Source organism: Myotis myotis, unplaced genomic scaffold, assembly GCF_014108235.1.
Source record: "Myotis myotis isolate mMyoMyo1 unplaced genomic scaffold, mMyoMyo1.p scaffold_m19_p_4, whole genome shotgun sequence".
Lineage (NCBI taxonomy): Eukaryota > Metazoa > Chordata > Mammalia > Chiroptera > Vespertilionidae > Myotis > Myotis myotis.
In genome coordinates, this window is record NW_023416346.1 from 104,052,463 (window position 1) to 104,124,551 (window position 72,089).

Consider the following 72,089-nt stretch of genomic DNA (forward strand, 5'->3'; position numbering starts at 1 on the left):
CCAAATAATTTTAGGTAGTGTTGGGAGCACAGGTCCTTCTCTGCCAGGAACTGGACCTTCATGGACACTGGGTATTGGACGTAGAAGATAATATGAGCAGTCATGGGCATATAAGAGAGTCTTTATTATAGACTAAGTAGCCATTGCTAACAAGTAGCCATTAGAGAAAACAGTTTTTCAATGTAGCCCTACAAAGTAGCCACACAAAGCAGCCCTTGCTAATACAGTAGCAAACACAGGAACCATATCAAGCAGCTGTGCACCAGCTGGTCAACAATACATCTTTATTCCAACTTAGATAAAAGAGGCTTCTTACCAAATAGTGTCATCAATATTTGGGTTATAGAAAGGTACACCTGTGCAGTGCATACAGTACAATTGCTGTGTCCTTGCTCAGATTGGCCTTGAATATCTGGCATACTCTGGACAGGGCCTCCACACTCCTATTGGCCTTGAACATCCAGCGTACTTTGATTAGTTTTCCCACAGCAGTTTATTAGTTCAAACACATGGAAGACACAATTATAAACTGGTAAAATACTTACTCTGATGCCCTGATTCACACTCTAAACCTTCCTCACTAGCTGGTCATCCCCACTGACTTGCCTGATAATATCTATATCCATGCCCAGACTCACATAAACAAACATATAAGATATGGATACTGCCATATATCTTTGTCCTAAAATGGGAGATTATTACTCCATTTCAGCCCCTTTATCTCTGAAAAACACATAATTAAGTGGAGTTATTTTTAATTGTTTGTTTTGATGAGAAGTATCATTCAGTTCAAGGCAATCTTCCAGAGTTGTGATTTGAAGTTTGAAATTAATTCATACTCTTTTGACACAAAAAATAAGAATCAAATGCTTTAAAAATAGTTTTGTCCCCAATTACCACATGTTTTCATTATAACTTGAGACTATATCTAACTTCAATGGGAAAACATCAAGTTTATTTGCTATCAACAAGCTTTTTTAACATCTTATTTGCTTTTATTCCTCTTGAGGGCAAAGTGCCTATTTTGTACACTAACCTTTCAAAGCTCCTGCAAGGGAGGAAAATTTCATGGTATAATAATTGAAAAATTATGCAAAATATTTAAACATATCAGATGTTCCACTTTGATATTTGGATTTCTCTCTTAGAACACTAGCAATGCCATTACAATAATTCTTCAGATAAATGTGACCTTTTGCACCATTTTTCAAATTTGCCTATTTATGTGCCCTTTTATTATCTTCCAGTTTCCAAAATAAAATATTAGTTACAAAATGTAAATGCTCCCAATTGGCCCCCCAACCCTGATTGGGGGCAGGGCCGGCCAGACCCCACCCGTGCACGAATTTATGCACCGGGCCTCTAGCATGCATATATATATATATATATATATATATATATATATATATATATATACATGCATTACCTTTCCCTAATTATCAGCAGCAAATTGATAGTCTTGTTGCAATTAATCACAATAAATTTTGTATTTTACTTGATTTTGTCATATGTGCGGGTAGAATGCCGACAGGAAGTATAGCAAAAGAGCAGATCCTATTTTGTAAGATATATTTAAATATTTTCATTTTGGAGAACAGAATGCCAAGGAAAGAGAAGAAAACCACAAGGGATAATGGGGCCCCAACCACACACTTATGCATGCCTGACTTCATGGTGGAAAAATCCTGGGAGATATCTTCCTCTTTTGATCTCCCTTGGTTAAATAGTTTGAATTGACAATTTTATACAGAATGTATAAATGTATGCCTCAAACATAGCTACACACATTGGTATTACTTAGGATTGGATCAGGGTAACTGTTCCCAAATCATTTTCCCTGTCACAGAGATATGGGTTAAGCTCAAAACCCATGTGGTAAAAGCCCCATTTTATGATACATTCAAAGCAGGTAATTGATCTAGTCATCTAAAAAGTTACTAAAAACAAAGAATTTCGCCGAAACTGGTTTGGCTCAGTGGATAGAGCATCGGCCTGCGGACTGAAATGTCCCAGGTTCGATTCCGGTCAAGGGCATGTACCTTGGTTGCAGGCATATCCCCGGTAAGAGATGTGCAAGAGGCAGCTGATCGATGTTTCTCTCTCATCGATGTTTTTAACTCTCTATCTCTCTCCCTTCCTCTCTGTAAAAAATCAATAAAATATATTTTAAAAAAAAAACAACAACAAGAATTTCTGGATATTTATAATATACTCCTTTCACTTTGCTATTTTCTTTGCTAAAATGCCTAAGAGCAATTCACTCATCAGTCTTTGATACACAGAAGATAGTTTTTGAATATGAGTCAGCTCAAAGACAAAAATGTTTATCATATACCACAACCATAACCTTTTATACTAAAACTAGAGGCTCAGTGCACAAAATCCATGCAATCGGTGGTAGGGGGGGGGGGGGGCGTTCTTCAGCCAGGCCTGTGCCGTCTTGCAGACTGGGAGCCCTCAAGGAATGTCTGACTATCCACGCGGAATAGGACTAAGCCATCAGTCAGACATCCTTAGTGCTGCCACAGAGGTGAGAGAGGCTCCCACCACCGCTGCTGCACTCACCAGCAGTGAGCCTGGCTTCTGGCTGAGAGGTGCTCCCTCTGTGGTAGTTCACTGACCACCAGGGGGCAGCTCCTGCATTGAGTGTCTGCTCCCTGGTGGTCAGTGAGCATCATAGTGATCAGTCGTTCCACCATTGGGCTGAAACTGGCTCTCTGACATCCTCCCACAGGTCCTGGATTGCGAGAGAGTGCAGGCCAGGCCAAGGGACACCACTGGTGCACGATCAGGGCCAGGGAGGGACACATCCTGGGAGGGACTGCAGCAGAGCTCCAGGGCATGTTTGGCCCATCTCACTCAGTCCTGATCAGCCGGACCCCAGCAGCAAGCTAACCTACAGTCAAAGTGTCTTCCCCCTGGTGGTCAGTGCATGTCATAGTGAGTGGTTGAGTGGTCTTAGCATATAATTAGCATATTATGCTTTGATTGGTTGAATGGCCAACCAGACATTTGGCATATTAAGCTTTTATTATATAGGATTTTCAATGTATTGAAAGAGAAGTAAGAAATTAAAGGAAATTTTCAATTCAATCAATACTAATAAAAGGGTAATATGTTAATCAGACCAGGAGACCTTCCAAGAGACCTTCCAGACATCCTTCCAGACAAAGCCACCATGGTGGGGCCGAGGCAGAGGGGGTTAGGGGTTATCAGGCCAGGAGGGGAGGGCAGTTGGGGGTGATCAAGCTGGTGGGGGGGGTCAGTTGGGGGCAAGCAGGCTGGCAGTAGGGGGCAGTTGGGGGCAAGCAGGCTGGCGGGGGGGAGGAAGTTGGGGGCTAGCAGGCAGGTAAAGAGGGCAGTTGGGAGCAGGCAGGCTGGCAGTGGGGGGAAGTTGGGGGTGATCAGACTGGCAATGAGGGGCAGTTGGGGGCAAAAAGGCTGGTGGGGGGGCAGTTGGGGGCAAGCAGGCTGGCAGGCAGAATGGTTAGAAGTGATCAGGCAGGCAAGCAGGTGAGCAGTTAAGAGCCAGCGGTTCCAGATTGCGAGAGGGATTGCCAGCAGTTGGACATCCCCAGAGGGGTTCCAGATTGGAGAGGGTGCAGGCTGGGCTGAGGGACACTCCCCTGCCCTGCCGTGTACAAATTTCGTGCACTGGGCCACTAGTCTAATTATAAAATGCCTTCAGAATTTTGTAGATTTTCATGTTTTCTCTTTATTGCTTTACAACAATTTTATGGGCCCAGCACGCTTCCGCTGCACCACTCTGCTCTCTAACAACAATTTTAAATGACACACATTTATCGAACCTTTCCAAAGCATTTAAATAAGTTTTTATAAAAATAATGCATTCATTTTCATGCCCATATGTTATCATTTTGCATAAAAGACAAATATGTTATTACAATAAGAAGTATAATTTCTATAACAGGGTTTGAGAAAAAATGGAATAGATTCTTGTTAAGCATATAACCCATCTGATGAAAAAATAAATGAGGAAGCATACTATATAGAGTAGTCTATTTGCTGCACAAATCAGTGTGCAATAATTATTGCTAGACTTTAAACAGGGAAAGGAACAAGCTATTAAATACAGTCAGTTAAGTTGATACAGATAAAAGTACAGAATACATATATATTTCTGTATGTCGCCAATCAAGACAAGAGAGGTGGTTTTTACACTTTTTTTTTAAATTTGGCATTTTTTAAAATTACCAGAAAAACAATATAAAGATGCATAAATTTAAAGACAAGTGTCCACCCATTCACCAATTTCATTCTTTTCAGTTTAACAACTCAGTATACATCATTCTATGTGTTTATCCTTATTCATACAAACATGTATGTACTTAAATATTTTGTTTATGCTGAAATAGAAACCAACTCATGAACAGAAGTACTCTGAAAACTTTTTAACTTCACTTATCATTCTTCAATTTTCAGGTGTGTAGATGAACTAGGAGCAGGAACCATTTTTTAAAAAAATTTCCATAGACATTGCTTATATAATTTCCTATAAGAGATGGTTGTAGTATTAAAATCAGCAGGACCGCCGAAACCGGTTTGGCTCAGTGGATAGAGCATCAGCCTGAGGACGGAAGGGTCCCAGGTTCGATTCCGGTCAAGGGCATGTACCTGGGTTGCGGGCACATCCCCAGTAGGAGATGTGCAGGAGGCAGCTGATCGATGTTTCTCTCTCATCGATGTTTCTAACTCTCTATCTCTCTCCCTTCCTCTCTGTAAAAAATCAATAAAATATATTTAAAAACAAAAATCAGCAGGACCAGAAATGTTGACTGTAGATCATGTAATAAGAGAATAAGTATTATTTATTGAGCTCTGATTATGTGGCATAATCAGTGCTAAGTACTTTGTGTAAATTATTACTTTATTACTTAAAACAACCTTGTAAAAAAGGAATTATTATCCCATTTACAAATGAGAAATTTTTGGTTAAAAGAAGATAAAAAATTTAATTAAGATAGCATATCTACTAAATATCAGTCATGGCTGTAACCCAGAGAGAAATGTCTGACTACAGAGCCAAAGTGATTAAACACTAAATATATATATATTTTACATTTAGGTATATAGTCTAAGAGAGAAAGTATTAATCTACACTGGATTAGTAAATGCAAGGCCAGGTTTTACTGGGCCCAAGCCATGTAAATGCTTTTGATAAATCTTTGAATCATGTTTAATTTGTCCCAGGTCAAGCACATGGCTCTTACAGTATATGAAAAGAATAATTTTCCATGTTCATTTTGAAATTTGATGACATACTACCTATGCTCCTCCTTTCAAATTGTGATACAAAAAAATGAGATTTCTATTATTCTTTTGGAAAGCCCCTCAAAAAATAATATTCACTACAAGTGGAACTTTTTCTTTAAATTGTAGCAAGTATACATATTATTAAAGAAAAAGGTGACACTAACTGTAAGATTTTCTTACATTGTTGAATCAGTACCTCAATAATTTGCTAACACTTTAGTTAAAATTAGTTATCTTATGTTTTAATCAGAAATGCTGCACAATTTATTATGCATGAATGTTATTAAATGAATTTCCCCATGTTTTTCAAATGTATGAGTGTGAAATGCACCTGGAAAGCTGCCATTTTGAATTGTGAGAAGAACACTTTTTTAACAAATATCTAAAAGACAAGTATAAAAAAGGTGATGCAAAGAAAGGAAAATCATATATCTAGCTAAAAACAACAGCTTAGATTACTCTAACTAGAAATCACAGGTTGCAAATGCAAATGACTAAAAGCCAGGCTGGAAAACTAAATAAGTGAAAAGACTGTAAGATTGGAAATGCTATAGGAAGCTGTGTGCTCTTAGGGAACCTGGTGGTCACGGGCCTTTTCTAATGGGGACTCAGGTTTCTCACTTCCCCTTTATTATTGACATAAAGTAATGTAGCCAAAGTTGCCTACTTTTTGAATTTTTATTATCAGGAAAAGCCAGAAATCTAGATTTGTATGTGAAATTTCTTGATTTTAAATACTTGTCACAATTAAAATTAAAAAAATACACTGGATGGGCTAGAAATAAATACAACTATGTGATTGATTTGTACCACTAGCCACAAATTTCTGACTTCTGGATTAGGAACATGAAATTCTATGATTCCTTGATGAAATAAAGCAATGTATCCTTTTGCTTACCTCTTAGAAAGAGTATGCTTAACACCTGCCTCCCACACAGAGATACACATACCTCAGAGAAAACTGTTCTCATAATTATGAATCACCTACCCCAAATCCGTATGCTGCCATTTTCCTGTCCTCTAGAAGACAATGTCTATTCCCTCACATTTGGGAAACAAGAAGGCAACTTGATAACATATGTAGAGTTATTAGTATAGTATCTGCCTTGCTGTGGTTTTTCTATAAACGTTAGTTTTTTTATTTCCATTATACATGGTGTTAAAGAGCACAGCTACACTCTATATAAGAGTGCTTATTACACAATGAAGCCCATGTTAATTTATTTCTTCAGCTAAATGATTCAGACTTTTTTTTCATTAAGATCACATAGTCAATGATTAAAATACATGCTTATTGAGCTTATAGATTTAAATGTGTGCACAGTCATTCTTATGACTTTGGGAGATAGGATATAAATTTGCTGATTACTTTCTCCCATCCAAACTCTTTTAATATTTAAGTCCCAGATATCTATAGGAGTTAGAGGAAAAAGAACAAAATGGAAGGATAAGAGGTCATTGTTCCTAATATTGCCCTCTGATCTGCCACATCTTTCACAGAAAGTGAAAGTGATAGTAGTGGAAAGGTTTTGGTACCATTATCTAATGAAAAAATAGGTCCAAATATTAGGAGATCCAGTTTGTACTTAAACTATGGTTCCTTAAATCACTTGACTTTTATTTGAATTTCAGTTTCTTCATATGTCAAAACTGTGGGCTGTGTCATGGAAATGTTGATAGTAAAAAAAAAAAAAGTGGTTTAACAAATAGTAAACCCCTTCAGAAGTTTGATATGTAATAATACAAAAACAGGGAGGATTTTTATAATCTTTCGAGTATTTATCCCTTCCAAAGCCTCATCAAGCTGTCCCTTGGGACAGTGTTATAGGCATGTATATAAAAGCATGGTGGTATGCTCAATTAAAGCAATCTTTTCCTGGGGTATGGTTGCCTAACACAGTAGATTTAAATCCGGTGTGATTTATTCTTCTCTCCTTACCCAGGGGACTTCTGGAAATATCTAGAGACATTTTTGGTTTTTACAACTGGGTTGGGATGTGTAACTGACATATAATGGATAGAGGCCAAAGATGTTGCGAAACATTCTGCAGTGAACAAGAGAATTCTTTACAACACAAAAGTATGTGATTCAAAGGAATGAGGGTAAGAAATTCCGTTCTAAACTCTGAAAGAAGCACAATTTTATTTTCTAATCCCTGTAAGTCAATGCCTTTTCAGACATTTTCCAATCCAAACTTCATCAATATCAATTTAAGCATTGCAAACCACCTAGGAAATCACCTAGATTCTTAAATCTTACCCCTTAGAGAAGTAGTTTTGCTGCTTTTGGAAATTTTGGATAGTGTTTGATACCTTTGATGAAGTCCACATTCATTTATTTACTTATTTATATATTCACTAAGTAACCAAAATTTAATTATACACTTTGTGTATAGCTATTTACCTATTGTTAAAAGTTATAAATATTAGTCTAACATATTCATTTATCTTCTAATTAATTACTCTTTAAGGAATGCACAAATCTTGTCTGCAGACCTGGTTTGTTTATCCAGCACAGTTTTTTTGTTTGTTTTACTTTAAAAAATTAATTTTAGGCAGGTGCATGTTTTTTCTAGTTTGGCCACAGTAGCCACTTACATTACCTGCCATGTTCTTAACGATTTTTTAGTTTGAAATACCAGGGTTTTAAATCTGGTTGGAGAAGCAAGGTAGATATAAAAAATGTTGGGGGGGATAATAAAAGAGAAAAAATATAAATAAGTACCAATTTCTATGCCTCAATTTTTCTATCTGTACAATGAGGCTGTTGACTTAAATGAACTTTAAACCCTAATATTTTATAATATTATAATAATGTCAATAAGATGTACTTTAGGTGGAAAAATTATTATGGCTCCAAGTTTTCAGAGAAAATTTAAAGGAAGAGTCATGACTTGAGCTTAACCTTGAAGAATGGGTAGGATTTGGAAATGAAACATTTTGAAGGTAGAGGTAAAAAGACAGCTTGGAGGAATGATGTGTGCAAAGTTAAATGTACAAGGAATATTTAAATGATAGTTATTATACTAATGTAGTTTTCTCAGATGTTTTCTATAGCAAGTTAAGAAGTTATCAGACCCTAAATGTAGGATAGTATTAAATCCTCCCTAAGTTGTATTTCTTCCACGCTTATGTACAACCCTTCTAGGTTTGTGCAGAGTAAATTGACATAATGCTCTATAGGGCAGAGATTCTTACCTACCTTCTTTCCTGCTGTATTCTCAACAGGTATAGAAGTACCAGGCATGTAATAGACTCTTAAAATATTTGTTAAATAAACAATGGAAGCATTTGATATGTAGCATTGGCCAAAATGAGACAAAATGAAATCAAGACCAATTAGAAGGTTATTTCAACCTCTATATACAAGATGCTGATCTTGTTGAATTTGAGTGGTAAAACTTAACATACTGTCTTGACACAAATTATTGATTTGAGAAATGAAGACTTGGTGGCTTATGAAATTTAAAACAAATAAATTATAGAATTACATCAGAGATATAGTGGCATGAGAGGTCCCCTTGGTCTTTTCCCATGAAGTTCCAACAATTTAAATAGCTATAATGCAAACAAAAGATTCCCTTCTCAATATACAAACACATCTGATAGATCTGCATGTTGAAATATCTGAAAGTAGACAAATGGTAGGAAACCAAAGAGGCGAGAAAGGAGAAGAGGTGATATGGGCTACAGGCACAGCCCTGCAGCCCAGTGCTCCCAGCCTGGATTTCATTGTGGGGCTTAGGTTGGAGAAAGGAGGAATCTGGTTGCCACTGGCACTCTCTTCAGCCAGAGGAACAGAGATATTCAGAGAGCATTCTTGCAGGGGTTGGCAGTATGAGCTGCAGTTAAGCAGAGAAGGGATGCCATGGTTGTCAGGAAATCAGCATTCCTGACAGAGTAACAAAGCCACAGAGCCTGACTTCCTCCCCTCATCCTCCCAGAGCTCTTAGCAGGCCACAGAAGAAGCTGTAGCAGTGTCAGTGTGAAGAGCCCATTATCTGCAAATCCAAGAATTGGTACTACAGAAATACTTTTCCCATGTGCAACAGGTGCACTTCGAAACTAATCTTAGAGTATGATGGATACAAAAGGGAGGCTGCAGAGGTCTTCCAATCAACATTACTGGAGAGCAAAACAACAAAGAAAGAGCCCAAATTCCCCAATCTAATCCCAACACCACACATCACAGATGCACAACACTGAGATTTCATGAATTTGGAACCCATTAGCACCACATTACCCCATAATATTGGTCTCTTGAGACTGAAGTGACTGAAACACAGAGAAGACACCCACTTTCCCTGGGAACAAAGTCCATTTTCCACCATTTCAAAGAATCTGAAAAGGCAGGCCAGTGTAAGAGAGCTAATAACCTTGTGATTCAACACTACCTACTGGAAAACAATAGAAGGACTTATCCATCTACTAGAGAATTGTTACTCATTTATAGATGCCTAAACAGAAAGAATTAAGGTATCCATCAAATACCTTAAATAAACAAGGTAATGAACAGCTCAAAAAGAAAACTAAATATTTTCAGAAAATAACTTATAGACATGGAAACATATTATTTAAATGACAGAATTCAAGATTGCAGTTCTGAAAAAAACTCAATGAGATGCAAGAAAACCCAGGCAGGCAGTTTAATGAACTCAGAAACAAAATCAACAAACAAAATGAGTACTTTACCAAACAGATAAAAATTTTTGAAAAGAACCAAATAGAAATTCTGGAGATAAAAAACTAAGTAAAATAGATAAAGAATAAACTAGTAAGCATAGGAAATAGAGCTCACTAGGTGGAGGAAAGAATCTGTGATATTGAAGCTAGAAATCTAGAAATGATGCAGAGGGAAGAAGAGATAAACTTGAGCCCTGCTGGCATGGCTAATGGTTGAGCATCAACATATGAACCAGGAAGTATGATTCCTGGTCAGGACACATGCCTGGTTTGCAGGCTCGATCTCCAGGATGGGACGTGCAGGAAGTGGATGACCAATGAGTCTCTCTCATCATTATGTTTCTATATATCTCTCTCCCTCTCTCTTTCTCTCTGAAATCAATAAAAAATATATTTAAAATACTCCAAAAAATAAAAATAAAATTGACAGACTCCTGGTTAGACTCACTAAGGAGAAAAGAGAAAAGACCCATATAAAAAATCAGACATGAAAGAAAAGTTACCAGAGACATCACAGAAATACAAAGGATCATACTACAATACTATGAAAGACTATATGCCATGAAATTCAATAACCTAGAGAAATGGATAAGTTTGTAGAAATATATTACACAAGGATAACAAAGAAAACTACAGAACAATATATCTCATGATGTAGGTGCAAAAATCCTAAACAAAATATTAGCAAATGATATATTAAAAAAATAACATATCATAATTACATGGGGTTCACTCCAGGGGCACAAGAATGGTTCAACATACTCAAATTGAACAATGTATTACAACACATAAACAAAGCAAATGGCAGAAATCATATGATCTTATCAAGAGATGGAGAAAAAGAATCATCTGAAAAGATACAACATGCATTTATGATTAAAATACAAAATAAAAATAGGTATCGAAAGAAAGTACCTCAACATCATATAATATCATATTCAATGGTGAAAAATTGAAAGCTTTTTCTCTAAGATCAGGAAAAAGACAAGGATGCCCACTCTCATCACTCTTATTCAACATAGTACTGGAAGTCATAGTCAGAGCAATCATTTAAGACAAAGGAATAAAAAGAGTTTGAATTGGGAATGAAGAAATAAAAGTGTCACTTTCTGTAGAAGATATGATTCTTTATAGCGAAAACCCTAAATACTCCATCAAAAATCTTGTAGCAACACAATAAGCACATACAGTAAAATTGCAAGAAAAAAAATCAATGCTTTTCTATATATAAGCAATGAAACTTTGTAAAAAGAAATGGAAAAAAAAATCCTTTTGCAATTGCAACAAATCAATAAAATACCTTGGAATAAATTTAACAAAGGATGTGAATAACCTATAAACTGGAAACTACAATGCATTATTAAAAGAGATTGAAAAATACACTAAGAAATGGAAAAATACTTTGTGTTCATGGATTTGAAGAATCAACCTAGTGAAAATGCCCATACAATCCAAAGCAATATATACTGAGTGGTCAGATTATTATGACCACCTGACGTTTGTAGGCAAATTAGCTATAATTTCGCGCTGAAGTTGCTAGAGGGTCAGACCATTATAAATAGGGAAGCAGTAGAAGTGATTTTTTTCTGAAGATATAGGTAAACAACGTGATTTAACAGCCTTTGAACTTGGGATGATTGTTGGCGCTCGAAGCCATGGAGCGGGTATCAGCAAAACAGCCAAAGGCCTGTTCGAACACCTTTGCTGTCTGCAGTTACCAAGATAAAACGTCTCCAATTCACACAGGAACACAAGGATTGGACAATTGGGCATTGGAAAAAAGTCATGTGGTCTGATGAATCACGTTTCCAGTTGCATCATGCAGATGGCAGAGTGAGAATTTGGCGGAAACAGCATGAAAGCATGCACCCCACATGCATGAATACAACCCTTCAAGCTGGTGGGGGCAGTGTTATGGTTTGGGGCATGTTTTCCTGGCATGATTTGGGCCCTTTAATTCGTGTGGAACAACGTCTGAATAGCACAACATACCTAAGTATCGTTGCTGATCAAGTTCATCCTATCATGTAGATGGTGTATCCCAATGGAGATGGCTTCTTCCAACAAGACAATGCGCCATGCCACAGTGCTCCTATTGTGCAGGAGTGGTTTCAAGAACATGAGGGAGACTTTACCTTGCTTAGGTGGCCCCCACAATCACCAGATCTCAATCCAATTGAACATTTGTGGGATGAAATTAAAAGAGCCATTAGGCCCCTGGTTCTATAACCATCAAATCTCACAGAACTGGACAGTGCTATTCATCAGGCATGGTGTCAGATTCCTCTCATCACCTTTCAGCATCTCGTGGAGTCAATGCCAAGAAGAATCGCAGCAGTATTGAAGGCAAAAAGTGGCCCAACGAAGTACTGTTGGGGTGGTCATAATAATCTGGCTGATAATAATAATCTGGCCACTCAGTATACATATGTAATGCAATCACCATCAAAATTCCAATTACATTTTTAAAGAAATAGAACAAAAAATCATAATATTTATATGGAACCACAGAAAACCCTGAATAGCCAATGCAATACTGAGAAAAAAGAATGAAACAGGAAGTACCACATTTCCTGACTTCAAATTATACTGCAAAGCTACTATAATAAAAAAAAAAAGTGTGGTATTGGCAGAAAAACAGACACACCAACAATGGAACAAGATTGAGAACCTAGAAAGAAAACCAAGGTATATGGGCAAATAATTTTTGACAAAGGAGCAAAACACATACAATGGAGAAAAGAAAGCCTCTTCAGTAAATGGTACTGGGAAAATTGGAAAGCCACATGCAGAAGAATAAAACTAGACTGCTGTTTGTCCCCATAATAAAAATTAAGATTTCATGAATATGAACCCAAGGTAAGGGAAGTAAAGGCAAAAATAAATAAATTGGACTATACCAAACTAAAAGCTTCTGCAAAGCAAAAGAAATCTCCACTAAACCAAAGGGCAACCAACCAAATGGTTGCAAACACCATCTCCAACAGGAGGTTAATATCTACAATATATAAAGAACTCGTGCAACTTTACACCAAACAATCAACTAACCCATGGACAGAGACAATAATGTGGTGAAAGCCAGGGAAGGATGGGAGCTGGGTTGAGGGTGGAAAGGAAGGAAATTGGAGACACTTGTTATAGTGTCAACAATAAAAAAAAATTAGCTGAATACCTGAACCAACACAAGACATACAAATGGCCAACTGATGTATGCAAAGTTGCTCAACTTCACTAGCTATTAGGGAAATGCAAATCAAAACTACAATGAGGTACCACCTCATACCTTTTAGAGTGTCTATTAACAACAAGGAAAGTAATAACAAGCATTAGAGAGGTTGTGAAGAAAACAGAACCCTTATTCACTGCTGGTGTGTATATAAACTGGAACTGTCACTATGGAAAACAGTGTGAGGTTTCTCAAAAAAAATTAAGAGTAGACTTACCATATGACCCAGAAACTCCTTTTCTGTCTCTCTACATCCCAAAAAATAAAAATATGTATTTGCAAAGATATATGCACTACTATGTCCATAGCAGCATTATTAATAGTGGACAAGACATGGAAAAAAAAAAACACAAATGTCCTTCAAAAGAGGATTGGATAAAGAAGATGTGGTACATACATACAATGGAATGATATTCAGTCATAAGAAAAGATTAAATATTGCCTTTTGCAACAACATGGATGAACCTTGAGAATATCATGCTAAGTGTAATATCTGACAGAAAAAAAATAGGACACACATGATTTCACTCATAATGGTTATATGATAATATGGGGGATATAAAACTGAAAACAACAAATGAACAAACAAGAAAAGCAAACAAATAAAAACTCTTAGACACAGACACAGAGAAGGAGGTGAAGAGGTAGTAAAGGGTAAAGGAGGTCAAATACATGGTGACAGATTATTTTACTTTGGCTGGTGGGCACACAATGCAATATGTAAATCATGTATCACAGAAATGTACACTTGAAATTGATGTATCCTTATTAACCAACTAGAGGCCCGGTGCACAAAATTCATGCATGGGAGGGGGTACCTCAGCCCAGCCTGCACCCTCTCCAATTCGGGACCCCTCGGGGGCTGTCCAACTGCTGGTTTAGGATCGAAGCTGTGGGACATCCCTCTTGCAATCCGGGACTGCTAGCTTCTAAATGCTCACCTGCCTGCCTGCCTGCCTGCGTGATCATCCCCAAGGCCTCTGCCTGACGACCTGATGACCCTAACTGCTCCCCTGCCTGCCTGATCATGCCTAACTGCCTTTGCCTGCCTGCCTGATCACCCCTAACTGCTCCCCTGCTGGACTGATTGCCCCTAACTTCTCTCCCCTGCTGGCCTGAACACACCCAACTGCTCTCCCCTGCCAGCCTTATCACCCTTAACTGCTCTCCCCTGCCTGCCTGATGCCCCTAACTGCTCACCTGCTGGCTTGATTGCCCCTAACTGCTCTCCCCTGCCAAACTGATTGCCCCTAAGCACCTCTGCCTGCCTGCCTGATGCCCCTAACTTCTCCCCTGTTGGCTTGATTGCCCCTAACTGCTCTCCCCTGCAGGCCTGATCACCCCTAGCTGCTCTCCCCTGCCAGTCTGATTGTCCCCAACTGCTCTCCCCTGCTGGCCTGATTGCCCCTAACCACCTCTGCCTGCCTGCGTGATGTGCCTAACTGCTGGCCTGCTGGCTTGATCACCACTAACTATTCTCCCCTGCCAGCCTGATTGCCCCTAACTGCTCTCCCCTGCCAGCCTGAACACACCCAACTGCTCTCCCCTGCCAGCCTGATCACCCTTAACTGCTCTCCCCTGCCAGCCTGATCACCCCTAACTGCTCTGCCTGCCTGTCTGATCACCCCTAACTGCTCTCCCCTGCCAACCTGATTGCCCCTAAACACCTCTGCCTGCCTGCCTGATGCCCCTAACTGCTCCCCTGCTGGCTTGATCACCCCTAACTGCTCTCCCCTGCCAACCTGATTGCCCCTAAACACCTCTGCCTGCCTGCCTGGTGCCCCTAACTGCTCCCCTGCTGGCCTGATCACCCCTAATTGCTCTCCCCTGTCATTCTGATAGCTCCCAACTGCTCTCCCCTGAAGGTCTGATTGCCCAACTGGTCTCCCCTGCCAACCTGTTTGCCCCCAACTGCTTTCCCCTTCTGGCCTGATCACCCCTAACTGCTCTGCCTTGGTCCCCACCACTGTGTCTTTGTCCAGAAGGACATTTGGAATGATGTCTGGAAGGTCATTCAGCTGTCCGTTCTTATTAGCATATTATGCTTTTATTAGTAGGGATGTCAACCACAATAAATGTAATAAAAATTAAAACATTTAAAAATACATATGAGAAAATATTTTCTCTCCTTTCTTGATAAAGCTGTGGTTCTAATTAGCCAAATATTTGAAAAAAGAAAAATTGTAATGCTAGAAGGATTTGATGATTGAGTGAACTTTTCTGTGCTTGTGTTTCCTGGTTAAGCCAATTGCTTTGCATAGACAAAGAAGACATGTCAGCACAGCTATCTCTACTGAACTTATGGCCCCTTTATTTCCACCTGAAATGAATCCAAATATTCAGATATGCTATAAATGTTTCAATTAAATTAAGAATTTTGTCTAGAAAGAAATATCAGGAAAAGTGAAGTTCATGGCCATGTATATATAAGCAATGATATATAACAAGGTCTAAATCAATAAACATCTTATAAGATAAAAAAAAAATTCTAAAAACCACAAAATTTAACCTCTAGTACTCCCACCCATTACCTGGGTTAAAAAGAGGCATGTATTTGCAACAAACTCTTTTTGTTAACTTACCTATGTGGAACCCAGTGAACTCCAATAACCTAATGTGCTCCAAATTTTTCTTAGCTGTGAGTAAACTGAAGAAAGCCCAGTTTTAATTAGTCAAGACTCTTAAAAAGTTGTGATTTATACTTAGAAATTGATGGACTAGAATTAAAGTTTATAATAAATTGTTGTTTTGTTTACTGTACTTTAATTAACTCTAAAATAGTATCAACATTTTTATGTAAAAGAATAAACTTATCTAATTTGACCCTCACCATTGGCTTATCAATAACCATAAGTGTAGCTCAGAAGTGTGGCTGAGTTAAACAGAATTGATCACTACTTTAAAGTAATTATCAAGAGCCCCCTAAAACATATATTTTAAAAAAATAACTTTAGTTGATTTCCTTGTATCTCCAGGATTCTGTGCTGATAATTTATATACATAATGATGTTTCTAAATTTCATAAGGTTTGAGGGATCCAAGATTGTGGCCGACAGGACAGCAGTGAAGGAGAGAGTGTAAGTGAGGGAGGGAGCTAAAGGAGAGTACATGGACGTGTGGGGCATGTGTGTATGTGTGAGTGAGGGACACTTATATTCTGAAGGACTGTTGGGGACTGGTGGACAAGGCTCCCCTAACCAGGCAGCCTCTCCTACTGCTGCAATCTCTTCCAGGGCAGCCAACTCTGCTATAGAGACTGCACCATCTTGAAGGGGAGGGAAGCTGTGACTTTGGAAGCCCAGCCTCACCTCCACCCGGGGAGCCCTCAGACACCACCTGGGACCCTACAGCCACACCAGCCAGGGACCTGCTGCTTTGGCTGTGAACCCAAGAACTCTGAGACTCTATCCTCCCCAGGCAAGGGCTCATAAAATGTTTGTCCAGGGGGAGACAAAATGGTGGCCAAATAGGCAGACAGGTTGGGCACCTTCTCACAGAGCAGATTGAAGAAACACTGAATTGAATAACATCCACCTGGAATTGGCGAATTAAACACAGCTGGTGAGGCAATCCATGGCTGGAAAGATCAGAGGTTGCCTGGAGAACGGTAGGATGGGGACCTGGGCTGGAGAGACATGCACAGCTGGGACTAGAAGGACAGAAGGAAAATGCTCTGCACCAAGTCTGCGTCCCTTGGGGACACACTTAACACTCGACTGTGGAAGGGGGTCCACAGGGCTGTTGGCAGTGGAGGACTATATATCTAAGCCCACAGTCATGGGAGGCTGTGCCCAGAAAGGAAGCCTGAAGTTCTTCACTGGCTGCGCAGTTCTGGGAGGAGAGAGAAGCACAGCAGCAGTTGCTCTGTCTTTATATTTTCCTTTCTTTTACTCGATAAATCCAGTGCACAGGATCTTTCAATTACAAACACTCACTAAGGCTGCAATGCAGGGAGAGGTGATTTTTTGGAGGCTGCAGAGCAAAGCAGGGGGAGGAGACCTGGAATCCAGCTCTGGGACAGTCCCTTCCCTCCAACCCTGAACAAACAGACATTTTTCTCCTGAAGACCAGGCTCCTCCTCCCAGGTGTAGCCACAGTCAGCCTTGAGCTAGACAGGGAAACAAAGATTCTGAATATCCCCAGGGAGCCTTCAGGGACTGGACTGAGGGGCCATAATACAGCAATACTGCCGCCGAGAGACCCTGTCAGAAATAGACACTTGTGTAAATATGACTGAAAGCAGGCAGAACAACAAAGCTGGCACATTGATCTGGCCTGCCTGAAACCAAGGCTGTGGCATCTGACACAGGGTAGCAGTGGATCGTTGGGAACTTCAACACAGTGCTGACTACCTGACAGGAAACTGAGACATGCCAGGCAGAACAGTAGAGAGGGACATTAAAACTGAGCTGAATCAAATGAACTTCACTACTTCAATTTTTTATTTTTTATCTTTTACTTAAGAAACTAAATTTTTCTTTATTTTGTTATTTATTATTATTTTTATTTCTTCTTATTGTTATTATTTTAATCTTTAATTTTTTGTATTAGTGTTCTACATTCTATTTTTATTTCTATTTCTTAATCTTTATTTTACGTTCTCATTTTTTCCTTTTCTTCCTCACTTCTCCCTTTTAAGCCCTGCTTCTCATCTCCTATTCCTACTTTAGTTTTTCTCTATCCTTTCTTTTTATCCCCAGTTAAAATTGATCTTCTTTATGTACTTTATTGATGTATTTCTATTACAGCAGTCTCTGTTGGCTTACTAATATATCTAATTTCCTCTCCCCTGCTCCAAGTCCATGCAACCTTCTCTTTTCTCTTTCTCTGCTAGTCATTTTTTTCTTCTTGTTGTTGTTTGTTTGATTGTTTGTTTTTGTTTTTATTTTATGCTTTTGCTTTTCCTCCCCTCTCTTGCTCTCTTCTTCTAATAGCTTAATTAGTTTCAATCATCAAAATAAGGCTAATCTGCTCTCTATTCTCCTTTCCAAAAATAGAAGAATATATAGATAGATTAAAGAAAGGGGAAATTTTTTAAATTTTATATATATCCTAGAGGCCCAGTGCACAAAACTCATGTATGGTTGTGGTCCCTAGGCCTGGCTAGTGATCAAAGCATGAGCATCTGTCATGGAAGGGCAGATCCTAGCTGATCTCTGGGCTCTGGGCAGCATCTGGGCCCCTGGGACTCCATGTGCCCCCCTCTGCCTGAGTCACAATGCCTGAGTCCCCACACGGAGATGCAGTGAGCACAGCCAGACTCCATGGGCTGGGGTCCAGTGTGGGCCTCTGGGCCGCCCAGCAGCACTGCACAGAAACCGGGTAGATAGTATGCTCTCTCCCGGCCAGCCTTGCAGACCAGCTCCTGCACAAACCCACAGGAAGCCCGACTGGCCATTATGGTCCTGGTGGCTCTGGCCTGGTTCATCTGGAAGAATCTGTGTGGGTGCAGGATGGGCTCCTCATGGGCGCCCGGCACCTGAGCATGGTGGCTTCCCTGGCATGAGCCCTGGCGTCCCGGGGGGAGGGTAGAAGGGGGAGTGAAGTGAGGTTGGCAGACACCTCACATTCTCACCGCACCTCTGTCTCCATCACCCCCACCCCCAGTTAGCCAGTGAGAGGTCTCAGCCCCCTGCCTGGGTGCCAAGGAAGGTTGGTAACCCCCAATTCACTGTCCCAGGTTGGGGCCAGGCCTGATTGGGAGATCAGGGCCTGCCAGCCACTGGTAACTGTCTGTGGGGCTATTGGTAGGGGCCAGGCCACTAGCCTGGCTCCCTCAGCACATGGGAGCCAGGCAGCAGCCTTGCCCCCTACTGCTGCCACTGGTCACCATCTGCAAGGTAAGCAGTGGGGTGATCAAGCCACCACTCACACCCACCTTAGCATGGCACTACCCGCTCACCTGCTCCACCATCCCACTGTGGCCCTGCTCTCATTGGGGCCCATTGGGGCTGGCACTGCCTCCACTGCCACCCATTGCCAGCACCATGGATGCCTGCCATGTTCTGCGCCACCCCTGGTGCTCAGCACATGTCATAAGGAGTGGTTGAACTCCTGGTTGAACAATTTGCATATTAAGCTTTTCTTATATAGGAGATATATATATATATACATATATATATATATAATGTTATTTTTTAATTATTACTATTTTTTATTTTGTTTTTTACTTTTCTTCTTATACACTCATTCTCTTTCTACCTCCTTTATACTGAACTGTGGCCATTCCCCCTTCATTCAATTTCTTTATCTTACCTTCTGGCAATAAGCTCTACCTTTTCATATTCAGCTCTCTGCACCCTTTATTCCTGGGTGTTTACTGTTTGCATTTTTTGGTTTAGGTGTTGTTTTTCTGGAGTTTTCTCCCCATATACATATATTTTTCCCCTTCTTTTTTCTTCTTTTTCTGTTCTCCCTTACCATTTTTCATTTTCTCAATATCATTTTTGTGCTCTTATCTCTCCCTTAATTCTCTTTTCTCTTGTGGTCACCTTTATTTGGGGTTATAGGTGTCATGAACATATTCGTGTTTTGTTCCCTCTGTGTTGTATCTTGTCGAGTTCTATTTTGTGCCTTTTGGTCAACATGGTAGAGAGTGAGCCACATAACCAGACATCCTGAGAGGAGCAAAAATGAGGAGACAAAGAAACAGTCCCCATACGAAAGAAAAGAAGGAATCAACAGAAAAGGAAGTAAAAAAAAATGTAGGCAAGCAATTTGTCAGAGAAAGAATTCAGAACAATGGTCCTAAGGAAGCTGAAAAATGGAAGACAAATTCAACAACATGTGTAAAAATCAAGAGAAAATGAAGAACTAAGAAGAAATAATGACAAAGCTGCAATAAAGAACACAATAGAAAGCATCAACAGTAGACTAGAAGAAGCTGAGGACTGTATCAGAAAACTAAAAGACAAGGTAGGAAAAAACACCCAAGCAGGGCAGCAACTGGAAAAAAAATTAAAAAGGAGGAGGAGAGCCTAAGGGAGCTTTGGGACAACACAAAATTAAACAACATCTGCATAATAGGGGTGGTAGAAGGAGAGGAAACTGAGCAAGGAATAGACAACCTGTTTGAAGATATAATGACAGAAAACTTCAATGATATTTGGGGGAAAAAAAACTCACATAAGTCCAAGAAGCTCACAGAGTTTCAAACAAGATTAGCCAAAAAGTCCAACACCAAGACACATCATAATTAAACTGGCAAACACCAATGACAAAGTAAGAATCTTAAAGGCTGCCAGAGAGAGACAGAAAGTTACCTATAAGGGATCTCTCATTAGACTATCAACTGATTTCTCAACAGGAACACATCAGGCCAGAAGGGAATGAAATATACAAAGTGATGCAAAGCAAGGGACTGAATCCAAGAATATTATACCCAGCAAAGCTATCATTCAAAATTGAAGGAGAACTCAGGAGCTTCATAGCTAAAAGAGTGCTAAGAGAGGTTATTACCACCAAGCTAGCAATGCAAGAAATGCTAAAGAGACTGCTGTAAAAAGAAGAAATAGGAAAGGAAGAAAGAACACTGGTGATAAACAAATATATATATATATATATATATATATATATATATATATATATATTAGCCTAAGTGACCATTCGACCATTTGACCAGTTGATATCACACGCACTGACCACCAGGGAGCAGATGCTCCATGCACAGGCATGGAAAAATGAAGCAAACTGATGAATCTCAGAGGGAAAGTGGGAGGGGGAAAGGCGGGAAGAGATTAACCAAAGATTTTATATGCTTACTAGCGGTCTGGTGCATGGATTCATGCACCAGTGGGGTCCCTCAGTCTGGACATTGGGGATTGGGCCAACACTGGCAGTCCAACATCCCCTGGTGGGTCCCAGATTGCAAGAAGGCATAGGCCAGGCTGAGGGACCCCACTGGTGCATGAATCTGTGCACTGGGCCTCTGGTCAATAATAATCTTAAATGTAAGTGGACTAAATGCTAAAATCAAAAGACATAAGGTAGCTGAATGGATAAGAAAACACGACCCATGTATCTGCTGTCTACAAGAGACCCACCTCAGAACAAAGGACTCACACAGACTGATAGTGAAGGGATGGGAAAAATTTTTCAAGTGAATGGAAATTAAAAAAAAAAAAGGTTGGGGTAGCAATACTTATATCTGACAAATTAAACCTCAAAGTGAAGGCCATAATAAGAGATAAGGAAGGCCACTTCATAATACTAAAGGGAGCAATTCAACAAGAGGCTATAACTGGTAAACATATATGCTCCCAATACAGGAGCACCCAAATACATAAAACAACTTCTGGAAGATATCAAGGGAGAGATCCACAATAATACAGTCATAGTAGGTGACTTTAATACCCCACTAACACCACTGGATAAATCCTCTAAACAAAAAATCAACAAACACCAATCCTAAATGACTCAGATCACATGGAATTGACACTTTAGAACATTTCACCCAAAGCTTCAAAACATACATTCTTCTCAAGTGCACATATTGGGACACAAAAAAAGTCTCTCCAAATTCAAGAAGATACAAATCATATCAAGCATCTTCTCAAATCACAATAGCATAAAATTAGAAATCAACTACAATATAAACAATGAAAAAAAAGTCAAACACTTCGAGGTTAAATAGCATGCTATTGAACAATGATTTGGTTACCAAAGAGATCAAAGAAGAAATAAAAAAGCATCCTGGTAACAAACTACAATGAAAACACAACAACTCAAAATCTATGGGACATAGTGAAAGCAGTCCTGAGAGGAAAGTTCATAGCTCTATAGACCTACCTCAAAAAAACAAGAAAAAATGGCAATAAATTATCTAACCCTACAACTCAAAGAATGATAAAGAGAGCAACAAGAAAAGCCCAGAGTAAGCACAAAAAAGGAAATAATAAAGATAAGAGTGAAAATAAACGACATAAAGACCAAACAACAGCAACAACAACAACAAAAAACAATGCAAAAGTTCAATAAAACCTAGAGCTGTTTTTTTTGAAAGGATAAACAAGATTGATGAACCTCTAGCCAGGCTCACCAAGAAGCAAAGAGAGAGGACCCATATAAACAAAATTAGAAGTGAAAGAGGTGAAGTAACAACACATCCACAGAAATACAAATGATTATGAAATATACTATGAACAACTTTATTCCAACAAACTGGGCAACCTAGACAAAATGGACATCCTATATACTAAAAGCCCAGCGATGGCAAGAGACCCAGAATGACAAGAGACCAGAACCACCAAGGCCCCTTGCAAGTGGTTAGGGGCCATCAGGCAGGCAGGCAGGAAGAGTGGTTAGGGGCAATCAGGCAGGCAGGCAGAGCCCCACACGATTGAACGCCTCAAAGAGGGAGACCCAGGCCACCCACCACTGCCTGCTGGAGGGAAGGTTAGTGGCTGTGATGGGAGGAGCTTGGGGTGGTGGACGCTGCAGGGCGGGGCTGGTGCCACAGTGGCTCCTGAGTGCCAGGGGTCGCCACCTCTGCCTGTGGCTTCTGCAGGGCTGAACTGCCACTCCTGCTATGATGCCTGGGCAGATTCCAGACCAGGGGTGGGCAAACTTTTTGACTCGAGGGCCACAATGGGTTCTTAAACTGGACCGGAGGGCCAGAACAAAAGCATGGATGGAGTGTTTGTGTGAACTAATATAAATTCAAAGTAAACATCATTACATAAAAGGGTACGGTCTTTTTTTTTTTTTTTTTAGTTTTATTCATTTCAAGCGGGCCGGATTCGGCCCGAGGGCCGTAGTTTGCCCACGGCTGTTCCAGACCGTTCCATGACTACGGGCTCTCTGACAGGGCTCCGCCCGCTGACCGGACTCCCCAGCTCAGCCCTGACTGCAGAGGAGCTTAAATATGTTGACATCCACAACATTGGGTCCATGCTCGCCCCTTTGCACTTCCTGGAGGTGAAACTGGGCAAGAGGCCTTGACCTGTAAAAAGTGAGCTAGATGAGGAAGAGGAGTGGAGGAAAAGGCTCTGGGAAAAGAACAAAGTGACAGTAGCCCGATGCCGGAACAAGAAGTAGAGGACAGAGTTTCTGCAGGGGGGATCTGAGTGGCTGGAGCTCATGAATGCAGAGCTGAAAACCCAGATGGAGGAGCTAAAGCAGGAGCGGAAGCAGCTCATCCTGATGCTCAGCCGGCATCGCCCCACCTGCATCGTCAGGACCGACAGCGTTAAGAGCCCCCGACTCAGAAGGCAACCCACTGCTGGAGCAACTGGAGAAGAAGTGATCATAGGCTGGAAGGAGGAAGAGGAGAAGGGGATGAGGAGAGGGAGGTGGAGGAGGGTCCCAGATGGCTCTTCCTTACTGCATGAAAAACTCTTCAATGAGGCTCAGCACAGCCAGCATCGGCTGGGGTTTTTGGGAAACTCAGGTCAGACATACCAGGGGAAGAAACTCAGGCTGGTGAAATCCAGGACCAAGTGCTGAGACCAAAGTAGTCCTGAGGGGGGCCTGTTCTGCCTGGGGCCAGGCTTGCAGGTGGCAGGACAGAGGCTATGGGCTGGAGAGGTGCCCAATCAGGCAGCTGTGGGCACTTCTCCGGCCTTTCCACCAAGGCACCCACCCAAAGGACCTCCAAGCAGCCAGGAAAAGCCACGAGTTGCAACCAAAATTAGGCTGAGTATGGAACTCAGAGTGAAACTGCAATCTGCTTGCCCCCAGCCCTGACCCTGATCCTGATGCAAGGCTGGAGAAGGGCACAATGCCAGGCCCTGCTGTACCCACCCACCATGGTCCAGCTCAGTTCTGCCTGGAGTGGGAGCCGGGGTGCACCCTCGCTGGCCCTGCTGGGTTGCTGTGGGCACGAAACATGGGGATAATTTGACATATTAACTCGATACAGAATATATAACTGTAATTTAAGAAGGAATCTTTAAGGTCTATGACAAACGTGAATATATGCAATTTATTCAATAGATATAAAAAATAGTTTCAGGTAAATATTTTATTGTACTGCCATCTTATCAAATTATTTAAAATATGAATTGGTGCTGAACGTACATTAGTGAATCATTATATTTATGTAAGCTTAACTTTCAGATAGAAAACAGTATAAAACATCTAAAGTTGAATCTGAAGCATGTTTCAGATTTTTAGGCTTCAATGGAAAGGTCAAGAGCTCAAAATTGTGTCAGCCAAGTTCCAATTATTTTTGCATACATCATCATATTTTTAGTATTATATATTTAGCATTGTAAGTTTCAGAAAATGAGAAAGCCATCTCTGCATTTTTTATTTCTTTATATAAAAGATCATCTCCTGATTTGGATTCTTATCAATTGATAGCCTTAATTTCATTGCTATGTAAGACGATAGAAGAAATAATTTATCATATTCTGTCATTCTTTCTAGAGAAGAATAATCTTCTTCCTCAGTATTATAGTGGCTTTCAGGCAAATCAATCAACCATAGATCATGTCATAAGACTGTCTTCTGATGTTAATAAAGCATTCTGTAATAAAGAATTTTTATGTATTTTATTTATAGACAGTAAAAAACTATAATAGCCTGTTTAAAAAGAAATATAATACCTGTATTTTCTGATAATATTATAGTCTAAAATTTTTAGTTGTATGGTTCTCTTTGTAAAGAATAAATATTTGAATATACCAACTTGTTTTTTTCTCATTGATTTTAGAAAATTATTTAAGAAAATTTATATTTAGGAAATATGAGACAATATTGTTATGCTGTATCTTGGACATTTTCTTATAGATGATATAGTATATTTATTTATATGTTTTTTTCCTTGAGCATGCTCATACAATACTAATATTACTCAATAAAAATGGAAAATTTATAATAATAAATCATTCCATTTTAGTACTTGCCACATAAAACAATTTCTCTTGTAATTTTATAAAACATGTGATTATATTACAGTGTAAAATTTTTTGAGAAGAAAAAAAATGACATATTAATTTCTATGATAATACCAAACTTTATATCAAATGGAGACACTTTTCTGGTTAGATATTCTGTAAAGTGAGTACTTTAAACTATCTATGGATATTTTCAGGCCGACTATAATTCATTACATCCACATGACTAATGATAAGGAAAGAATGACATTTACTACATAATTGAAATATTTAGGAATATGACTGAATAATGACTTATCTTGGCATCATTATATTCAGCTTTATATTTGAACAATACATGTCCTAAGTAGAAATAGAAGCATCAAGAATCTTTTATGAAATAAATAATAAATTCTCTTTTCTATTGTTTGGAACTCTGGTAATAGTTATTTAATTATATGGGTCAAACATTTAATTCTGTGCTGGAATTGGATTGATATGTTTAATTCTATTCAATGTTAAGCTATTTTGATAGTCCAAACAGTAAAAGGTGAACCATTAGGATCCTTGCTTCAAAAAATAGCTAAAGGAACTCTATTTGCAAAATTTTATTTCATGGAAGCAGAAGACAAGAAAAATGTCTAAAAACACTATGTTTAACATAGTCGCATCCATAAATGACATACAATATTAAGATTTAATTTTTTCTATTTTTGTTTATACCTATAGCTTCAGAACTAAGGTCAGATGGAAAAACTGAAAATTGTCTGACTATATCTCACTTATTAAATAATGATTTAAATTATTAGTGAGAGAATTGTACCTAATAATAACCCAAATATTTTTAAAATTCACTTATTTTATAAGCTTTAGCAAATAGGGCTAATTTGTTGCACTGTTTACTACTGAATCTATAGCTAGTTCTATCATGTATTGTTTATTTATATGCAGTTAACCAGGTTATTTTTCATTTTAGCTTATTTTGCTCTTTGAATACCACAAATAGCATTGTTTTCCTCAGAGAGTCATCTGACAGTAGTTGAGGTTTTAAAGTCAGTTAGGTTGTTAGATTACTTATCAGGATATACTGGTGAGTTATTTCATGTCCTTATGGGACTGAATTAGATTACTAAAGTACAACCTTTACAATCTATCACTTTTCCAGGTCTTTTAAGTGCCATTGATATCATCCTGGAAATTTCAATCACCGCAGTGAGGATTGGCTTTGGGAATTATTGATGTCTATAATATGGTAATATGTCAAGGCAACAATGTCATTTTTGTGTAGTTTCCAGTTTGTGTAGGGATTAAAAGAAATGAAGTGGGAGATAAAGCAGTCAAAAAGGCTTTATAAAATCACTCTGGAATAGAAAATATTTAATGATTTTAAAATGAATATAATTTATTACAAAACAAGGAACAGATGCCAAACTATATAACTAAGTTAAGCAGATTTACATGAGTACACAGTATTATACAAATTTATTATATTTGTCAGACTTGTTTCTCAAAACATCAAGTATTATTTTCTGAGGATCCAAATATTGTAAGTACCATCAACATTTTTGTTCAATGGGCTGCTTTATAGTCACATTTTTTTTTCTAATTGAAGCAGCATGGACTTATGATCAGATCATATATGATTTTATTTTTCCAAAAGTTGAACATGTAATCATGAGCTCATAGAACATTTAATAGAATAAATAGCAGCCATAAACAGTAGATGGATTATAAATATAATTAATAAATGACATTATTTTACAATAACTCTCAGAATATTATTGACTTAGAAATGCTAATTATTTGAACAATGTACACCTACCTACAAACAAACTTAATTGAAATATAGCTCTTTTTGTTTCCCAGAAATCCTAAAATGATTAGAATGCAGCAAATTATTCATTTGAAGAATGATTAGATTATTTTTAAAGTCCTGTAATTTACAATTTTCTAAGTAAAACAAATGGTGTGTATCAACTGGTTGTTCTGTCACAATATGTGTGTGTGTGTGTGTGTGTGTGTATCCTTGGTCATTTACCACACTTATGTTTAAGTTTCCTTAATAAAGCTAATAATATTGCCCTTAGCCTGATTCTCTATTGAGGATGTCAGTAATATTTTTGGTATCACCCATCAAAATCCCCACTCTGCAGTCCAAGGTAAGACTTTCCTGGGAAATGAAAAAACAGAGCAAATGAGTAGTATGATACAATGGCTGGAGGAAAGGCAGAGAAGTAAATACATGATAAAAATCTGACATACATATTTTCTTACCAGTTATTTAGAAAGATTTCTTGGGTAGAACTACTCACAAAAATTATTGTGTGAATATCACAAAAATTAGTCATAACTTATCTATATGCATATCACCTCCAAAGGCAGGTTTACCTTTTGTAACTTGCAATCTGTGACAAGCCTCTCTTTCAGCTTCAATTTCTTGAGCTTAAAATTTCCCAAACTAATTTTCCCTCAGATTGCCTCTATTTATTATCAGTAACAAAGCCTGATCTTCCACCTTCACTCTGAACCTACCACTGCTGCAGCTGGTGTTAACATTACTACTATAACCCTTTCCTTATGCTTCCTCTAGTCTCCATCCTCATTTATTTACTTATTTATCAATCAATCATACCAGCGTCTGTGATTTATACTCCATTGAAATTCTTTGTAGTGCCTTCTTGGCTCTTAACAGAAAAAAATAGAAGATACTAACTAGTATTAACTGAGCATTAATCACATGTCAAGAATTGTTCAAATGTTGTCATATATACTATTATTACCCCCATTTTACAGTTGAAGAAATTTAAGGTCAGGGATGCTAATTAACTTTCTGATTCATAGTTGGAATCAAATTCATAATTCAATAAGCTTAATAAATGCAATCAACTCTATAATGCCTTTCAAAAAGTATACAAATTCCTTCTTTTAGTAGGCATTAATTTAATAGGACAGTTTTTGGTCATGGGGTGAGAGAAAAGAGGGATATAGGGTTTCTATTTGACAGAAAAGGTATGAATGCAACAACAAAGCTATTTCCTACAGTCAATCAGACATTCCTGAATCCTAAATTGCTGAGTGACAATATAAAAAAATCAATCAATTAATTATTTCTAACTTGTCAATTTACTGGATTTCAGTCTTTTTAAGTGAAACATTTTTTTACTAACACCCCTTATTTCTATAAATTATTACTTTCAGACAATCCCTCCCCACAAATACACACTTTTTTTTGGTGGTGTTGTTAATCCTCACTTGAGGATATTTTTCTCTAGATTTTTAGGGAGAGTGGAAGAGAGCGGGAAGGACAATATCTATAGATTTTCAGGAAGAGTGGAAGAGAAAAGGAAAGACCAAGAAAAACATAGATGTGGGGGAAACACATTGATTGGTTGCCTCCTACATGAGCCCTGACCAGGGACCAGGCTGGAGAAGAGCCTGCAACCAAAGTATGTACCCTTGTCCAGAATCAAACCCACGACCCTTTGTTCTGCAGGCCAATGTTCTATCTACTGAACCAAATCAGCTAAGGTTCACACACACTTTTTATTGAGTTTTCTCACAAGAAAGAAATGTATGAGAGTACCCTTTCTCACACACTATCTCTGCCATTGGGTTTTCTTATTTAACATAAAAACTTAATCAATTGATCAATTTTTAAAATGGCCTTAAATTGTTCATCAAGAGCAATTATTTTAAATTTTTAAATCTTTATTGATTAAAGTATTACATATGTCTTCTTTTCCCCTATTGGCCTCTCCCTGGCCACTCCCTCCCCGACCAAGCACATGCCTTCAACCCCAGTGTCTGTGGCCATTGGTTATGTTTATACTAGAGGCCCACCACACAAAATTCATACACTGGGGGGTGTCGCTCAGCCCAGCCTGCACCCTCTCTAATCTGGGACCCCTCAGGGGATGTCCGACTGCCAGTTTAGGCCCAATATGGGACATCTCTATCACAATCCGGGACTGCTGGCTCCTAACCACTTGCCTTTCTGCCAACCTGATCACCCCCAAACCGCTCCCCTGCCAGTCTGATTGACACCTAACTGCTCCCCTGCTGGCCCAATTGCCTCCAACTGCCCTCCCCTGCCAGCCTGATAGCCCCCAACTGCCCTCCCTTGCCAGCCATCTTGTGATGACGTGGGGGCAGCCATCTTATGGTGGCCATCTTGTGACGATGTGTGGGTGGTCATCTTATAATGACATGTGGGTGGCCATCTTGTGATGATGTGGGGGTGGCCATCTTGTGATGACATGAAGGCAGCCATCTTGTGATGGCGCAAGGGTGTGAGGATCAATTTGCATATTACTTTATTATATAGGATGCATGCATACAAGTTTTTTGATTGTTCTCTACCCCCTCCCTCTACCCTCCCCTACCTTCCCTCTGAGGTTTGAACATCTGATCAGTGCTTCTCTGTCTCTGGATCTGTTTTTGTTCATCAGGTTATTTAGTTCATTATATTCCACAAATGAGTGAGATCATGTGATATTTATCTTTCTCTGACTGGCTTATTTCGCTTAGCATATGCTCTCCATGTCCATCCTTGCTGTTGTGAATAGTAGGAGTTCCTTTTTTTTATTTTATTGCTTAAAGTATTACAAAGGGTATTACATATGTCTCCTTTTTTCCCCTGCCCTTGACAATCCCCTGGCCTCCCCTACCCCCCAGTGTCTTATGTCCATTGGTTATGCTTATATGCATGCATATAAGTCCTTCGGTTGATCTCTTACCACCCCCTTCTGCCCCCCTACCCTCCCCGGCCTTCCTGCTGCAGTTTGACAGTCTGTTTGAGGCAGCTCTGCCTCTGTATCTATTTTTGTTCAAAAGTTTATAATGGTCTTTATTATCCATGAATGAGTGAGATCATGTGGTATTTTTCCTTCATTGACTGGCTTATTTCACTTAGCATAATGCTCTCCAGTTCCATCCATGCCGCTGCAAATGGTAAGAGTTCCTTCTTTTTTACAGCAGCATAGTATTCCATCGTGTAGATGTACCACAGTTTTCTAATCCATTCATCTACTGATGGGCACTTAGGCTGTTTCCAGATCTTAGCTATGGTGAATTGTGCTGCTATGAACATATGGGTACATATATCCTTTCTGACTGGTGTTTCTGGTTTCTTGGGATATATTCCTAGAAGTGGGATCACAGGGTCAAATGGGAGTTCCATTTTTAGTTTTTTGAGGGAGCTCCATACTGTCTTCCATAGTGGCTGCACCAGTCTGCATTCCCACCAGAAGTGCACGAGTGTTCCTTTTTCTCCACATCCTCTCCAGCACTTGTCGTTTGTTGATTTGTTGATGATAGCCAGTCTGACAGGTGTGAGATGGTACCTCATTGTTGTTTTGATTTGCATCTCTTGGATGATTAGTGACTTTGAGCATGTTTTCATATGTCTCTTGGCTTTCTGAATGTCCTCTTTTGAGAGGTGTCTATTTAGATCCTTTGCCCATTTTTTGATTGGATTGTTTATCTTCCTTTTGTTAAGTTGTATGTGTTCCCTATAAATTTTGGTGATTAGGCCCTTATCAGATATGACATTGGCAAATATGTTTTCCCACGCAGTGGGATTTCTTGCTGTTTTGTTGACAATTTCTTTTGCTGTGCAGAGCTTTTTATTTTGATGTAGTCCTATTTGTTTATTTTTTCCTTAGTTTTCATTGCCCTAGGAGCTCTGTTGGTAAAGATATTGCTATGACATATGTCTCATATTTTGCTGCCTGTGGATTGCTCTAAGATTTTTATGGTTTCCTATCTTATGTTTAAGTCCTTAATCCATTTTGAGTTTATTTGTGTGCATGGTATAAGATGGTGGTCGTTTCATTTTTTTGCATGTGTTTGTCCAACTTTCTCAACAGCATTTATTGAAAAGACTATTTTGACTCCATTGTATGCTCTTGCCTCCTTTGCCAAATATTAATTGAACATAGTGACTTGGATCAATTTCTGGGTTATCTGTTCTGTTCCACTGGTCTCTATGTCTGTTCTTGTGCCAGTACCAGGCAATTTTTGGGACAGTGTCTTTGTAATATAGCTTGATATCTGGTATTGTGATCCTCCCTACTTTGTTCTTCTTTCTCAGGATTGCTGTGGCTATTTGGGGTCTTTTATTATTCCATACGAATTTTTGGAGAGTTTTTCTAGGTCTGGGAAATATGCCATTGGTATTTTAATAGGTAGTGCATAGAATCTATACATTAGTATGGACATTTTAATGATGTTGATTCTACCAATCCATGAACACGATATGTTCTTCCATTTGTTTATGTCTTCCTTTATGTCTTTTTTCAACATCCTGTAGTTTTCTGAGTAGGAGTCTTTTACTTCCTTAGTTAAGTTTATTCCTAGGTATATTAATTTTTTTGGTTTAATGGTAAATAGGATTTTTTAAAATCTTTTTTTCTGTAAATTCATTATAGGAGTATGAAAATGCCATGTCTTTTCAGGTCTTCTGCCCATTTTTTTTTATTGGATTGTTTGTCTTCCTTTTGTTGAGTTGTATGAGTACTCTATATTTTGGAAACAGAACCATTTTCAGATGTATCATTGGCAAATATGTTCTCCCATACAGTGGGAGCACTTCTTGTTTTGATGCTGGTTTCCTTTGCAAAAGCTTTTTAGTTTGATGTAGTCCCATTTATTTTTTCCTTTGTTTCTTTTGCCCTAGCCGATGTAACTGTGAAAATTCTGCTACATGAGATGTCTCATATTTTGCTCCCTATGTTTTCTTCTAGGATTTTATGGTTTCACGACTTACATTTAAGTCTTTTATGCATTTTGAATTTATTCTTATGTATGGTGTAAGTTGGTGGTATAGTTTCATTTTTTCATGTACCTGTCCATTTTCTCAACACCATTTATTGAAGAAACTATCTGTACTCCATTGTATGTTCTTGCCTTCAATGTCAAAAATTAATTGATTGTAATGGCTTGGTTTAACTTCTGGGTTCTATGGTCTGGTCCATTGATATTTATGCCTGTCCTTATGTCAGTATCAGACTGTTTTTAATACAGTGGCTTTGTAGTATAATTTTATATCTGGTATTGTGATCCCTCCAATGTGGTTCTTCTTTCTCAACATTGATGTGGCTAATTGGAGTCTTTTTTGGTTCCATTCAAATCTTTGGAGGGATTGTTCTGATTTGTGAAATATGACATTGCTATTTTTAAAATATATTTTTATTGATTTCAGAGAGGAAGTGAGAGGGAGAGATAGAAACATCAGTGATTAGAGAAAACAATTGATTAGCTGCCACCTGCACACCCCCTACAGATGATCGAGACCGCAACCTGGGCATGTGTCCTGACCTAAATAAAACCATCACCATCTGGTTGTAGATCAACGTTCAACCACTGAGCCGCACCAACCAAGTTGCCATTGGTATTTAATAGGGATTGAATTGTATCTATAGATTGTTTTTGATAGTATGGGCATTTTAATAATGTTACTTCTACCAATCCATGAACACAGTATATTCTTCCACTTGTCTATATCTTTTTTTTATTGCTATTTTTATTGTCCTGAGTACAGGTCTTTTATCTCTTTGGTTAAGTTTATTCCTAAGTAATTTCATGAAATACTGTTTTGTTTTTTAAGTATATTTTTATTGATTTAAGAGAGGAAGGGAGAGGAAGAGAAAGAGAGAGAATCATTGATCTTCTGCCTCCTGCACACCCCACCCTGGGGATTGAGTCTGCAAACCGGGCATGTGCCCTCACCAGGAATCAAACCATGATCTACTGGTTCATATGTCAAAGTTCAACCATTGAGTCATGCTGGCCAGGCCATAAAATACTGTTATCTTGGTGATGAACTCCTTTAGCTTTTCCTTGTCTGGGAAGCTTTTTATTTGACCTTCAATTTTTAATGATAACTTTGCTGGTAGAGTAATCTTGGTTGTAGGTCTTTGCTTTTCATCACTTTGGGTATTTCTTGCCACTCCCTTCTGACCTGCAAAGTTTCTGTTGAAAAGTCAGCAAATAGTTGCATGGGTGATCCCTTGAAGGCAAATAACTGCTTTTTTCTTGCTGCTTGTAATATTCTTTCTTTGTCTTTACCCTTTGGCATTTTAATTATTATTTGTCTTGGTGTAAGTCTCTTTGGGTTCATTTTGTTTTGGATTCTCTGCACTTCCTGAACTTGTAAGTCTATTTCTTTGGCCAGGTAGGGGAAATTTTCTGTCATTATTTCTTCAAATAGGTTTCAATGTCTTGCTCCCTCTATTCTCCTTCTGGCACCCGCATGATGTGAAATTTGGTATGCTTGTAGTTATCACAGAGGCTTCTTACACTATCTTCATATTTTTGTGTTCTTTTTCTTTTTGCTGTTCTGATTGTGTGTTTGTGGTTTTTTTCTGCTTCCTTAGATTCCAAATTATTGATTTGATTCTCAGTGTCCTCTACTCTACTGTTGATTTACTGTAAATTATTCTTTATTTCAGTTAGTGTCTTCTTCATTTCTGACTGGCCTTTTTTTATGGTGCTGATCTTCTTACTAAGTTCCTTGAAGTTCTGACTAAGTTTCTGGGAGTTCCCACTAAGTTCCTTGAGCATCCTTATAACCTTTGTTTTGAAATCTGTATCTGGTAGTTTTCTTGCTTCAATTTTATTTAGTTCTTTTTCTGGAAATTTCTCCCATTCTTTCATATGTAATGTGTTTCTTTGTCTCCACATTTTGGATGCTTCCCTATATTTGTTTCTGTGTATTAGGTAGATTTTCTATGTCTCCTGGAATTGGTAGAGTCACCTTGTATAGTAGATGTCCTATAGGGCCCAGTGGCTCAGCCTCTCCAGTCACCTAAGCTGGACAATCTAGGTGCACTCCTGTGTGGTCTCTGTCCACTGACCTATTGCAGTTGAGCCTTGATCAATGTTGGAGACACTGGGAAGGGTTGACCCTCAGGCCAATCGTTTGTGAAGATTTTCAGTACTGCAGCAGAAGAGCTGTTGTGCAGGAGCTGACCCTATGGAGCAGGACTTGCTTCAGTGGTGCTTTGGTATTCACTGAGTCTGCCCCTTGAGTGTGTCACTTATGGAGGTGATTTAGGGCTGTAATCTAGTGTTGTCAAAACTGACCACTAGGTACACTAGGTCTGAGGCCTCCAGGGAGGTGTAAAATCAGCCTCTGCCTGTGACCTACCTGGGCTCACCCAGTATGAGCTACAAAACCATCTGTAGATGGCTGCTACTTGTCTTGAGTTTGGAAGTACCCAAGAGAGGTCAAGCCATGAACTAGAATAGGCTGCCACTAGACCTGGGTCTGGGGCCACTTATTGAGAGATATGGGGCACAGCGATGCCAGTTACTGCTTGTTTGAGAGATTTTAGGAAATTCTGAAACATGAGGCAAGTGAGGCCAATTGTACAGAAAAGCCACTCAAAATGGCTTGGATGAGCCTGCCTGTAGGGAGGGCAGGGTCCCAGGGAATCACCAGGGTGGGGAAAAAAAGTGTGAGCCAGCTTGATGGAGATTCATATTTGGCATACTTGTCAGGTCTGTGGTGGGAAAGGCTTAGCAAAGGAATAATGGCCTCTGCCAACACTTCTGTCTGGGAGAAATCTGTCCCTCCAGCTCTCACCCTGACAGGTTAGTTCCTCCCAAAATGTATCAGCTTCCTTTCAAGCTGCTTCCCCAACACTGGAGTTCAGAAGGAGTGAGTCCAAGTAGGTGTATGTGCTGGTCCTTTAAGAGGAACTGCCTGGGACTCCCATAGCCTCCTTGTCACTCAGCCACAATCGCCACTGTTTTTTACAGGGAGAAGTTGTGGGTACTTTTCTTTCTGACATTGAAACCCTGGGCTGGGGGGCCTGGTGTGGGGCAGGGACCCCTCACTCTTCAGGGAAACCTCCACAGCCAAGATCCTTCCTGAATTTAAACCACCACACGTGGGTGTATGCCCAGCCAGTTTGATGATTCCTCCCTGTGTATCTGCCCTTCCTACTGTTCTCCATGTGCTTCTTCTTTAATTCCCAAGTTGTAGGACTTCTGTTCAGCTAGATTTCAGGGGGTTCTAAATGATGGTTGTTCTGTATTTTAGTTGTAAGTTTTGATGTGGTTGTGGGAGGTGGTAAGTACCACATTTATCTCTGCCACCATCTTGAGCAGATTCTCCTAGAGCAGTGGTTCTCAACCTTGGCTGCACATTAGAATCACCCGGGAATGTTTTTAAAACCCTGATTTCTGGGCCTCATCCTCTGGAAATTCTGTTTCTTTGTTATGGGGTGGGGCCACAACATTAGTAACAAAAAAACAGAATTTCCAGAGGATGAGACCCAGAGATCAGGATTTTAAAAAGATTCCCAGGTGATACTAATGTGCAGCCAAAGTTGAGAACCACTGTCCTAGAGTATATATTTTTAAATATACATTTTATTCTGTATGTTTGCCATAGTATTTCATCCTATAAATAAACCTTACTTTTTAAAATCAGGGCTTCATATGGACATTTATAAGATATTCGATGTATGTGTAAAATAGCCTCATAGAAAGTCTGGATTAATTAATAATTATAAAAATAGTGTTTTAAAATAATATAGAAAATTTGGTCATTACACTTTAAAAAAAAAAAAATCCTCACCTGAGGATATTTTTCCATTGATGTTTAGGGAGAGTAGAAGAGAGAGTGGAAGACAGAGACATATATCGATGTGAGCGAAACACATTGATTGGTTGCTCCCTGCACAGTCCCTGACCAGGACCCGGGCTAAGAAGGAGTCTGCAACAAAGGTACATGCCCTTTATCAGAATCAAACTCGGATTCCTTTGGTCCACTGGCCAGCACTCTATCCACTGAGCCAAACAAGCTAGGGCAGACATTAGACTTTTTAAAAATGCCACTAATTTTTTGGAAAATTGCATTTCATCAATATTTTCATTTTAATGACATTTAACTCTGTTTCACATGCCTATGGCCTTTTGCTTGTTCTCTGAGATATTTCTTTCTATATCCTTTGCTTAGTTTTCTATTAGAGTATTTCTCTCTTTCATATTATCCTGTTGGAACACTGATTATATTAATTCTATTGGAATTGGTCTCTTTCCTTAATATATGTTGTATTTTTGTTTGTTATTCCTCTTTTGATTTTGTTAATGAGCTTGCTTTGTTTTTATTTACATTCAGTATTTTTAAATGTTTATGAAGTAATGCTGATAAAACTTTGCCTTGAGTATTTAAAAAAAGCCTTTCAAACCACCAGATCATATGTGTTCAGCTATGTTTTCTTCCAAAACATTTTTCTCTTAGATTTATGGAAGGATTAAATGAGATAATATGTGTAAAGTGGTTTTAATTAAGAAATATTTGCAAACTGTTAAAGGCAGGGCTTGGTATAGAATGAATAATCAATCAAGGCTGGCAATTACTGTGTTTGATTGTAAATAACATACAGTTTCATTTTTTAAAAATTTTAATCACATTTTAAGAAATGGCATTCTATTCTCTCCTTATTGTTCTTTTTCAAAGTATTTTTAGCTATTTAACTTAAATTAATTATTTAAAAAAATAGTTCCATTATTATGTTCATTGGAACTAAATAACATTTGTTCTTTTGCATCCTTTTATTTTTCAAGCATTAAATGTATTTAACTGAAGCTTAATTGTTTCTTCACAGAAGGTCTTTACATTTTATTCTATAATTATGTCACTGTGCTGTGTTTTATAATTGAATTTGTTAGAGGAGTCACATATTTTAATAGTATGTTCTACTTTATTATTTGAATCAGACATGAGGAATCAAATCGGGGCTCTGCCAATTTCTAGCTGTATATCTTTGTTTTCACACATGTTAAATAGCAGATACTTCAAGATCTAACCCATAGTATTCTTATGAGGATTATTACATTAAGTTCTTCAAATTATTGTATTTATTTTTCATTTGACTTAAATTTTCTCTGTTGCTATCATTTTGTCTGCCATAAAATTGTTACTCTATTTTCATGGTTGCACATCGTATTGATTCTTTTATATGTTTTATGCCAATGCTAGAATTAAAAAATGTTTTAAGTAATATTAGTAATGGTATACATTTGTGTCTTGTTCTTTCTTTTAATAAGAGCATGTTGAAGCATGATCATGGTTGTTTGAGACAGATGTGCTTTATCATGTAAAAATATATATTTTATTCCTATTTTACTATGAGTTTTGCCAGAAATTGATAGTTCATTTTCTTAAATAACATTCTAACATTTAAAGGAAAATCATATGCATGTGTGTGTTATCTCATTTGATCTATTAAGGAAACCGTTATAATAATATATCTGCTAATTCAAAATCAACCTCACATTTTTGGAATAAATTGTGCTTGATTATGTAACATGGGTCATTAAATATACTCATGAATTTTATTACTTAACATTTGAAGTTCTTGCATCTACCTCCATAAATCAGCTTGGTTTTCAGATTTCATCATTGAGCTTTTTTGGAAAATTTTGGTATCAGGGTAATTATATTTGCTTCAGAAAATAAAATGGGAATTTTACGTCTTTATCCTATGGAAGAAATTAAATAGCATGTGAATTATCTGTCCCTGTCCCTTTTGTTTTTGAGGGAACTTACCTAATAAAGTCATCTGGACTAGGTAAATTGTGGAGAAGCATTTTTGATGTTTTTACCATTTCTTCTGTTGTCACTTCTGCCTATTTTAAGGCAATTTGATAACAACATTTCTTCTAAAATCTACATACTAAAAATGTAAAATTTATTAAGCTATATTTATTTGCAGAAATTTAAAAATTCTCCTCTATATCTATGGTTATAGCCACTCTACCATTCCTAATATTGCAGGCCATGTATCCCTAACAGGAAGTGGATTCTCAGACCACATTGTAGTCTTGGTAGCAGGCTGGGAATTATATGGCCAGCTTAAAATTCAATGAGCATATTAGAATTAAAGATAGCAGAGTCTATTTTCAATATATGACTCTCTCCCCTTCAGCATCAACAAATGTACACAGTCACAAGATCCCCAGTCTGTACTTAAATGTTTGTGAACTTAAAGAAAGAAACGTAGCTACGGATTGGAGCTTTGCCCTTTCCCCTGGATCTTGTGGGACATTCTAATTGGGGAGAAGTATGACAAGAAAGTGAAAGAAATGCATGGTTTTCAGTTTTCTCTTCTGTCCTTCTTTTTACAGTTAGTGGCTTTCTGAAAGAATTTCCCTTAGGTTATGCTAGACATTTTCATAAAGAAGAGTGAGGCTACTAAAGGTCATATTTTTCTCTTATTTGTGCTTTCACTCTAAAAATCCTTTTCTCTTTATATGATCAATATATACGTCTACATGTCACCAATTTTGGGAATGAAACCAAAATATTAGAAATTTGAAATATTTGCCATATTTTCCCTAAAATTTCCTGATTCCAAAATATTTTATTGTGATATTTTAACTTTGCATTGATATAATACTAATGCATTCCCAATGCATATACTAATTTTCTAATACTTTCATAATCTGAATGATATAGATATCACAAAAGAGTGTAAAAAATCTAAGATACTTAATAAAAAGCTGACTTGTGTTATTAATTTTTTAAATGTTTTACAGCATAAATCGGTTGATAAATGAAACCTTTGCTGAGAGCAATTTATAACAGTATCACTTTTAGAAATTATTTTCTAATCTAAGAAAATGTTTTAGCACACTCTAGTGGCATACTTTGTAATTTACTATAAAATAAAATAAAATCCTGTTGCTCATAATAAATTAGATTAATAAGCTTTACATATAAATAGCTTATATTATAGTAATACTGTGGATGTATTCTATGATAAATGAAGATTTTCTATAAATATTTTTATTTTATAATTTGGTGTTATTTTCTGTTAATTTCTGTGAGGTTTATCTAATATTTAATAATCCACTGAAGCATTTTTTTAAATTTTAAAATAATATGATTTCATTTGAACTATTTGTTTTCATACATCTGATATGGAAGTCACCAACAAATGCTAACATTTGTGATATGGATTGAATTTTATAATACTTGTTATCCTTTTGCCCCAAGTCAGAAGTGACTATATTACAGTTTAGCTATATACATTTCTGGAGTTAGCCAAAGGGTACCTTCCTCCAGAGAGCCAAGTCCCCCCATGGCTTTTGACCTCAACTACAAGCAGGGTCTAGCTACAAAGTTAGTAAGAAAAATCCACACAAAACCACCTTTACTTCTGACACTAAATACAAGTTTGGAAGTTTCCACAAACCACCCACAGATTGATAATTCTTTAGAAAGACTTACAAAGCTCACTACAACCTACTATTGTTTATTACAATGATTTGGTATAGGGAATCAGCCCCCAAAAAGTGACACATAGGGAAGAACCTGATAGGGTTCCATACGCAAAGCTAACCTTGTTTTTAGGATATATTACCTTTTATTTTAGCCATCTTAGACTGATAAAAATTCCATAGATTGGATGGCTTATAAATATCAGAATTTTTTTTCTTATTTATTTATTTATTTATTTATTTATTTATTTATTAATTAAAGCTTTATTGTTCAGATTATTACATTGTTCCTCTTTTTCCCCCCCATAACTCCCCTCCACCCAGTTCCCACCCCACCCTCCTACCTCACTCCCCACCCACTGTCATCATCCATAGGTGCATGATTTTTGTCCAGTCTCTTCCCGCATCCGCCTCACCCCTTGCCGCCCCCAAGAATAGCCAGTCCACTCCCTTTCTATGCCCCTGATTCTATTATAATCACCAGTTCATTCTGTTCATCAGATTATTCACTTGATTTTCAGGTTCACTTGTTGATAGATGTGTATTTGTTGTTCATAATTTGTATCTTTACCTTCTTCTTCTTCTTCCTCTTCTTAAAGGATACCTTTCAGCATTTCATATAATACTGGTTTGGTGGTGATGAACTCCTTTAGCTTTTCCTTATCTGTGAAGCTCTTTACCTGACCTTCAATTCTGAATGATAGCTTTGCTGGATAAAGTAATCTTGGTTGTAGGTTCTTGGCATTCATCACTTTGAATATTTCTTGCCACTCTCTTCTGGCCTGCAAAGTTTCTGTTGAGAAATCAGCTGACAGTCGTATGGGTACTCCCTTGTAGGTAACTGACTTTCTTTCTCTTGCTGCTTTTAAGATTCTCTCTTTGTCTTTTGCTCTTGGCATTTTAATTATGATGTGTCTTGGTGTAGTCCTCTTTGGATTCCTTTTGTTTGGGGTTCTCTGCGCTTCCTGGACTTGTAAGTCTATTTCTTTCACCAGATAGGGGAAGTTTTCTGTCATTATTCCTTCAAATAGGTTTTCAATATCTTGCTCTCTCTCTTCTTCTGGCACCCCTATAATTCGGATGTTGGTACGCTTGAAGCTGTCCCAGAGGCTCCTTACACTATCTTTGTATTTTTGGATTCTTTTTTCATTTTGCTTTTCTGGTTGGGTATTTTTTGCTTCTTCGTATTTCAAATCGTTGACTTGATTCTTGCAAGCCTCTAGTCTGCTGTTGGGAGTCTGTATAATATTCTTTATTTCAGTCAGTGTATGCTTAATTTCTAGTTGGTCCTTTATCACAACCTCAAGGGTCTCATTAGATTTCTTGTAGATCTCATTAAGTTTATCGGCAGTTTCTAGAAAATTCTTGAAAAACCTTAAAAGTGTGGTTTTGAACTCTATATCCAGTAGTTTGCTTCCCTCCATTTCTGTCATTTGTGTCCTTTTTCTTTGTCTCTGCGTTTTTTATGCTTCCCTGTGTTGTTAAAGTGGTTTTCTGTGCTAAGGGTCCTCTAGGGCCCAGTGGTTCAGCCTCCCCAATTACCTGAGGAGGACACTCTTTGTGCACCCCCTTGTGGTCTTTGTGCACAGTTTTGTTGTAGTTAAGCCTTGATTTTTGTAGGTATCGCTGAGAGAAATTGACCTCCAGGCCAATTGGCTATGAGAATCAGCTGTGTCTTCAGTGGGAGAACTTCTGTGCTTGAGACACCCTTCTTGGGCAAGACTTGCTTCAATGGGGCTTTGGTGCTCACTGGGTCTGCCCCTGAGTGTGTCTTTTATGGTTCCATGGAGCTGCAAACTGGATGGTCCTACTCTGACCTCTGGGTTTCCTGGCTCCTGGATCTCTAGGGAGTGCTAATCTGGCCTTTGCCTGAGGCTATCCAGCAAAAGCCTCCCTGCAGGGCTTGAGCAGGGCAGGTCCCACGGGATCAACAGGGCAGGGCTAGCAGTTATGGAGTCTCCGTTTCTCAGTATCCTGGAAATCCCTGCCAGCCCCTCAAAGAGAAAGCTGCCCTCAAGTTCTGACCAATGTCAGACAGTCCCGCTTCTCCTGTATGAGTCTGGGTCCCTAGAGACTTGCTGGGAACTGGAGCTCAGAGCCTGAGACTCCCTCCCGATTGAAAACGACAGCCGCTCCCTCAGCCGCCAGCCCACTCCACATGCACCTCCGCACCTTTGTATTTTACTTCCACACCGCACCTCCTCTGAGTCTCGGTATGCTTTTCTCTTTTCTTCTAGTTGTTGAATTTCCACTCAGCCAGCCTTCCTGTGGTTCTGGATGATGTCCGTTCTGTCTTTTAGTTGTATTTTTAAAGTGGTTGTTCGAGGCAGAAAACTCCAATGTTTACCTATGCCGCCATCTTGGTTTCTCTTCAGAATTTTTTTTTCTCATTATTCTGGAAGCTAAGAAGCTCAGGATCAAGGTGTCAGTAGATTTAGCGTCTGTTGAGAATCCGCTTCTAGATTCATAGACTGCCATCTTCTCACTATAATCTTACAAGGTGGAAAAGGCAAGAAAGTTCTCTGGGGTTTCTTTTATAAAGTAATTATTCCATTCCTGAGGACTACACCTCCTCAAAGCCCACTTCCTAATACTATCGCACTGTGAATTATATTTCAGCATTTGGATTTTGTGGAGAAACAAACATTCAGACTATAATAGTCTCCTGTCATTAATGTATGACAATGCACTAAGAATATTAAAATTTGGGGTATTTACTTGAACTTTGGTATTCAGAGTTTTTACTGGAACTTCAGTAGGTAGGAATAATTAATTGATTGATTGTTCATGTGGTTGCAGACCTACTCTCTGCAGGTCTGGCTTATATCACCTGGTCCAAGGGATCTACCATGAGTCATCTCATTGATATAAACTAATAGGTGTGGTCCTTAGGGTCAACAATAAATAATGCACATTCATGTTTTCAGACTATTCCAAGTAGTTAGAGATTACCCCATAGAAATTGAGGATAAAGGTGGGAATTCTCTCTGGGAAAAACCAGTTTCTTATATAAAAGTCCTGTGGCTGTCACGCCATAATGCCCTCATGACCAAATGAGTAGCGGCTCTCGCGGTGGGGGCGGGGTGTGAGCTACTAGCAGTGGAGAGCTATGAGTGGCAGAGGGCAGGGCAGGGCAGCAAGCTACTAGTAGCTGAGAGCTACTAGAGGTGGAAAGCTAGGAGCATCGGAGGGTGGGGCATGAGCTACCAGTGGTGATGGGCAGGGCAGCCAGCTGAGGCAAGCTGAAATCAGCTACTTGCATGTGATTTCATGAGCACTTGGCCTCTAGTAAGTAATAATAGAGTAAAAAATGGCCAAAGGAAAGGACTATTTGCTACCTCTATAGCTGAATTTTCCTAGAATGACTTTGATCACTTACACATTCCAACTATCATGCCAATTTTAGAAAAAAATGGCTAAAATAGATCCACACATTATAGTTTTCCTATTTACTATAGCCATATAGACCAAATGCCCTTTAATAATGACTTATGGCCACTAAATAATACATTTCTTTTCAGGTGTCTTCAATTTGCTACCTGTTGTCATGCAAAGATATGATCTTCCCTCTCTACAAGGCCTTCCTTTTTCTGCAGGAATTTGGGATTTTGACAGAACTGGATTCAAGTCCTGACACTTCCACTTATTGTCTATGTGGCTTTGGACAGTTTAAGCAGCCTCCCTGAAGATTCATTTTTTTTCCCTGCAAAACAAATAATAAGAGCACTCTCAAATCTTTGTGCTGACAATAACAAGGTTATATCTGGTAAATCTTTAAACAATTTCAGTATTTTATGATCACCTGCACAGAGGTGAAATGAACCCTGCCCAATTAATAAGTCGGATATTTAAACTGATGGCACATCACACACCTTGATCATTGCTAAGAAAATTTATTACTCACACAAGAAACTTCTGCTTAGAGCAAGGCCAGTACAATCTGGTTGGGAATGGAAAAAGCATATCAGGGAATTGGTTTGGCTTTGGTAATGGCTATAAAATAGGTCTGAAGAAGGAATCCCACTGGTAGGCTAAGGCTGTGAAATTGCTACAGGTTCAATATCTTAAGAGACAGGCAGGTTTCTATATCTATTGCACCAAATATGTGGTGGTACAGAAAGTAAGGGTTAGGCTTAAATGATTTCCACACTCAAATATCAAACATGGATTCAAACTCTTCATTACCATCAGGAATAGCAGATGCTCAATAAATGTTAGTGCCACTCATAGTCATTTTCTTAATGACTATTCTGGGTACTGGAAATATCAGGGGGAACATTTTGTAAAGTATATGATTGTCATTAAGAAAATGACTAACAGCCCTAACTGCTTTGGCTCAGTGGATAGAGCATCAGCCTGCAGACCCAAAGGTCCCAGGTTTGATTCCGGTCAAGGTCATGTACCTTGGTTGTGGGTACATCCCCAGTAGGAGGTGTGCAAGAGGCAGCTGATCTATGTTTCTCTCTCATCAATGTTTCTAACTCTCTATCCCTCTCCCTTTCTGTAAAAAAACAATAAAAATATTTTTTAAAAAAGAAAATGACTAACGTAAGCATAAAAGTTCTAATTCATGCAGATGATAGTTGGACAGACATATTTTTCTCAGTAGATTTCATGGAATAAAGGAACAATGTCACCTAGAATGTAAGTTTAGTTGATTTTTGTTTTCTATTAATACCAAAGCATTAAGCATTACTGGATCTACTTTTTGATATGTGTAAATGATTACTGAGAATCATGAGCTGAACAGATAAATTGTCTCACAAATCAATTTTTTCTCATGGAATATATAGGTCATTTAGAAAAAAATGTATCTCACACAAAAAAATAACATGTTATTGCCCACAATATGTTAACTACAATTAAAGAGTCAAGTAGGGGCTGGTACACACACACACACACACACACACACACACACACACACAATATATATAGACCATTTGAATTTAATTTAGAAACACATTGAAAGGAGTTACTAGAGTTACCAAGAGCAATTACTGAAGAATAATAACCACACAAGTTTTGGAATGTACTTACTTATAAACATAAGACATAAAATGATACCATGAACTCTGAAAAACTTACTATGAAGTTAACATTTTAATTTCTAGTTTCTACTGTTAACAATTGGTGATTAGTTGTAAGCATTATGACCAAAAGAACAGACTCTTTTGATTCTTCTTTTCCTCCATATGGATGTGTTTTCTTTATTTATTTTTATTTCCTACATAGTTCTTGGTTCATTATATTCCACTAGTGGTCCAGTGCACAAATTCATGCACATTGAAAGAAAATTAACTAGAAGAAATATTTTAATATTGTTATTTGCCCTTTATAATAGAAGTGTCAACCAAATTCACTATCAACAATGACAGATCGAAATACACGTGTGACATTGGCACCAGCAAAAACTTTATATGCATTGTGCATGCACAAGTCAACTTATCCTTTTATATATATATAGAATAAACTTGCTTAATTAGACCTGCTTTCTGTTTTAGCTAAACTTTTTCCAGCCCAGTGAAGCACCCCAACTTCTCTTTCAGGTAATTGTCAGCAACACAGCAGTAAATATCAACATGAAGCAGATTATTATTGTAGATCATGCAGGGAGAACAAAGGGTAAAAATGTACTGTAGCAGGGTTTGACTATATTCTGCACAGTGAGAAAACCTGAAGTCATTTTCAAGGTCCACCACTTCTTACTTCTTTTCAGTCGGGTCAAATTTCTAAGCTTTCTAAATCTTCGTTTTCCAACTAATGAAAATAGGATTCCACTGAGTCTCCTATCTACCTACTCCAGGACTTCTGTGAGGATCAAATGATATGAGGCATGGGAAAACGCTTCACAGACATTTGGTTAAAGTGTAAAATGTTTCCACCTAGCTATAAAGCAAGTCTATAAAGCAAGTCATGTTCCTGGGCTGAAGAAACTGCAAGGAAGCTAGTCACTAGGGAGAGAAAGCTGGGGGTTGCTACATGACATCATTACCTGGTGCCTTCAACCACCATTTCCAGGCTGGGCAGGGCTATGGGTCACATTTTGTGCCATGGGGTCTCGGCAGCATTGGCTGCAATTCGGTGGGGTGTTGGTCTGGGGTGGTGGTAAGGCCTGTGTACCACCTGGGGGAAGCCAAAAGTGTTACTTTGTGGGCACTAGGTTTACGGTGCCATCTCTCTGTAAATGACCAGTGCATGTCACAGCAGCTCCTGATTTGAGCATCTGCTAAGATGGTGGGACACTTAGCATATTAGCCTTTTATGTATACAGATTCTGAAATGATCATTACCTTATAGCATAGGTATTTTTTTAAATAGCAAAAGTGACATACAATAAACACGCATATTTAAAGTATACAACTTAATAAGTTTTGACATGTGTATGCACCCATGAAACCATCATCACAACCAAGAGAATGAACATTTAATCACCCTCCAAAGCTCATAGTGAACCTTTGTAAGCCCTCATGCATGCCTATTCCTGAGCATCCCACCCCAGGCAACCACTGATATGCTTTCCATCATTATAGATTAGGTTGCATTTTGTAAAATTTTATATAAACACAATCATATAATATGTTATCTGTTTTGCCTGGCTTCTTTCATGCAGTATAATTGTTTTCAGATTCACCTATGTTTTTGAATATATCTAATTTGTATTTTTATTGTTATTCTGTTAATTTACCAATAAATGTTTACCCATTTGCCTATGGGTAAGTGTGTGGATTAATTTCTGTTTTTTTATTATTACAGATGAAATTGTCATAGATCTTCATATTCAAGACTTTATATGGTCATATGATTTCATATCTTTTGGGTAAAAGCCTAGGAATAGAATGGTTGGGCTACAGGATATATGAACACTTAAATTTATAAGATACCATTAAATTGCTTTCCTAAGTGATTATGCTATTTTATATTCCCGCAGCAATGTATGAGATTTCCAGTTGCTCCATAAAAGGATCCTTTTTAAGTCCACCCCGCCATTGCTAAATAATTTGTATAACCAAAGGAAGTAGATTAAAATCATCACTTATTTAGAATGTGGATTCCGTTGTTGGTTGTGGAATATTCTGAAAGTGTAATTAGACCCTGTTGGTCAATGGTCTTCTTCAAGTCTATTATATACCTACTGATTTTATAGTTAGGGTTCTCTCAATTATCAAGAAAGGGATATTGAAATATTTTACTATAAATCTGTATTTGTCTTTTTTTTGCATTTGCATTTATTTTCTTTTGCACCCATAGTAAATCATCATAAACATAGAGGCTCAAAACAATATACTTTTAAAATTATGGTGTCAGACTGGGCTCTTTCAGATGGCCAAGAGAAATATGAAAAGTGGCTCAAAGTCACTAATCACTAGAGAGATGAAAATTAAAAAGAAAATGAGGCATTACCTCACACCTCTCAGAATGGCTATCATCAAAAATAAACAAATGAAAAGTGCTAGTGAGGATGTGAAGAAAAGGGAACCTTAATACACTGCTGGTGGAAATGCAGCCACTGGGGAAAACAGTATGGAGTTTCCTCAAAAATTAAATATGGAACTGCCATTTGATCCAGGGGTCCCACACCTAGGAATATATTCTAAGAAAAACAAAATATATTTCAGAAAGAATGTATGCACTCCTATGTTCATAGCAGAATACTTTACAATAGCTAAGATCTGGAAACAGCATAAATGCCCATCAGTAGATGAGTAGATAAAAAAGCGGTGGTACATTTACACCATGGAATACTATGCAGCTGTAAAAAAAGAAGGATCTCTTTCTCTTTGAGACAGCATGGAGGGACCTGGAGAGTATTATGCTAAGCGAAATAAGTCAGTCAGAGAAGGACAACTATCCATGATCTCACTCATATGTGGAATTTAATGAACAAACTAGATCTAGAGACAGACTGCCAAATCTTAGAGGGTAGATGATGATGGGAGTGTGGGGTGGGAGGAGATTAACTGGGGAACTTATATGCATATATGCATAGACCATGGATATAGACAACAGTGCGGTGAAGGCCTTGAAGGAGTGGACGTGGTCAATGGGAATAAAAAAGGATATATCTGGCCCTAGCAGTTTTGCTCAGTGCATAGAGCATCAGTCTGTGGACCAAAGGGTCCTGGGTTCGATTCCAGTCTAAGGCAAGTACCTTGGTTACAGGTTCCCCCCTGGCATGGGCCCTGGTCAGGGCTCATGCAGGAGGCAACCAATCAATGTGTTTCTCTCACATAGTTGTTTTTCTCTGTCTTTCCCTCTCTCTTCTACTCTCCCTGAAAATCAATGAAAAAATATATCCTCAGATGAGGATTAACACAACAAAAAAAGAACACATCTGTAATACTTTCAACAGTAAAGACAGGTTTAAAAAAATGACTCAATGCACAAATGAAAAACAAATAAATGTTTCTCTCTTTCTCCCTCTCTCTCTCTAAAATTAATTTAAAAATTCTCATTAGATACCTCTATTTTTTTCTTAAAGTTCCTTAAAATAAGTCAGTTTCTTCATTTCACTTTCTATTCTCTACAAGCTGCTAAAACCACTGTGCTTTCTTTAGCAATTCAACAATGACCCTTAGATTGCATAAACCACTAAAAAAAATAAAAGCTTTTTTTATCCCTGGGTGGGTCATTCAGTTGGTTAGAGTGTTGTCCTGCTATGCCAAGATTGCAGGTTTGATGCCTGGTTAGAGCTTATATAAGAAGCAAATAATGAATGCATAAATAAGTAGAACAACAAATTTCTCTCTCTCTCTCTCTCTCTCTCTCTCTCTCTCTCTCTCTCTTTCTCTTTCTCTCAAAAATCAATCAATGAAAAAATGTAAAGGGTAGTAAATATATATATATATATATATATATATATATATATATATATATATATAATCTTCTATAATAATAAGAGCATAATATGCTAATTAGACCAGACAGCCAAACAACCTTCAGGACATCATTCCAGACATCCTTCCCGACAAAGGTGCAGTAGTGGGGGCCAAGGCAGAGGCAGTTAGGGGTGATCAGGCAGTCAGGTGGCAGAGGCAGTTAAGGGTGATCAGGCAGGCAGGAAGAGTGGTTGGGGCAATGAGGCAGGCAGACAGAGTGGTTAGGGGCAATCAGGCAGGCAGGCAGGCGAGCGGTTAGGAGCCAGTTGTCCCAGATTGGGAGAGGGATGTCCGACATCCCCTGAGGGGTCCTGAATTGCGAGAGGGTGCAGGCCAGGCTGAGGGACCCCCCATGCACTAATTTTATGCACCAGGCCTCTAATATATAAATAAAAGCTTTTATGTAGCTAAATTTACTTCATCTAAAAAAAAAAAAAAAAAACTTATGCACACCATCCATAGTTCCTCCAAAATTCACTTTAAGCATCTAATTTACTTTATCAAATACTCACTCTTTCTCTTTTTTTGCCTGTTTTTTTTTTAATTTTTTAAATAAACTTGTTGTTAATACAGTATTACAGATATGTCCCCTTTCACCCCGACATCCCTATCCTCCCAGGTCCTATCCAGCCCCCCCCCCCATGTCTTCATTACCCTATTGCCCATGTCCATGGGTTATGCCTATAAGTATATGAGTTCTTTGGTTTATCTCTTCTCATCCCCCCAAAACCACATTGAGGTATGTCAGTCTGTTCCATGCCTCCATGCTTCAGCTCTTATTTTGTTGGCCAATTCATTCTGCTCATTAGATTCCAACAGATAAGTGAGATCATGTTATATTAGTCTTTCTCAGATTGGTTTATTTCACTTAGCATAATATTTTCCAGGTCCATCTGTACTGTCCCAAAGGGTAGGATAACCATCTTTTTTACAGCCTCATAGTATTCTATTGTGTAAAATTCCACAGCTTTTTTACCCATTCAATTACTGATTGGCATTTCGGTTGTTTCCAAATCTTAGCTATTGTAAATAACGTCATTATGAACATAGGGGTGCATATATACTGTCTGATTGGAGTTATGGGTTTTTTTAGGATATATTCCCAGAAATGGAATCACTGGGTCAAACGGAAGTTCTATTTTTAATTTTTTGAGCAAACTTCATACTGTTTTCCATAGTGGCTGCACCAGTCTGCATTCCCACCAGCAGGAAACTAGTGTTCCCTTTTCTCTGCATCCTCACCAGCATTTGTTGATTGTTGATTTTTTTAATGATAGCCATTCTTACAATTGTGAGGTGATATCTCATTGTGGTTTTAATTTGCATTTCTCTGATGATTAGTGACTTTGAGCATTTTTTCATGTGGCTTTTGGCCATTTGTATGTCCTTTTTGGAGAAATGTCTATTTATACAAGAATATGAAACTAGATCAACAACTTACACCATACACAAGAATAAACTCAATATAGGTAACAAAAAAAAACTTAAATGTAAGGCATGTAACCATAAAAATCTTAGAAGAAAACATAGGCAGCAAAATATCAGACATCTCATGTCTGATAGTAAGGAGAAAATAAACAAATGGGACTACATCAAAATAAAAAGCTTCTGCACATAAAAAGAAATCACCATCAAAATGAAAAGGGAACCCACTGTATTTGAGAACATATTTGCCAATAATACATATGACAAGGGGTTAATATCCAAAATATATAAAGTACTCATACAACTCAACAAAAGGAAGACAAACAATCTAATAAAAATGGCCAGAAGACCTGAATAGACATTTCTCCAAAGAGGACATAGAAATGGCCAAATATTCACTCTTTCATCCTCAAAATACATCTCTTCATAGAGATATATGAGTCCTCTAATAGGAAATGAGATTTTTATTATATTCCCTTTACTTTTCACCAACTGTATTTTTATAAATATTTTCCAGTGACAGTTTGTGTTATCTGTAGGTTTTCTTTACAATATATAAGAAGTTATTATCTTTAATTTGGTAAAATAGTCAATTGTTCCAGCAAGTTTTATACATTCATTAGTTGGAATAATTACAGAAACCATTCACAAATGAGAAACCGTGTACTAATTGAGGGGAATGGACACCACATAGATGTTTCTTTTCCTGCAGTATTATTAATATCCCTGGACAATAACTGTAATTTGTTTATGTTTCAATATTTTTAGAATTACTTTAAAAATGGACATAATATTTTCCTGATGTTTAATGTCTGTTAAAAGCATACCAGAATTAATACCTTTATGATCTCAAGTCTCCTTTTCACAATTTTTTTTTTATTTTCCCCATTCTTATGTAGTTTCACAGTAAAAAGCTATGTAATCTTTATTTGAAAAAGACATAATTTCAATCTTGGCAGAATTTAAGATCTCTAGAGTCTTCTTATAAGCAATAATCTTCCCACTATGATTTCTCAACCCATTTGTTCTAGTGAAAAGAACAGCTACTTTCTATTTCCTTCATCAAAGACAAAAATGCTTTCTGAAGTTTAAAATGTTTATCTTCTCCTCAAGATGAACTTTCCACTGATCATAGATTATTTCAAGATCTGATTATTGTTTACTATAAATTACTTGCTAAATCTAAGTGTGAACTACTGTGATTTAGAACTATAATCTTATTCATTTATTCCCTGGTGCAGTTTTCCTAAAGTCTTTCAAATAGAGAGTAACAGTTCCTGGATGCACAGCTCTGATTTGTGGATTAGGACTCACAGTCTACATAGGGTGCCTAGAAGGCTGCCTGGTGGGAAGATAGCATGCACACAACCCATTGTTCTTGGGAGGATTAAGCAGGAATGAATGAAGGTACCTGCAGTTGCTGTGGGAATCCAGAGGAGGACAAGGCAGATCCTGCTTGGAGCATCAGCGTAGACTTCCTGGAGGAAGGAACAGAAAGGGCAAACTTTCATCAAGAGAGTGATTGATGGAAAAGTCACATGCAGTGTGCTTCTCAGGAGATAGGGAATCCTAGGGGGCTTTGAAGATCAAGAGGGTGTCTGTAGTAGTGGGAGTGGGGAAGAAGGTGGAAAAGCTTCTTGGAGTAGGTGAAATTAACTGGATAGGTAGAAATTAGCCAGATAGGACCTGGCCAGTGTGGTTTCGTTGGTTGGACCTTTATCCTGTACACCAAAAGATGGCAGTTTCGATTCCTGGTCAGGGCACATACCCAGGTCAGAGTCCGATGCCCTGTTGGGGCGCATCCAGGAAGCAACTGATGGGTGTTTCTCTCTCACCTCTGTCTCTCACCCTCCTCCTCCCCCTTCCTCACTCTAAAATCAATAAAAATGAAACAAGTAAAAATAAATTAGCAAATCAAGGGAAATAATCTATATATATAAAAACCTAAACGACTGGCCGACCAGCTGACCGGCCAACCAGCCAAGTAGCTATGATGCACCATGACCACCAGGGGACAAAAGCTTAAAGCAGGAGCTGCTGAGCAACAGCAACTTTGCAGAGTGCCCTCTGTCACTCCAGGATCCCTTGGGGGATGTTGGACTGCCAGTTTCAGCCTGATCCCCACAGGCCAGGCCGAGGGACCCTCCTGTCAGAGGGACCACGCTCACTCTGCAGATGGCCTTTGAGCCCCGGTGCCACCCCAGGTGTGGCTGGCCAGGGAGGGACTGTGGGAGGTTTGCTCCAGGGGGTATCCAGCCCATCTTGCCCAGTCCTGCCCCACCAGCCACCTTCTAATTAATTTCATTTCAATGTGCACAAATCCATGCACTGGGCCTCTGGTTAAAAATAAAAGTAAATGGAAAGTAAGATAATGATCTATGATGAGCCCTAAATGGTTTGGCTCAGTGGATAGAGAATCGGCCTGCGGACTGAAGGGTCCCAGTTTCAATTCCGGTCAAGGGCATGTACCTTGGTTGTGGGCACATACCTGATAGGGAGTGTGCAGGAGGCAGCTGATCGGTGTTTCTCTCTCATCAATGTTTCTAGCTATCCCTCTTCCTTCCTCTCTGTAAAAAATCAATAAAATGTATTTAAAAAAATAATAATCTATGATGATTAGGGTGTCACTTTTGAACACAGGAAAACCTAACAGAATTATATAATTTCTACTGAATATCATTTAAAACTTCTTATACAATCTTGGAGTTTACTATTATGCTGAAATGTGAAAAATATAAAGAAGGAAAGTTCCACCGTACACCATCTTATATCCCTAGTATGCTTTAGGATTCTTATATAGTACCAAATAAACCTTTGGTATATAAAGTTTCCTGTTGATTTTTTTTTTTGAAACCAAGTCTTTAATATTTTCATTAAACTGTGTCAATACAATTTTAAGTAAATGAAAACTGGAATTCCAGGCCCAGGAATTCATAAGGGAAACAATATTTCAAACAACAAGAAACACCAGTGATCTTCCACTCCAGCCGCACTATTAGTGGCCATGATGGTGCCAGTCAGCCAGTGTTATCCAGATTACCGAGTGTTTACTACATCATCAATTTTCAGGATGCTCTGGACAGTTTCAGTCACTAGAGTCAGTGCACTAACTGAAGCCAGCAGGGGCTGAACAACCAGTTCCTCCAAAATGTTGAAAATAGCACCCTTTTCGACATTAATGCCTGTAGTTTTTTCTCCTTGGGCATGCCAGTTTCCTAGTTCTGTTACTGTAGAAATGGGATTCGGGCCAGTATTTTCAGCTAGTGTAGATGGAATTACTTCCATACCATCTGCAAAAGCAAAACACAGTAGGATTCCATACCACTCAATGTTCGTGAATATTCAGTTAACCGTAGAGCCAACTCAATAAGAGCTCTATTCTTCACTAAACAGCGAATGACAAATAGGGCATCATTAATGGAGTGCTAAGATTCTTCAATAACCAATTTGTTAGATCCACAAACAACAATTGTAATTGTTTTTCCAGGGCTTGTACAGCCTGTAATCTTGAGCAGTTTGCCAGAACCATTTAAATTGACCTCCTCAGCTAACTCAGCTATGAACTGGTCAATAGGAGCAACTGGCTTGGTTCCAATCATCTTACAAATGAATTCAATATCTTCTCTTTCATTATCCTTAATCACCATAATCTTCATTTTGTTTAGGAAATGTAATGCAAGAGCACTTAGAGCAGTGGTTCTCAACCTTCCTAATACCGCGACCCTTTAATACAGTTCCTCATGTTGTGGTGACCCCCAACCATAAAATTATTTTCATTGCTACTTCATACCTGTAATTTTGCTACTGTTATGAATCATAATGTAAATATCTGATATGCAGGATGTATTTAGGCGACCCCTGTGAAAGGGTCGTTCGACCCCCAAAGGGCTCGCGACCCACAGGTTGAGAACCGTTGACTTAGCGCATCTCTTAAAATAGACTTTTGTATGAGAAGAGCATTACATCCTGTTTGTTTTTAAATTTGCTTCACTAAGTTTAGAATATTGGCTCTCTCCTCTCCAAGCACTCTGTCCATCTGGACATAGTCAGAAACTACTATCTGTTTTGGGAGCAGATAAGCAAAACTGAATAAGCCCAATTTTAGCCTTTTCGACTCTGGTTATACCAGAGTTTGCAACCTTCTGAGTAAGAACCAGCCCTTCCACCAACTCACAGTCATAGATTGTCCCACCAAGTTTCTTAACTCTTTTAATATCTCTAAGATCTACACCAGTAGCTGTGGCTGAGTCAATCACCTTCAGAATTGCATTTACACTCATTGGAGAAAGCAGACTTGAATACTGAGAGTCAACCTTTGAGTTCAATGAAGTGGATGCACTATTTACAAAGTTTCTCTGTCACTCAGTTCCACAGGTTGAGACATGTCAACCAATCCTTCAATACCCTTTTCCAAAGCCTTCTGGAATGATTCGAAAATGATAGTTGGATGAATCCCTTTCTGAAGAAGCTTAGTACAGGAATCTAAGAGAGAGCCAGCAATGATGACCACTGATGTAGTGCCATCTCCTGCTTCTATATCTTGTTCCTTAGACAACTCTACCAGCATTCTGGCTGCTGGATGTTACATGCATTTGTTTCAGAATGGTGGTGCCATCAGTTGTAATGGTCACATCGCCTTTTCCATCTTGAATCATTTTGTCCATTCCTTTTGGTCCAAGACTTGTTCTAATAACATCAGCAAAAGCTTTGGCCATGGAGATTTTGCTGAAGCGGATCTGGGTCTTCTTATCCCAGTCCTGATAGGCGCTTTTGTGCTCCCCGTTCCTGGGTGCCACGTTCTCAGGCATGGCTAGGTGGGCTGGGTCTGTGTGGGGCTCAGGAAGGCCGGATGGATGCGGATTCTGTGTCTCCTGCTGATTTTTAAGGAAGTAATTATGCCCCCAGGTAATTTTTATCTACATAATCTTTATTGCTCTGGAAGGTCAGCAAAGCTGAACTGAATGTTGATTCAGGAACATTTAAAAGTTTCATGCAAATCATGATAGATAAAACTAGTCAATTTATTAATTTGCCTTTCTTACACTAGTCAGTATCAAAAAGTATATATTGAATTCAAGTACTTAATAGTAACCTGGAGTAATGTCATATTAAACAAAGAGGCATATTTCTATTTTCAAACACTATGTACTTTATTTATTTTTATTTTGGTTTCCAAAAATATGATATGAAGCTCATTATATAAATATAAGTAAACACTCCACTACTACACATATTCCTGAACTGCTTTCATGGCACCACAAGTAGAAGGCCACCAGTGATGTCTGAATGCATACATTCAGTTGAAAAGTAAGATCATCAATGAGTTCAAAGGGGATTATTTTTCATTCTCATTGAAATCATCAGTTTCTATTTCTTTTCAACTTTGAAAAATGTATCTATTCTTATCATTTCAATACCCCCTTTTCATATAAATGACTGCTAACCCTCTCATCAGTCTCCAGTGAAACAGTTCTACTTATATAAAAGGTATCTCCACTTAGATATCTTATTACTTCAATTATGCATGTCTAATAATTTACTTTCCTCCTTTCCCCACAATTGGCACAGATTTCTATTGTTATTAGTGTTATTATCATACTCTGTTAGCCTAAATAGCCAGTTAGGGAATCACTCCTTCCCTACAATCCTCATATATAACATGTCTCAAAGTGAAGTTAATGGCTCCATTAATGACTTACTTATCCATATCTTCTTTGATATCTTGCTCACCCTTTATGATTCAGATGAAATCTCAGCTTTTTCTTTTAGATGTTGAACTGTAATAGGATGGCTAGTGAACTGTAAATATCACTCTAATAGAATTTGTGCCTAATTAAAAAGGTAAATAATGTACAGTTTTTTTTAACAATATCATAGACATGAGTTTCAGGGAAAGAAAGTAGAGAAATCATATTTATCAGCTATTGGGATATATATATATATATATATATATATATATATATATATATATATATATATTTCTCTCTGAAGCCCTGAATTTAAATAGTTAATTTATTAACTGTTTTGAGAAAAAAAATTAACATTCTTTAGGTGCCCTTTTATACTGGTGTGACTATATCACATTTGTATGTCGGTTCTTTCAGTACAAAACACCTTTTATGTACTGAAAATCTAAAACTGGGAAACTGCATTTTCTTGACTACTGATAGGCTTACCTGTGTTACACCCCCATCTGGAAGGAAGGAAGCTTGGAAGACCTTCAATTGTCCTCTAAAAGATGATACCTCCTAAACTTGTAATGATTTTAATTTAGGATCACAGTTATGATTTTATATATACTCCACAGGAGTTTTAATAAAGTGGCCATTCTGTCTTTGCTATGCAATTAATTGATAACCCCTCACAGCCTAATCTTCCTTTTCTAGCATATTCAGCTACTAAAGCTATTTGATAATTCTATTTTATCACACACACTTAAATTTAAAATAACAGGTCAATTTTTCCTTGGAAGAAAATTAACAAAGAAAGATAAGCACTTTGTTAGTAGACTAGCCAAGGCAAAATGCTGCATATGTAAAATTAAAATGTATACTTAAGACAATTGTCACTAAGTCCATTTATCCACAAAATGGTTTTTTTGTGCTTTTTAGATCATTTGTGGGGGGTTTTCACTAAATTATAAAACAACCCAGAATTTGCCTTATGAATAAAAATTAAAATCTTGGGACAAGGGGAGGGGGGGGGGGGGGGAGATGAGGAGGAAACTGGTCTTGCAAGGCCTGTCAGGACATAAAAACTGTGAACAATGCATTGCCCTGGGGCGGGGGAAGGTCATTATCGCTGGCCCCATGACAGATTATCTGATATGACCTGGGAACTCCCAACACCTGGGGGCCTTCATGTAAGCCCACTAGGGGGCAGAACCATAGCTGCAAGACAAAGACCCCAGAAGATTATAAAAAGCGAAGCCTCTGTATGTTACTTCACTCTGATTTGGAAATCATTTCCCGGAGTCCACAAGTCACTAGTATTAATAAATGGGTTCCTCCCTTTCTCTAGTAAAAATAAAATAAATAAAATTAAATAAAATAAAATTAAATAAAATTAAATTAAATTAAATTAAAATCTCCTTTTAAATATTCACAATTTTTTTTAAAAGTGTAGGGGAATATATTATTTTTAAATTTATTGTTATTATTGAAAGTATTACAGATTTCTTTTTTTCCCAATTGACCCTATCTTCTCCCACCTATCCCCCCCTCCAAGCCTTTGCCACACTATTGTCTGTGTCCATGGGCTATGCATATGTGCATATAAGTTCCCCAGTTAATCTCTACCCTCACTCCCATATTCCCTCTGAAATTCATCAGTCTGTTCATGGTTCTTTGACTATAGATCTACTTTGTTCATCAGTTTATTTTTTCATTCAATTCCACATATGAGTGAGATCATGTGATACTTAACCTTTCTCTGACTGGCTTATTTTGCTTAGCATAATACTCTTTAGGTCCATCTATACTGTTGGAAATGGCAAGAATTCCTTCTTTTTTACTGCCACATAGTATTCCATGATGTACCAGTTAATAATGAGGATTTTGTAATCAAAGAAAACATGATAATTTCAAGAGAAACATCAAAAGTGCTTTATTCAAAGTAATTTCCATCGCTAGCTACACATTTCCCCCATCTTTCAGGTAATTTGTGGATACCGTCTGTGGGAAACTGTTTATTGCCTTCACTATCTGATAAGCATAGACAGAGCACTCCCCGAAACCCCCCGAAGGCTGGGTGCCTTTGAAGCCCTAGCAAAGCTCGGAGCTAGGCGCCACCTCTGTTTGTCCAGACAGTGGTAGCTGAAACTGCTCCCCCATTTATTATTATGTAAATCCTTGCTGATGGGCTAGTCTGCCTGTTGCAGGGGGTCACCTGCCTAGGGCTATGCTATAGGGGCATCCCAGATCAATAAAAGCTTGGTGAGGCCTGAGCACAGAGAAGAAGTCCTTCGGGACTTGCCACCTGGTCCCCCAATATTGCAAAATTATCTCGTGTCTTTTTCTCTCATTTGCTGTGCGGCTCCTCTTTCAGGTACCGAACCCTACTCCACGCGAGTCATGGAAGGAAACACTCAACACCGTCCCAATAGAACTTTTCTTGTTTTGAGGCAAACCATTCAGAGACCCAATTTTTCACTTCTTTGTACGTTTTGAAGTGCTGCTCAGAAAGTGCGTGTGCCATTGATCAGAACAAGTGGTAATCTGAAGGAGCAAGGTCTGGTGAATACAGCGGGTGGGTTAATACTTCCCAGGCAAGAGCTTTTAATGTGTCTTTAACTGGCATATAACTGGTTTTGAAGTGTGTGATGGTGCGTTATCATGAAGCAAAATTACTTTGCCGTGTCTTCTGACATTCTGGTCATTTCATGATCAAAGCGTGGTTCAAATTGATTATTTGTTGTTGGTAGTGATCAGTATTAATGGTTTCACCTGGTTTTAGAAGCTCATAATACACCACACCTTCTTGATCCCACCAAACGCAGAGCATTGTCTTCTTTCTGAAGCAATTTGGCCTTGCAATTGATGTTGATGGTTGACCTGGATCAACCCATGATTTTGTGCATTTGGGATTCTCAAAACAAATCCACTTTTCAACGCCAGTCTCAATTCAATGCAAAAAGACCTTCTTCTGTGCCGTTGAAGCAACATTTTACTGAAGACTTTTCGGTTTTCCATTTGTCTTTCCTTCAGTTGATGTGGCACCCATTTTCCTTCCTTTGAAATCTTTCCCATTGCTTGTAATTGATCAGAAATTGTTAGCTGAACAACGTTTAATCTTTCTGCAAGCTGTTTTTTTAGTTTGACAAGCATCTTCATCCAATAATGCTTGTAATTGTCGGTCTTAAAACTTTTTCGGTTGACCTGGACGTTCTTTGTCTTTCACATAGAAATCATCACTTTCAAAGTTTAAACCAGTGTTCACAAGTATCTTGAGATGGAGCATGTTCACCATAAGCTTCCCAAAGTACACAATAACTTTTTCTTCAAAATACAGTAATGAATTAAAACTTCTCTCAAATGCTCTTTTTTTTGGAGCGAAATTCGACATTTTTATGCTTAAAAATATCTATGATGTTAACACCTTCAGAAAATTTGACAAATGAAGTTTTGAAGCTTGCTGTCAATACAACAAAATAGCATACATATCAAATTGCATATATATCAACATATGTGTAACTCCATCTATTTAAAAAAATAATCCGCATTATTAACCGGTACACCTGGTAAATGTACCACAGTTGCTCTCTTTAGCCACCTGACTCAGGGGCTGTCCAACTCCTAAGTGCAGTTCATACCAGTTACTTATCTCACAGCCTAGGAGTATTTCCACTCGCACATCCCTCTGGTGAATCAGGATCTGATCAATCAGCACCAAGAATTCAAGGCCAGAAGGTGCCCTGGGCAGTGGTGAGAGGGGGACAGCAGGCCCGGCAGCAGGCCCCAGGGCACTGGGGCCAGGCTAGGGGAAGAAAGCGAAGCGGAGTGCAGGGGCGGGCACATAGGCAGGCACTGGCTCTGGTCCAGGCCCAGGAGGCTGCTCCTGCTCCAGGTACCCAGCGGTGACAGGGTTGGGAGGAGGGGGAGAAGGAGTGTAGCCTGTGGGGGGCAAGTATCCTGCCATAGGAAAGGGATGAGGGTTTGTGGGTTGTCGCTATACAAAAGCTTAGTTCTAGAAGTGGAGGCAAGGTTGGGGACAGCCTGGCAGACACAGACAGACACAAAAATAAACAGGCAAAAGCGGAGAGGCAGCTGCGCCAGGAGCCCAACCAGGGTTTCTCGGGCAGCGCCTCTGACTTGGGGAGAAACAGAAAGTGTCAGCGGGTGGGGCAGAGTACCTGGGACCCTGGATTCTATCTGGGGTTTGCAGAACAGCCCCTTCCCTTTGTTCTCCCATTCTCCGCAGAGGCGGCTTTTGACAGATGGCAGGACGGATGGATCCGCAATCAGACCAATGGCCCGACCTCCAGAGAAGTTTCCTGACCCCTCTGTGTCCCTCACTCACCTGAAGCCCCTGAAATTGTCAGGGTGCCTAGCACTCCGAGGCTCCTGTGAGCTCATGGAGGCGGACCCTTAGTCATCGGTTTTTATATTTTTACTATATTTCTTGCGTGTGCAGTGATCACACTTCTTCTGGAGCAGGGCGGGTTCAAGTGACTTGTGGAGCATCTAGGGAGGGGAAGTGGCTGCAGTGCCAGAGGCCAAGTTCCGGGAGGCCTGCAGCGCTGTCGGGATCATGCCAGCAGTGCTGGTCTGTTGGTGCCTGGCCTGTCCTCTTGAGATTGCACCTACAGGATTGCTAAGGGAGCCAGTCCCCAGTTCCACCCCACCTCTGCCACCAATAGATTGGAGTATGAGGGCTGGGAGGAGGGACCAAGAGGTTTGCCTTTCAGCTGCTCACCAGTCACTGCTCCCCAGTCACTACTGCCACTGATTGATCAGCTCCTGCGCCCTCAGCTCCCTAGCCTGGCATTCGGTTGAGCCTTTGGTCGTTTTGGACAATATGGAAACTGGGTTTTTCTATATTAGGATATATATATATATATATATTACAAGAGCTTTACCTCAGAACAAAAGATATAGATAAACTAAAAGTAAATGAATAGAAAAAAATATTTCATGCACATGGAAATAAAAAAAAGCTGAGGTAGCAATACTTATATCAGATAAAATAGAATTTAGACATATGTTATAGTAAAAAGTAGAGAAGGACATGGCATAATGATAAAGTGAGCAATCCAACAGCAAAATAAAACCATTATAAATATTTATGAATCTAACATTAGAGTACTTAAATATATCAACCAAGTCTTGAGAGACATAAAGGCAGAGATCAATAGAAACACAGTCATAGTAGGGGATTTTAACTCCCCTTTGACATCAATGGCTAACTTTACAGAAAATCAACAAAAATACAGTGGCCTTAATTGACACACTGGATCAGGTGGATTTAACTAATATCTTCAGAGCATTTTACCAAAAAGCAGCAGGATATACATCCTTTCCAAGTGCACATGAGAAATTTGTAGGATAGAACACATGTTATGACACAATAGAGTTTCAATAAATTTAGGAAAAACAAAATTATATCAGGCCTCTACTCTGAAAATAATGGTATGAAACTAAAATCAATCTGGTTTATCTTTTACTTAAGAAACTAAGTATTTTTTTTCTTTTTTCTCACTTTATTTTTCCTTTTTTATTATTATACTAGAGGCCCAGTGCACAAAAATTTGTGCACTTGGGAGGGTCCCTCAGCCCGGCCTGTGCCCTCTCACAGTCTGGGACCCCTTGGGGGATGTCCACCTGCTGGCTTAGGCCTGCTCCCCGGGGGATTGGGCCTAAGCTGACAGTCAGACATCTCTCTGGCAGCCCAGGAGCCCTTGGGGGATGTCTACTTGCCAGCGGGGAGCAGGCCTAGCTGAAGTCGGACATCCTTAGAGCTGCTGAGGAGGTAGGAGAGGCTCCCACCACCACCGCTGTACTGGCAGCCGTCAGCCTGGCTTGTGGCTGAGCAGAGCTCCCCCTGTGGGAGCACACTGACCACCAGCCGGCAGCTCCTGCATTGAGCGTCTGCCCCCTGGTGGTCAGTGTGTGTCATAGTGACCAGTGATTCCCAGTCGCTCTGCTTTTAAGGTCAATTTGCATATTACCCTTTTATTATCTAGGATAGAGGCCTGGTGTCCCGGATCAGGGTGGGGGTCCCATTGGAGTGCCTGGCCAGCCTGGGTGAGGGGCTGAGGGCTGCAATAAAGAACATAATAGAAAGCATCAACAGTAGACTAGAAGTGGAGGACCACATCAGTGAGCTAGAAGACAAGGTAGGAAAAAATACCCAAGCAGAGCAGCAACTGGAAAAAGAGAAACTTAAAAAAACAGGAGGAGAGCCTAAGGGAACTTTGGGACAAGAGGAAACAAAACAAAATCTGCATTATAGGGGTGCCAGAAGGAGAGGAAACTGAGCAAGGAATAGAAAACCTGTTTGAAAAAATGATGACAGAAAACTTCCCTGATATTGGGGGGAAAAAACTCACATAAGTCCAAGATGCTCACAGAGTCCCAAACAAGATGAACTCAAAAAGACCAACACCAAGACACATTATAATTAAATTGGCAAACACCATTGACAAAGTAAGAATCTTAAAGGCTGCCAGAGAGAGACAAAAGTTACCTACAAGGTATTTAAGGGAGAGATTGACAGCAATACATTCATAGTAGGGGACTTTAGCATTGCACTGAACTTCACAGAATAGATCTGCCAGACACAAAATCAACATGGAGTGACTTGAAAAGACACACTAGATCAAATAGATTTCATGGACATTTATAGAACATTTCACCCCAAAGCTGAAGAAGGTACAGTCTTCTCAAGGGCACATGGGTCATTATCAAAGATAGACCACATGTTAGTACACAAAAAGTGAGTCTCTACAAGTTTAAGAAGACTGAAATCATAACAAGTATCATCTCAGACACAGTGGCATGAAGTTAGAAAGCATCTACAGTAAAATCACTCAAAAGCCTTCAAATACATGGAGGCTAAATAGCATGCTACCGAACAATGAATGTGTTACCAGTGAGATCAAGAATGAAATCACAAACTTCCTGGAAACAAATTAAAATGCACCAACAACAACCCCAATCTATGAGACACAGCAAAAATAGTCTTGAGAAGGACGTTCATTGCAATACAGGACTACCTAAAAAAATAAAATTAAATTAAACTACATTACCCTATAACCTAAAGAATTAGAAAGAGAACAATAAGAAAAGTCCAGAGTAAGTAGTAGAAGGAAGGAAATAATAAAGATCAGAGCAGAAATAAATGACAAAAAGATTAAATAAGTAATTTAAAAGATCAATGAATCCAAGAGCTGGTTCTTAAAAAAAAAAAAAAAAAAAAGAAGACTGATAAACATTTAGCCAGACTCATCAAGGAACAAAGAGAGAGGGCACAAATAAAATCAGAAACAAAATAAGTAAAGTAACAACTGACACCACAGAAATACAAAGGATTGTAAGAAAATCCTAGGAGCCTTAGCTGATTTAGCTCACTGGATAGAGTGTTGGCCTAGGGACTGAAGGGTCCCAGGTTCGATTTGGGTAAAGGGCATGTACTTGGTTGCAGCCACATCCCCAGTAGGGGGTGTGCAGGAGGCAGCTGATCAATGTTTCTCTCTCATCGATGTTTCTAACTCTCTATCTCTCATTTTCCTCTGTGTAAAAAATCAATAAAATATATATTTAAAAAAGAAAAGAAAATCCTATGACCAACTATATGCCAATAAGCTGAGAATGTGGAGGAAATGGATGGATTCCTAGAAAAATAAAATCCTACAAAACTGAATCAGAAATTATAAAAACACAAATAGGACAATAACAACTGATGTAATTGAAGTAGTGATAAAAAAAAAATGCCCAGGAAACAAAAGCCCTGGTCTGGATGGCATTACAGAGGAGTTTTACCAAACATTCAAAGAACTAACACCTATAGTCCTAAAACTCCTCAAAAAATTCAATAGAAAGGAACACTCCCAAGCTCTTTCTTTGAGGTCAACATTATCCTAATTATAAAACCACATAAAGAAGGGAAACAAGGGGTCTCAAGCAGCGTCACTGCCTGAACTCAGACGAGCACTGCTTCTTCTCACGGAAAGGTTGGACAGCCCCTAAAGGTGCGGTTTGAAGTTCGGGTTAGAGGGAGGACCGAGCTCGCGCGCGCGCAGGGCGGAATCTGCTCCCCACAGAGTCTGCAGCCGTTGGGACCAGCGTGACCCGCGAGTGGGGAAGGGGCCCCACAGGGCTGCTGGCAGAAGGGAACGCGAAAAATAAGCCCATAGCTGGACTGGATGTAAGGGAGCAGCCTTGGACTTTGCCAATCTGCTGGCTGCTTGGTGCCAGGGGCGAGTGAGCGCGCGGAGACTGCGCGCGGAGACTGTGCACAGACCTGGAAGGTGGAGGCTTGCGAATTCGCACAACTATCAGGCTCTTGTTACAGTTCCCCTTAGATCCGTGCATTTGATTATTAAACCCAGTGCATGGGATTCCCCAGTTGGGGTCATTCACAGAGCCTGTAGGGGAAAGTTCTTTTTGGGGAGCCTGGGAAACAGCGGGCAGTGGCAAGGAACCAGCTCTGGGCAGTGGTCTTTCCTGAATCAGTTCCCAATACCACAGAGGAAAAAAAAAACAAAAACAAAAAAAACCCTACTGATAGAGAGGACTTATAGCCTCGGAGGTCAATCCAGACACACTGCCACCCAGAGGCAGAGCCACGAACTGTCTCTTCTACGATCACAAATAAAGGCAGTCTGGTAAACAAATACAATCTGCCTTAAAATCAGGTCTGTGGTTTACTGCACGGAGGGACAGTGTATCGCAGGGAAGTTCAACACTCCCCTGAATGCTTGGCAGGACTGAGGCGTGCCAAAAAGAAGAGTGGAAGATCTGAAGCACCTTCACTTCCGAATATTTATATATATATATATATATATATATATATATATATATATATATATATATATATTTTAAATTCTTTTTTCACCATTTCATTAAGAACCTATTTTATTTTATTTTTTTTATTTTTATTTTTTTCATCACTTGATTTTACCTTTTTAATTACTACATTTTTTAACCAGTATTATTGCTATCCTTTTACCATTTTTTCAAGTGTCATTTTATTTTTTATTATTTTTTTAATTTTTCTTTATTTTATTTGGGATTAGTGTTATACACACTATTTTCATCGTTCCTTTAGCATCATTTCTCTCTAGCTCACATTTACCCTTAAGCCAAAACTCTCTTCCTCACTTTTCCCCTTTTGTTGTCCTGTTTCTCTTACCCTATTCCTGCTTTGGATTTTACCTATTCCTTCTTTCTAACCACTGTCTAAATTTCACCCTACTTATATATCTAATTTCCAACCCCTCGCTCTCCCCATACAAATAGCCTCTTCCCCACCTCTATTTCATTCTCTTACTTTTTTTTTTTTTTTTTTGTTTTTTTTGTTTTTTTTCTTCTCTCCCTTTTCCCAATCTCATTTCGGCACTCCTTTTTGTTTTTTATTTTTCTCTTTAATCTTTTTCTCTTTTTTCTTCTATATCCCCTAATTCTCTTCGCTCGGGGGGTCACCTTTATTTGGGGTTATTAATATCGTGAATGCATTTAGTTTGTTGCCTTGTACGTTGTACCTTGTTGTGTTGTATTTTGTGCCTTTGAATCAGCGCAGCAGAGAGAGAACTACATAGCCAAACACCTTGAGAAGAGAAATCATGGTGAAACAAAGAACCAACCCAAATATGAGAGAAAAACAGGCATCATCAGAAAAGGAAGTAAACGAAATGGAGGCAATGGAGGTAAGCAACCTGTCAGAGAAAGAATTCAGAGTAATGGTCATAAGGTGGATGAAAAAAATGGAAGACCAATTCAACAATATGTGTAGGAACCAAGAGGAAATGAAGAAGAACCAAGAGGAAATGAAGAGAAACCAAGAAGAAATGAAAAACGACATCACTGCCATAAAGAACTCAATAGAAAGCATCAACAGTAGACTAGAAGAAGCAGAGGACCGCATCAGCGAGCTAGAAGACAGGGTAGAAAAAAATACCCAAACAGAACAGCTTCTAGAAAAAAAAATTAAAAAGCAGGAGGAGAGCCTAAGAGAACTCTGGGACAATGCTAAACGAAACAACATCCGAATAATAGGGGTGCCAGAAGGAGAGGAAACTGAGCAAGGAATAGAAAACCTGTTTGAAAAAATAGTAACAGAAAATTTCCCTGATATAGGGAGGAAAAAACTCACACAAATCCAAGAAGCTCACAGAGTCCCAAACAAAATGAACCCGAAAAGACCGACACCAAGGCACATAATAATTAAATTGGCAAACACCAACGACAAAGCAAGAATCTTAAAAGCAGCCAGAGAGAGACAGAAAGTTACCTACAAAGGATCCCCCATCAGACTAGCGACCGATTTCTCAACAGAAACACATCAGGCAAGAAGGGAATGGAATGAAATATACAAAGTCATGCAAAAGAAGGGTCTGAATCCAAGAATACTATACCCAGCGAGGCTATCAATCAAAATTGAGGGTCAAATCAGGAGCTTCACAGACAAAAACGGTCTACGGGAGTTTATTACAACCAAACCAGCAATGCAAGAAATGCTACAGGGTCTGCTGTAAATAGAAAAAACAGGAAACAAAGAAGGAACGCAGCGGTAAAGAACAAAAATGGCGACTAACAAGTTTCTATCAATAATAACTTTAAATGTAAATGGATTAAATTCCCCAGTCAAAAGGCATAGGGTAAGTGAGTGGATAAGAAAACATGACCCATATATCTGCTGTCTACAGGAAACCCACCTCACAAAAAAAGACGCACACAGACTGATGGTGAAGGGATGGAAAAAGGTTTTTCAGGCCAATGGAAGTGAAAAAAAAGCCGGGGTAGCAATACTTATATCTGACAAATTAGATCTCAAAGTGAAGGACATAAAAAGAGATCAAGAAGGCCACTTCATAATACTAAAGGGAGCAGTCCAACAAGAAGAAATAACTCTGGTAAATATATATGCACCCAATATAGGAGCACCCAAATACGTAAGAAATCTTCTGGAGAAGATCAAGGGAGAGATTGACAGCAATACAATCATAGTAGGGGATCTTAACACCCCATTATCTCCACTGGACAAATCCTCTAAACAGAAACTCAGCAAAGAAACATCAATCCTAAATGACTCACTAGATCAGATGGAATTAATTGACGTCTTCAGAACATTTCACCCCAAAGTCACAGAATATACATTCTCCTCGGGTGCACATTTGTCATCTTCAAAGATAGACCATATATTGGGTCACAGACAAAGTCTCTTCAAATTCAAGAAAATTGAAATCATATCAAGTATCTTCTCAGATCACAAAGGCATAAAACTGGAAATCAACTACAACAAAAACAATCCAAAAAAATCAAACACATGGAGACTAAATAGCATGCTATTAAACAACGACTGGGTCACCAGTGAGATCAAAGAAGAAATAAAAAACATCATGGCAACAAATGACAATGAAAACACAACAATCCAAAACCTATGGGACACAGCAAAAGCAGTCTTGAGAGGGAAGTTCATAGCTCTACAAGCCTACTGCAAGAAACAAGAAACAATGAGAATAAATGACCTAACTCTACAACTCGAAGAATTAGAAAGAGAGCAACAAAAAAAGCCCACTGTAAGCAGAAGGAAGGAAATAACAAAGATCAGAGCGGAGATAAACGACATAGAGACCAAAAAACAATACAAAAGATCAACAAAACCAAGAGCTGGTTCTTTGAAAGGATAAACAAGATTGATACACCTCTAGCCAGGCTCACCAAGAAACAAAGAGAGAGGACCCAAATAAACAAAATCAGAAATGAAAGAGGAGAAATAACAACAGACCCCATAGAAATACAAAGGATTGTTAGAAAATACTATGAACAACTCTACTCCAACACACTAGACAACCTGGAGGAAATGGACATATTCCTAGATAAATACAACCTTCCAAAACTTAACCAGGAAGAATCTAAAAATCTCAATAGGCCAATAACTATGGAGGAAATCGAAGCAGTAATCAAAAAGCTTCCAGCAAACAAAAGCCCGGGGCCAGATGGCTTCACAGGGGAGTTTTACCAAACATTCAAGGAAGACCTAAAACCTATCCTCCTCAGACTATGTCAAAAGATCCAAGAGGAAGGAGCACTTCCCAGCTCATTCTATGAAGCCAACATCACCCTAATCCCAAAACCAGATAAAGACAATACAATGAAAGAGAATTACAGGCCAATATCCCTCATGAACATAGATGCCAAAATCCTCAACAAAATCCTAGCAAATCGGATCCAGCAGTACATCAAAAAGATCATACACCATGACCAAGTAGGATTTATCCCAGGGATGCAAGGATGGTACAATATCCGCAAATCAATAAATGTGATACATCACATAAACAAATTGAGAGAGAAAAACCACATAGTCATATCAATTGATGCGGAAAAAGCATTTGACAAAATCCAACACCCTTTCTTGATAAAAACTCTCAGCAAGATAGGAATTGAGGGATCATACCTCAACATAATAAAAGCCATATATGACAAACCCACAGCCAACATCATAATCAATGGGCAAAAACTAAAACCATTCCCCCTAAAAACAGGAACAAGACAGGGATGCCCCCTCTCACCACTCCTGTTCAACATAGTACTGGAAGTACTAGCCATTGCGATCAGACACGAAGAAGAAATAAAAGGCATCCAGATTGGAAAAGAAGAAGTAAAACTGTCCTTATTTGCAGATGACATGATACTGTACATACAGAACCCTAAAGACTCCATCAAAAAATTATTAGACTTAATAAATGAATTCGGCAATGTAGCAGGATACAAAATTAATGCTAAGAAATCCATGGCGTTTCTTTACACCAATAGTGAACTTACAGAAAGTGAAACTACAGAAGCAATCCCATTTACCATTGCACCAAAAAAATTAAAATACCTAGGAATAAACTTAACTAAGGAGGTAAAAGACTTATATGCTGAAAACTACAGGACACTGAAAAAAGAGATAGAGGAAGACATAAACAGATGGAAGAATATACCGTGTTCATGGATTGGTAGAATCAACATCATCAAAATGTCCATACTACCCAAAGCAATTTATAGATTCAATGCAATCCCCATTAAATTACCAACAGCATATTTCACAGATCTAGAACGAACGTTCCAAAAATTCATCTGGAATAAAAAAAGACCCCGAATAGCTGCAACAATCCTCAGAAAGAACAAAGTAGGTGGGATCTCAATACCAGATATCAAACTGTATTACAAAGCCACTGTTCTTAAAACAGCTTGGTACTGGCACAAGAACAGACATATAGATCAATGGAATAGAATAGAGACCCCAGAAATCAACCCAAACCACTATGCCCAATTAATATTCGACAAAGGAGGCAAGAACATACAATGGAGTCAAGACAGTCTTTTCAATAAATGGTGTTGGGAAAATTGGACAGATACATGCAAAAGGATGAAACTAGATCACCAACTCACACCATACACAAAAATAAACTCAAAATGGATAAAAGACTTAAACGTAAGACGGGAAACCATAAAAATACTAGAGGAATCCACAGGCAGCGAAATCGCAAACATATGCCGAAGAAATTTCTTCTCTGATAATGCTCCTAGGGCAATGGAAACTAAAGAGAAAATAAACAAATGGGACTACATCAAAATAAAAAGCTTTTGCACAGCAAAGGAAATCATCAACAAAACAACAAGAAGACCCACTACATTGGAGAACATATTTGCCAATGATACCACCGATAAGGGTTTAATTTCCAACATTTACAGGGATCTCATGAAACTTAACAAAAGGAAGATAAACAATCCAATAAAAAAATGGGCAACGGACCTAGATAGACACTTTTCGAAAGAGGACATACAGAAGGCCGAAAGACATATGAAAACCTGCTCAAAGTCACTAATTATACGAGAGATGCAAATCAAAACGACAATGCGTTATCATCTCACACCTGTCAGAATGGCTATCATCAACAAATCAACAAACAACAAGTGTTGGAGAGGATGTGGAGAAAAAGGAACCCTTCTGCACTGCTGGTGGGAATGCAGACTGGTGCAGCCACTGTGGAGAACAGTATGGAGCTACCTCAGAAGACTAAAAATGGAACTCCCATTTGACCCAGTGATCCCACTACTAGGAATATATCCCAAGAAACCAGAAACGCCAATCAGAAAGGATATATGCACCCCTATGTTCATAGCAGCACAATTCACCATAGCTAAGATTTGGAAACAGCCTAAGTGCCCATCAGCAGATGAGTGGATTAGAAAAATGTGGTACATATACACAATGGAATACTATGCTGCGGTAAAAAAAAAGGAACTCTTGCCTTTTGCAACAGCATGGATGGAACTGGAGAGCATTATGCTAAGTGAAATAAGCCAGTCAGAGAAAGATAAATACCACATGATCTCACTCGTTTGTGGATTATAGAGAACAACATAGACTGATGAAAAGGGACAGACTCAAAGACTGAGAAACAGCAATCAGGCTATCAATCCCCAGAAGGAAAGTAGGGTAGGGCGGGGGTAAGGGGAAGAGATCAACCGAAGGACTTGTATACATGTATATAAGCCATACCAATGGACATGGACAACAGGGGGATGGGAGCATGAGTGTGTGGGGGGGGAGGTTGGGGGTTAATGGGGGGGATGAGGACACATTTGTAATACCTTAACTAATAATAAAAAAAAAAAAAAAAAAAAAAAAAAAACCACATAAAGAAAATACAAAGAAAGAAAACTACAGGTCAATATCCCAGAGGAGCATAGATGCTAAAATCCTCAAGAAAATATTAGCAAATCAGACCCAGCAATACATTGCACATATCATACACCATGACCATGTGGTATTTATTCCAGGGATGCAAGGCTGGTACAATATTCACAAATCAACTAATATGATATATAACACAAACCAATTCAAAAACAAAAATCAACTGATCATATCAATAGATACAGAGAAGCATTCAACAAAATACAACAGCCATTTTTTTATAAAACTCTCAGCAAAGTTGGAATAGAGGGATCATATCTCAACATAACAAAGGCCATATGTGACAAATGTACAACCTACATCATACTGAATTGGAAAATCTAAAAACATATCCCCTAAGAACAGGAACAAGACAGGGATGCCCACTTTCATCACTCTTGTTCAACATAGCACTAGAAGTCCTAGCCACAGTGATCAGACAAGAAGAAAAATAAATGGCATCCAAACCCTAGAACACTTCTGGTAGGAATGCAGACTTGTGCAGCCACAATGGAAAACAGTATGGAGTTTCCTCAAAAAATTAAAATTGGAACTCCTATTTGACCCAGTAATTCCACTTCTAGGAATATATACCAAGAAACCAGAAACACCAATCAGAAAGAAAATATACACCTATATGTTCATAACAGGACAATTTACAATAGTTAAGATTTAGAAATAGCCCAAGTGACCATCAGGAGATGAGTGGATAATAAAGCTGTGGCACATCTACACAAAGGAGTACTATGCAGCTGTAAAAATGAATTGCTCTTTACTAACATTATAAAACAGGACACTCCAAAGTGTCTTTGTAGTATATTAACACCTGCTGATAAATTGAAAATAAGAGCAACAATTTTTTTTTTCTATAAGAAAAAGAATAAAATATCATTGAAGGATCTCACTAGGTTTATTCAATCTATTGTCATTCAATTGAAAACACATTTCCTAATCATTTTCCAATTTCCTCCCCAAAACCGATGTCTTTCTGTGTTTAAGTTGTTTCCATACTCCATAACCAAGATAATGAGGATGGTAAATTTGGTCTTTAAGCTGAATGAAGACAAGAAGGAGAAAGACAGAAAGAATCAGATAATTGTATTTTACTATAGGAAGGGGAAAACCTCCCTTAAGAAAGACAAAAAACGCAGAAGAAGAAGTGCTGGAGTGTTCATCTACCACAGGTGATACCCAGGGTCTCCCAGAGGGACACACTTAATAATGTGTAACCCTGTATAAAAAAGGCTTCAGAAATGGGCATTAGGAGAAGAGGAAAACATTACTGGTCTCCTTGAATGAATCTAAGCAAGGGTATAAAGGAAATGTGTTTGTATTTTTGCCTGATTTCAGATGATGGGAAGGGAGCGAAGGAGGGGGCAGGCATGTGAGAAGGGAGGAATGTAGACTTCTTCAATTGGGGTATCAGACAAGCCATTCCATACAGAGCCAGACACTTAGAAAAAGGACAAGGGGAAGACTGAAGGGGAATTTTTTCCTTAACACTTTCTCATACTGGCAAGGAAGAAAGGAAGCTGATGTTTAATTTGGGTTTGGATTCAGGGGCGTGGGTTGGATGGGGGTGCTCTCAGTGATGAGGAACAGGGTGTTGTGTTAGTGATGGCAGAGTATAATAAAGAATTTGATTTCCTTTATACATGGCAGACTATTGAATATTGTTAAACTATTGAAAGGATGGTCAAGTCAAGATCTGACGTTTTATTCCACACCTGGTACCGTTTTTTCCTTTAACAACTTGGTCTTACAACAGCATTGTTGGATATTGGAGATACTAGAGTAGTGAGGTTTCACTCTGTTTCACTGATGATTCACTTCAGGTTACAGTTGCCCCATACCAAAGTATGATATCAGTAATAAGGGAAATTGGGTACGCTGTATATGGGTATTATCTTCACTATTTTTCTTTAAGTCTGAAACCATTATAAAATAAAGCATACATTAAAACAACACCAAATACTAAGAAATGGTAACATCTGGAACATAGTGGAATGTACCACTGAAAAAACGGCAGAGTATGGGAAGTGGCACAGAGGAACACCACCTCCCTTCCATATGCTGGACTATAATTGAACTAGAGGAAAGGAGAGAGAGACAGAGAGGACAGTCTAGAATAAAATTTTGGAGGTAAGAGGAAGGTCTCTTTTCTATAACTAG

At 38.7% G+C, this 72,089-nt stretch overlaps 2 pseudogenes; one reads left to right on the top strand and one right to left on the bottom strand.

Moving 5' to 3' along the window:
* Window positions 1–18,401: 18,401 nt before the first annotated feature.
* LOC118653545 lies at window positions 18,402–23,426 on the top strand (annotated as a pseudogene).
* A 29,042-nt stretch (window positions 23,427–52,468) lies between these two features.
* On the bottom strand, window positions 52,469–54,343 carry LOC118654480 (annotated as a pseudogene).
* Window positions 54,344–72,089: the final 17,746 nt, after the last annotated feature.